Source organism: Podarcis cretensis (genome assembly GCF_951804945.1).
Source record: "Podarcis cretensis genome assembly, chromosome: 2".
In the NCBI taxonomy this organism is placed as follows: domain Eukaryota; kingdom Metazoa; phylum Chordata; class Lepidosauria; order Squamata; family Lacertidae; genus Podarcis; species Podarcis cretensis.
Window position 1 is genome coordinate 29,026,696 of NC_137171.1, and position 64,622 is coordinate 29,091,317.

Genomic DNA, 64,622 nt, shown 5'->3' on the forward strand with positions numbered 1-64,622 from the left:
CCTGCCTTGAGGCAAGCCAGAAACAGGCACGCTGCAATCTGATCCTATCCATGTTTACTCAGAAGTAAATCCCATTGCATTTGCGTGGGCTTTCCCCCAAATAAATGTGTATCAGATGGCAGCTTTAATATTCCCTCCACACAACTTGATCTAGCATTGACTCCAAAGGTCTGCACCATTTCATCCCACCCGCATCCAGTCTTTTTTCAATGTCCACACTAGCTGTGTAATATAATCCCGCTTTGATACTTATCTCCTGTTTTCCCTCTTTTGCTCTTAATGCTCTAACTATCCCTATTTGTCACAGCTGTTCCTTCACTTGGTGCACATAGGGATGCTCACGGGAGAGGGAGGTAATAAATGGTGCATTGTATCTGAGAAGGACCACACTTATGCTGTTTGGTGTTCCTAAATCCACTGAAACCAATAGGCTTAAGCAAAACTAACCTTGCATAGGATTGGGTTGAAATTTTAGAAAACATGGTAACACAAGCAATGGAATGCAGATTGCAGTTGAGAGCACACACTAGATTTATGATCAGCACTATTTTTGGCTTCTGTTGAGTGTGTATGAAAAGTGTTCTGCCCTGTCCCAAAATGGGGTGGATTAAGTATTCCCCGTCTCTCTTATTTCCCCTGTTATTTTGAGAACTCTTACAGGATTGCTGCTGTTTTAACCCAGCAGGGTTAAGAATAAAGCATAAGTTGTGCCTGTTGGCAGGCAAAAATGACAATACAAAAACTCTTTTGCTGTTCCAAACATCAAAATGCACCTTGCTTAAAAGGCATGTAGATTATTATGTAATGTGTGGCTCTGGAATAAGTGTAAATAGCTGTTAGAACAGGCACTGGTAGATGCTGCAGCAGGGGTACTGGAAGTATACAGGGTAATGGAAGTTTATTTAAACAATGTGAGCATTCTGTTATATAGTTTTGATCTGAACATGAGACAACATAATTGAATCCAGAGAGTTCCCATCACCAAGGACCTGATTCCAATCCAAAGGCTTGCCAGGGGCAAGATGCGTAAATTTTATATTTTGTAAAACAGATGCCTAGAATTGATATTCTAAAGAACTGTAACTAAAATTTCCCTACCTCCCACTCTTCAACTTGCTACTTTTCTAAATGCAGGGTGGGTTTGTTTTAATGGAAAAGCATTCAGTCAAGTGAGCCCTAGCTTGTAGTGGTGCAGCCAAAGCCAAGGGTTGCCGCCACAGTGAGAACTAAGCTGAAGTGATGCTAATTTCAGGGATGACTCAGAGCAGCTAAATTATGTCTGTTCATGCATCCGATCGTGATCTTCTTTGCTGGGCTGGTGTACCTTTTTACCCACCCACAAAACTGCCATTGAATATCCTTTCTCATTTAATACTTCATGTTATGAGCATTAGCATAGCATTTGTGGATATTCTGGTCCTAGCTTCAGCTGATTCCTGACTGGCAGTTAGAAGACAGGCTTACTCACTGCCTAACAAGGCTACCAAAAGCATCCTTCACACCTCGTCTCTTAGGCATGGCTGCAATAGTGTTGAGATTACTTGGGGACCAAGAAGCTGGCTGAGCATATGATGTTGCCTTAAATGGGCATGCATTGCCGCCATCACCTTTGAAAAAGAGATTGGGTAATTATTTGATCAGCTCCATACGTTTCAAGAACAGTCCACCATGAAATATAAAACAGCTACAGAGACAAAAAAAAAAGGACGGATACGATCAACTTAATTAAGTTTCCTAATTCGTTTACATGAATGCGTTCATTCGTTCAAATGGATTCAGCCATGTGGTTACGATGACCTAGCCCCGAACCACACGATCCCTGGGAGGGGAGCGATGCGGATCGTATTGCAAGCCAGCGATCGCTGGTGTTTTGGTCCCAAACCCCATATGTATGAGCAGCCTGTCTGAAAAAATAAATAAAAATACTGCTGTCGGTTGCGGGAATGGGCTTCCTCTTCTCAGCGGTGGTTAAAAGTATTATCGCTTCCACGATGCTGACTAGCAACGCACATGGCGGTGGCTGCAGGAGCAGCAGTTGCTTTAAGGCAAGAAAAAGGAGCCTGCCTGGGGCTTGGATCTCGCAATAATAATAATAATAATAATAATAATAATAATAATAATATTTTTTTTTATTTATACCCCACCCTTCCCGGTTCAAAAACCAGGCTCAGGGCAGCTAACAACAAATTTAAAACACTTAATTGTAAAAGCAGCATAAAATACAGTATAAAAACATGAATAACAATAAAATTCAAAATTCAGAAATCAATCTAGGGGAAATAAGCATTAGATAATCCCCAGGGCTAGCTGGCTGAATTGGTCCTACTTGGGCCAGCGAGGAGGCCAGGGGAGAATTAGCTGTGGGGTCTCAGAGCGGGTAATCTTCATAAAAGGGGAGGGGGAGGGAAGAAAAGGGAAATAAAAGATCAGGCAAGAGGGGGTAACGGGGGGAGCCCTGGAAAGAGCGAAGGGGGGAAATACCCAACAGATCCAGCAAGGAGGAAGTGGCTGATCTGGTTGCAGGACTAAGTCGGGGGTCGTCGCCTTTGTGGTGCAAGCCCCTCCTCCTCTTCCTCCTCTACACGCTTCTCCCCCCACAGCCAGCAAACCTCTCTTTCTCTCCTCGCGGGTCTCCCGCCCGCCGCCTTTCTTGCGCCCTCAACCTAGCCCCGGCGCCGGCAGAAGGACAAGTCGGCCAGCCGGTAAGGAGCCAGGCCTCTCCAAACTCTGGCCAATGCCGTGGCAAAGCGGAGGCGGGCCTCCCCTTCGCACTAAGTTCGCGTGTGCCTCTCACGGCGGCGGCGGCGGCTGCTGCTACGTCTTCCGCTGGTCTCCCTCGCTCTCTTTGCCGGGCCGTGGACTGGAGTCGCAGCCTCAGCATCAGGGGGCGGGAATTTCCCATAATGCTCTAGGCGGGCGGCCCGGGGGATGAGCGGGCATTGCGTCTGAGAATGACCCCAGCGCAGGACTAGGCCCCTACATCATAAAAGTGGGGCGGAAAGTGGGGGGGGGGGTCAGCCGCCTCCGGGGGCCATTTTTTTTGGGGGGAGAGGTGTAGATAGAAACCCCCCTCGGTTTAAGGCTAGGCCTTCCTCTCAGCCCAACAGAGCCTGTGTGGAAGCGGGGCCGGGGGGGGGGGGCGGCTCTCGCCATCATCACCTGAACCACCAGCGAGAAGGAGGAGGTTCGTTTTTTGGGTACCTGCGTGAGGTAAGTGTGTGTGAGAGAGCCATTTGTGATATAGAGGGGAGCCAGACAGTGGCCATCCTCTCTGTACCCCGCCTCCAACCCCGCCACCCTGCAGGCTGCTGCACGTTTGCATTGTTTTGCAGAGTCCTGCCTGAGCTGGCTTCAAATCCCAGGCTTCTGCAGAGCCCCTGGCCCTGTAAGCTTGCATCTTGGGATGGTGCTTCTTTGCAACTGTTAAAAAAGCACTGTGACAAGGAGGAGGAGCTAGAACTTGTTTTGGATGCCTTTCCCTTCCTCTTTGGAGAAACAAGCAATTCTTCCTCACCCGTTTCTAGTATTTTGGGAAGGCACCCGTTTCTAGTATTTTGGGAAGGTGAATGCTGCTCCCGATCCTGTCTCTCCAGCATCCCTTTTAGGGACTAGTCTGCTGCTCTGAAGTTTCTCTCCTTTGGATTTTTCAGATCTGGTGTTATGCACAATGCATCGTGCTGCAAGATGTTTGTGTACTCCAGGGTGCATGATTCACATAGGCTTCTGTTGTTAGGAAACAGCGGCCTTCCTGAAGAGGCACCAGCCTTATGCAAATACTCACAGTAGTTCAGGTATATCTAATGTAAATAGCCTCAGGCTTGGGGAAAAATTACATTTTAGGTGCCCAGGTTTCAAGCCCCAACCCCTTCTAAATCCTTTCTTTGCCGCATTTGCTATGTTTACTCTAGTAAGCATAAGAAATGCTTCCAGGTTAAAAGAATGCATCACTGGAACACTATAAGTTCTTTGTTACTGGGTAAATAGGGTGATACCTGAAATCCGGTTGACCACTATGAGGAGCGTCATTGAAATTGCCTCATTCAGGTACTTTAGTGCCAAATTTGTTGTACAGACAGGAGTATTGAACTTTCAAAACACCAGTAAATGAAAGCGAAAAGTAAACAATGAAACTGTGTAACTATACAGATTGTATGAAGCTTTTCATTCGCCTTGAATGATATTGAACCTATGCAAAGGCTGACCACACTTTAGCAGTTTCATCCTGTCATGCTTGCTGCCTTGAATCTTAACACAGTTTCTCTAATGAAATAGCTATGAGATGCCTAGTTGCTGGCTTCACCCATATCAATGGGGTGTGTGTCTATGGTTTCCATAGAGAGGCTAGTGTTTATCTTTCCTGGGCCAACGTATTTGCAATTGAAAGCACTTGTAGGGAAATAGGTGTGTGGATGGGCAGTTTCTTTGTTAAGAGACAAATCAAGTAAGGCTAACCTAATATGATGGGTGTGTGTGTGTGTGTATTATAAAATGAGAACATTTATCAGAATAGTTTAATTTACTTGGAGAGGATTGGAGGATGGGAAGCTATAACTGTTAGAATTATGTACCCCTCTATGCACTAGTTTGGTGGGACTCACTTTGGGCCAAAGTTCAGGCATATAAATGCTCTTATGAATAAAATCTGGCCAGTGTGAAATAATGCATATGCATATCCTTAAGCTTGGCCTCATAGTCACTTGTACCTTATCCTTTTCTGAAATCCCATATACTCTTATGTGTCTGGCATTGCCAGGAACTGTTCATTTATCACATGTTGTCAACAGGGAAGGGTGAGGGGGGAAGTGATGAAGTAATGGCTTTTCTCTTACTTGCACCACTTCTTACAAGAGGTTGAGCTGCTAAGGAGATATTGTAAAACAAGAATGGCAGTTCAGCATGGGAGGATGTAATGTCTGGGCAGTCTATGGCGCAGAAACACCATGTTCTAACATCAATGTTTTGTATTGTTTAGTGTGTTTGTTTACTGAAAAGTAGAGGCAGGAAGCTGCAAATTTCAGCAGAGGGAGTACTTAGATAACATTTCTCCCTCACGCCCCACGTCAGTCAAAATTACCCTCCCCAAGCTGTTGTTCTTCCTGCAGGAAAAAAGTTACAAGGGCCCTATATTTTTCATCCTCTGGTTAGGAAAGCAGAAAATGGCAGGGAGAAAAACGTTGAGATGTTCTGCTAATCTGATGTTCCTTTTCAGTGGTTTAAAAACAAAACATATCCACTAGACTGTACATGGATTCCCCTGTATCTTCTAGTTTGGCCGTTAGATACTTAGGGACCAGCTTTTGCATCAGGAATGCATAGCTGCTGCTAAATTGTTGCATGCAATCCAGATGATGTTCAACTCAGCAAGTGTGTCTGTTACTGGGTAATTTCAGTTTTGAAGCACATGGCTTCCAAATCAGCTTGCTTGGAAATGATGAGTAATTCCCCCCCCCCCCAGGTAAATGCCTCTGTTGAGATTGAGAGGTCTGTGTATAATGGTTACAGGAGCATCACAGACATTTGCTGGCCTGTGATATTGCAGGTGACCAGTGACAGATGTTCTATGAACATACTCGCAAGAGTTTTCCCTATTCCTTTGTCTATGCTTTAGGTCAAAATAGGAAATGTGGAAAGCAATTCCTGTAAACAACATAACATCTTCACCTTTGTGTTTTCCTTTGCTTCCAGGTCTCCGCTCCCATATCACAATGAAGAGTGCCCGTGGTAGCAGCTCTTCCTTCCATGGTGCCAGTGCCAATGGTGTGGATCTCAGTCTTACAGGGCTGCCCATGCAAGTGCTTCAGCGCCCAAGCAGTGCCTCTCCAGGCAAGCACATTGCTCGCTCCATCTCCGTCATTACTGAAAACAAGCCCAAGAGGAATATCCTAGTGAGTATTGGGGGATGGGGGTATTAGACTTGCTCTCTTTGGACGTTTATTCTGTCTTCTAAGTATGTTCCTGGTAAACATATTTCATTTAATAACAAAGCTTAAATGGTTATGCTGTGCATTCTTTTATTCTGTGTTTAGTAGAGACCACAACAAGAGCAGCCCATGTAAGATTGTTGTATTTGTATAACGCAAGGGGGTTCTAGCCCAAAGTTACAAAAATCACCCTAGAGCTGTAAAAAAATTTCAGAAATTCTGAAGCCATGGGGGGGGGACCTGCTTTGCTTTTTTAAAGGAAAAAGTGAAATATATGCAATACTTTCTTATCAAACCTAAACTTACATTACTGCTTTAACAATACAAAATGCATATAAGATTTTGCCATTTGAAAAGTAGGAAAAATTAAATTGAACATAGAGACCACAGATTTTGTAGTAAACAAAAGGAAGCGTATCATTTGGACAGAAACAGTCACAACATTGAGGATTTGGAGTTGCTGTTTTTTCAATAAGATTGCATTATGAAAGCTAGCAACTTTTAGAGAGTATGGAAAGATCAAGGATCATTACATCCATCTGCCCATCTAATCAGTTTGCATTATCATTGGGTCTAAGATGACAACAGTTCCTGGTTCTAAATGACAAAGTGGCCTACAGTTATCACTAAAGGTAACTTCCACTGAGTCTCATGAATTACGCAATAACTTAACCCTAGGCTGCATCGCTAAATTGTAATTTCACAGACCTCTGATTGTTGTGTACAGAATCATGCATGTGGGATATGTTTACAGAGCAATCACACAACACCATTAAATGCACAGAAAATTCTGTTCAATTTTTTTAAAAAGCACTTTACGTGGACTGGTTGTTTTCCATCAATCCCCACCCCCACCCCTTGTATATCAAATGAGCAAGGCAACTTTAAAGACTCAATTCATCCTGTACTTTGCAAAATAACTTGAATTTTACAATTAGACTGTATCCACTTCTTGAGACTGAATATTGTTACAATTGTAATAGGAAAAATAATTGAAACATGAGATGGAATTTTTGATGGTATATAAAAATGTGCTTATCCTTTTTTCTTGTAAGTACTGGTTTAATTTTTATTATGAATACATATTAAAAAACCAGAAACACACACTGGAACATCCAGTAACAAAGCAGCAGCCCTGAATGGATCCTTCAAGCTGCCTTCCAGGGGCATTGCTAATGTATCACCTGTAGGGCTTACCTTCTTTTATCTTGGGATGGCTGCAGATGGGGCAGCCATCTATGTAAGAGGAGGCTTTTGTTTCAAGGCCATGGTAGCCAACCCCTAAGTATTCAGCATTGTTGATGTGCATCTTTTTCTCCCAGGAAGATGCAGGGCTTGGCACCTCCAGAGCTATGAACAATTTACGAAGATCCAATAGCACGACTCAGGTTAATCAGCGTGTGAACAGTGCCTTTAGGTGAGCCCTAAATAAATTTCTTACTGAAATGCAATATTTTGCAGAAACTAATTCACTCCTGTATGTCGTTCAGAACTTTTTGGGGAAGTTGGGTGTTTTTCTTCTTGAGGGTTTACCCCATAATGAGTAAAACACTTGGTGGTAGGTTTTTTTAAAAGTTATTTTTTATTGATGCATTTTCCAGTACATATTTGCATTCATATGTCATCTCATCAAAGTTTTTTGTTCTACTTCCCAACCTAACCTTCCTTGACACCCTACATTTTCTTTGGTTTGCTACATGTCCTTTGATTATTCCATCCTATTTTCACTGCTTCAGTTTGCTCATCCTTTCTACTGCTGATCATAAATTTATCCCCGCTTGAAAGTTTACCTTAACTCCATCTTTTTTCAAATATTCTCCCAGACAATCCCACTCGTTTCTTGTTTTCTTTTCATCCCAGTTTCTTATGTTGGACACCATACTCGCAAATTCTATTAATTTATGCAACCATTGTTCTTTTGTTGGATATATATTTTCTTTCCAATATTTTACACACACTAATCTTGCGGCCGCTGTTGCATACAGAAATACATTTTTTATTTTCTTTAGTATCTCTGCACCTATTATTGCTAGCAAGAAGTCTTCTGGTTTCTTCGGAAAAATGAGCTTAAATATTTTTTTCAGTTCCTCAGATACCATCTCTCAGAATTTTTTTGCATATTTACAGTGCCACCACATATGCATCAGAGACCCTTCTGTCTTGAACACTTCCAAGCCAAGAAATTTATTGCCCTATTCCATAATTTTTCCTATGCTGATAACTCAATATTATATCTGATATCTGACCCCCAGTGTATCATCGTGGCCTTTACTAACCCATATTTAGTTTCCCATTCTATTCTAATAAGATTTTTGTTGTTGCTTCCCAATAGAATTTTTTCGAATTCAGATCCCCCTTCCACAAATCCTCTTTCTTTGTCCTTTCTATACATTTCATTTACTTGAAGGTACTGAAACCAATTTGTTATTACTCCTGGACACTTGGTAGTAATTTATGGGGGAGAATGAGTTCTCCTTTTGCTCAGCAGGGGACAGCTTCTGGAAATGGACCAAACTCCCAAGATTTCTGAGTAATCATGTGATTTTGCTTCTCAGCAGTGTGGAGCAGCACGGAGATTTCCTGACTTTGTTTGAAAGCAGCTCAGGTGGAAGAAAGAAACTAGCAAGTCTGAGCAAAGTCTCCCCGGAAAAGAAAACAACATGGAACATCCTGGTAAGGGCAAGGTCATAAATGTCAGTGTGCTGTCATTGTCAGGGGAGAAACTTTCCCCCATTCAGCTGTCGTTCTTGTTGTTGGGGTGAGTACAGCATAGAATATGGTTGCATAGGCAGCTGTTGAGGAGTGCTGTGCTCTCCAGCAAAGGGATATAGCTCTCTCCTTAAAAAACAAGCAGTGGTAAGGCTGCCCCCTGCCACAAGGCTACAGCCATCCCCGGTCATGACAAGAGGGCAGGCTATCTCCCCACCGACACTAAATGCTAGTTCAGCATTAAGTGTAAGATCTGGAGAAAGGGATGCCCTTCTGTTGTAATCAAGCAGCAGCTTCTGTCTAGCACTACAGTGCTATACTTGGAACTAGGAAGTAGGGGCAAAAGGTGTTCAAAGGAAGTGTTACTGGAGAAGTCAGGTTATGGGACAGCCAATAAATAAGACAAACAAACAAACAAACAAATAAATAAATAGGGGGATATGGCACTACTACCATACTTTTGTATTGTGTAATCTGTGCTAATGACTTTGGCTCCTTGTATGGAATTTGGATTAGCAGTCATTAGCTGAGGGGTTGACAGCTCTTGTGTAGCTTTTTAACACTGGGCATGCAGAATCAGTGCCCCTGACTCTCACTCCCAGTTTGGAAGTTTATTAGTCCTATCCTGGGACATTCAGCACAGCACAAACTTACCACCACAGGGTTGTCTCCCAGCAGGCTTTGGTATCAGTGAGAATCATGGTGGGACTGAGATGGATTCTCTGCATGAGTTAGAATAAAAGTATCAGGAGAGGACCTGCCGCATACAATGACAGTGATTTCCCTTCATGCTTATTTCTGGTTATGTTGTACAGGATGAGCAGCCCAGAACATTTCCTGTCCCATCCAGTACTCAAGAGGCCCCTGCAGGCATGAGAAAGAAAGAAATCTATGTGCCACTTGCAGCCAACTTCACTGCAAATAACAGGTAAGAAAGGCAACCAGGTCTAGCTTCTGAAGTTATAGGTAAATTGCTGAAATTTGACTGGTGGGATTTGTGCTAGCGCTATTTTTGCTGAAGATGGGTGATGTATTATTTCTGGTCCATGGGTGTTAATGGAGTAGGGTCTGGAGACAACCATGTGAAAAGGAACAGCAGTCTCTTTTTAGCTACAGGTTGTAATCTAAAATAGGATTGAGCCAAAACAATTTTTTCCTCTTTGTTTTTGCTTTCATTGTTGTTGAACAGCACTACGGCGCTTCAGTGTGCTTTCATGTGGTCTCATTCCTTTAGCCTGCACTTAGTGCTCTTACATTCCAAATTAGGGTTGCCAGGTCTTTGCCTGGTAACAGTGCCTTTCCCTTTGAAAACTCACTGAGAGGGTGCAGTCACCACGTGTCCACTCCACTGATTCCTTCATTCAGTTTCCTCTTCCACCTGTGTGGGAAGCAATATTTTGCTCCCAAGAGGACAGGAGAGACAATTTACAAAGTACCAGTGAAGCCACAGGACAACAAGCACAGTGACAGCACTGTAGCCTGGTGCCTTGGTGCTTTTTTCCAGGTGAAGACCTGGGCAGCCTATTTCAGATCCCCCCCCCCCCATTATGATTTTCCCCCTGTTTTCTTTTGAACCCTGTCTAAGCAGTTTCCCTTGGCCCCTGAGATGTTGTTGGAGAACAGCTTACACCATCCCTGACCACTGGTCACATTGGTTGACTCTAATGGGAGTTGGAATCTAACAATATCTAGAGGGTGGTGGGTTAGCCACCCTTGTCCTAAAGGTTTGTGATTGAAGTCTGCACATGTTGGCCCACAGCCTTCAATATGCTAACATACTGCCCTTCTTTCCTACGAGGAGTAACAAAGGTGCAATGGGCAACTGTGTAACCACCATGGTGCATAATAACTACTCCACTGCGGACAAGGCAGCTGCGCCCAAGAGCTCCAACCAGGCCACAACCTCCCTCAAGTAAGTCCTTTCACAGCCATCCTTCCAGTGGGCACCATAGGTTGATTGGAAGGGGCCAAGGAAGGCCTAACTGTGGCAGCCTGCCCAACACCTCAAGTATGAGCAAGCCATCGGGGGGGGGGGAATAGTGGTTTTCAACAAGGGAGGCATAGATAGATACACATGCAGAGCTGTGGGAATGAAAGCATACTTGCTCCTGAATCTCTTTATTTTTAAGCTTCCTTGCTAGGAAAAATTAGACTGCAGTTGTTTTTAAGAGCCCTCATATTAATGTTAGTCCAGAGACTCATGATCCGCACTACTGGGCTGTATATGAGCAAAAGGAGCTTCCCTCATTGTACACCAAATGCTAAGGATTTTCTTCCTTTAAAACCTCTCACCTCCCAACTGCATGTTTGGTGCTCATCCCTTGACCAATTCAAGCACCGTCATAGATGAAAATGCAGGAGTGATTTAGCAGGACTTACTTGACACTTGCAAAATGTCATTAAAGGCAGTGAATAATGTATTATGTTAGTGGGTGGGGAGCATTTTCTTTCCCAAGGCAGTCAACCAAGGACAGTATCCTTGAGAAAAACACAGTATCAATACACTCTGGAAAATAGACACGTGTCCATCACTGGGTAGTATGGCATGCTAACAACCCGTTGAGCAATACAGAGGATGCTTCTGACAGAAGTGTTCTTGTCTTGTTTTCTTAGTAACATTATCAAAGCCACTTCCAATGAAGACACCGAGAGTAGCAGCTACATGAAGTCCCAGAAAAACTTTTCCAGCAGCAATATCCTGGCTCGGAACAATAATAACAGCAGTAGCAGTAACCCCCTCAGGAGGCAGGAAGTATCGGAGGAGGAGGCTGAGCGGTAAGCATGAATTTGCTGGCAACAAAAGAGATAACCAGAGGAGATGTTGGCAAGTTATGCAGAAGGATGAGAGGAAGCCTCATGGTAGTTCAGAGAAGGGTACATAATATGTTGCTGCTTAGCAGCTTTAACAGGTGTGTTTGATGATTTCCAGCTGATAGGTCAGTCCTTTCACATTTTATCGGTTCTAACAAAATAGTTCTGGGGCCTGATTTCCTTTCACATTTGTCTAAAATATATCCCTCTGAACCGAGCGTTGGACTTTTCTTTGTTTTCTAAGAAGAAGAAAAAAGTGGGGCTTTTTCTAAACAGGAGCCATATAGGCAAGAGCCACTCCTTCAGCATGGCATCTCTCTCTGTGTTTGTCTCTTCCTGCTTCATGGCAGGGTTTCTATTTGTGGTTGGAAAGCCATTTCACTTTTTGTTAACTTCTTTCTACCTATTCAGGTTCATTAACCAGGTCAACCTGGCTGCTGTGATGATACAGCGCTGGTACAGACGACACTCTCAGAGGCACAAGGAAGGTGCAGCCCAGCTCAGGCGCTTACTAGCTTCCAAAAGAGAGGTATGTATGGCATACATGCATTGTATAAAGCGGACTTTCACGTTTCCTGAGAATTAAGGGAAATGGTTCTTTGTTCCCCAAATAGTTTTGTTCATTTGGGGTCATACGGTGCTGTGTCAGAAGTGATATCTCCTCTTCTGACATTTTCTCTTAAGGAGTAGCTTCTTATTGGAGGAACCATTCTCAGATAAAACAAAAGGTACTGGTTGTTAATCAGAATACTCAGGGCAGGGCAGTTAATGTCGGATGCACTTTTCCAGTTCTTTGCCACTCGGCGAAGTAAGTTGCGTTGATTTGCTGATATCCATTCATTTGGTCATTTTTTACAGTTCTATGAGCCATTTTTTCAAAGAGCATAAAGTTGTTTGGCAAAGACCTGAAAAAAGGTCTGATTATGAAGGACACTGAAACCTACCTTCTCCCACTTTCAGGAAGTTCTGTTCGTTCCTTTTCTGAAATCTAATCAGATGCTGTTCATATACTTCTCCAGAGCTCCGCCCCCCGCTGACTAGCTATAACGGCCTTGCTCTACTTCCACTATCAGAGGCAGTATGTTTCTTTATAGCATTTGTTAGCACTGTGAGAACAGGATACTGGACTAGATGGCCTTTGGTCTGATCCTGCGGGCCTCTTCTCTTCTTCCTAGATTGGTAGCTTAAAAAGAAAACAGAAAAAACTGGGGTTTTGTTTTTTTTAGAGATTTATTCATTAGTGCATTTACAGAACAGCTCCTTTCTTTAACCCAAATTTGATGCTGCTGCTCTGAAACAATCCAAACTCTACACCAGTCCTTATTGTTTATCTTTTCTATCAAAGCTGAAACTACTTCTTTTCCACAGCAGTGTGGCTACAGCTGTGCAAAAAGTTATTAGAAAGGCCTTCCTCATCCTATCCGGTAGTAGCAGAGCCCCAAATCAGTTAATTGTCCCACATCTGAAATGTACAGGAATGTCTGAATTTCTTTTTATTTCTTGAGCTTCTTGATACCTTAATGAAAACATCTCCGCATGTTAGTTTCTTTTGCGGGGAGCAGGGGAACCCAGCTGTCATTTATACCAGAATAGGAAACTGATAATAACACCTGAAAATCCTTTCTGCCTCAACTCCTTTTAAGGAAAGGCAGCAGCAACTCACAGAGGAGGGCAACATGTTGGATTTGCAGCGGAGGCGAGACGAGGAGAGGAAAAAGATTCGAGAGGAAAAGGCACGTCTTGCCAGACGAGCAGCCATCCAGGTAGGGGCTTGATACCAGCATTGCCTGCTTTGGACATTAAGAGAGGATCAGTTCATTGCTTCAGTTTGTTCAGAGCTTGGAACGTGTTTATTTGCCAGTTCTGCAAATGGAGGAGCAAGTGGACCATAACAGAACACTTAACACCATTTTTTTTCTGCTAGGAGCTGCAGCAAAAAAGAGCCCAGAAAGTCTTGGATACGCAACGCTTGGTTGAGGAGGAGCTGGCAGCAATGAAAGAGAGCAAGAAAACCAGAAGAAGAAAACCTGAGAAGGCTGGCCCAGTGAAGAACACTAGCCCTGCCAACAGCATCATCAAAGCCAACAATGCAGGTGAAAAGTACTGATAGATTGTGAAACTGTAGGTAAAGATGTCTCCTGAACATTCCTCTAGTCCAGGAAGTAGGAAACCTGTGACCCTTCGGATATTGTTCAACTACAATTCCCAACATACCTGTCCACTGTCCATGCTTGGCTGATAGGGGGTTGAAGTCCCAGGTTCTTCACAGCTTCAGTGCAATGTCTGTGCAGTTATACTGGGTCTGGTAGGCCTACAACTGTCCTATCATTTTACCAGATAAGTTGCAAACAGTATATGATCACTGAGACCACAGATTGCATTAGGGAGAACCAAGCACAAAGTACCATTCCAGAGATGTTGAAGGAATAAGTTCAGAGAAGTCTTGATGCTCAAGCAAGAAGTGTTCAAGAGAAGATGTGTGCAGCTGATTGCTGCAGCAGCTGCTTCCAGCTTGCTGGGAAGTCCTGAGGAAATCAAAAGGGAAGGGCGGAATGGAAATACTATTGCTAAATTGTACATTGCTGGGTCTGCAAAATGTGTGTGTTACAGTTCCATTTCGTCCCAGTAACACACAGCTTCACTTTGAAGCTCATCCAAATGCAATTGGTGCTTGATCTGAGCAAGTCAAAGAAGAGTCCATTGTGATGCTCACCCACTTCCTCCCATTGTAGTGTAACTAGAAACCTTCATCAGACAAGCTGCACACCAAGTGTGGGGAGTTTTAGACCTGGTGCCAAATGTGGCTCTCCAGGTCTGTTTGGCCCTCAGGACTCTTCCCCAGGCCATACACCTATCCAGACCATGCCACTCATCAGCCCTGCCCTGCACCCTCCTCAAGTGCTTTTGGCTTGTTCGAATGTGTCCTTGGACTTGCAAATAATGCCTTCTGCTTCTGTGATGGAGGCTGGAGAGATGGTCTGTACTGTATATGCGTTTAGAAATTTCTGAGGTTTGTGTCGCTGGAACATAGCCTACTGTAGAAAGGTAAAAGTAATACCACTTGCTCTGCCCACTTTTGCCTTGTTGACATCTACCAGCGTCAAATAGCCAAAAGTTCCCCACAAGGAGATCTCCACCTTGGACTGAAAAACAGCCTCCGTTCACCATGCCTTCATGCATGTAACAGAAGAGTTTTTTTCAGCCTAAATCTTCATTGCTCAAGATACAGTCCTTTGCTCATCTGTTACAAAAACAAAAGCTCTCACACAAACCCATCACACCTGATTATGTTTCTGGGCACTGGATTCCTACCATAGCAAATCCATTTTGTTGTTATTTACAGATGCCAACTTCCACTTGGCGGCTGCAGATACAGAAGAACATTCTGCTGGGGCTTGTCTGTCTGTCCCAGGACAAAACAAACTACCTGAAGATCAGCCACAGGTGCCCCTTTCTATTTTCTCATGCTCCCAAAAGCTTAGTTGCTGTTTTCTTTTTTTACTCCGGTGACTTTGCAGTTTGCACAGTGTTCAAGTGCTTTGCTATGAAATATTCTGTTCAGCTTGCGCACTGTACTGTGAGGAGATGGATCTACTCACTCCATTCAAATGAAGCACCAGGAATTCACCTTTCTTGCAATCTCACCGTGCATGGATTTTCTCTGTTTTTAAGGATGTCAGCTCTGGAAAGATGGGCAGTGAAGACTTGGAGACTATTATCACTGCAGCCAGCAGAGCACAGTCCAAAGTCACACTTAATGAGCTACTGGATACCTTAAAGTTGTTGGAGGAGGAGCCAGAGTTGCCACCACAACCCAAGGCCTGCAAAGAAGATAAATATGCCTGGGTAGATGGGGTAAGTGGAATAGATATAGAAATCTATCTGTCTTTATCTGTTGTTCCTTTTTCATGATTTATTCTGAAGCTGTTACCCTGAATCAACAACCTCATTTGAGGTTCTGGTTTTTTGTTTCCCGTGGGCCAGGAAGTAAAGGGCATCCCATTGCTACTGTCTCATGTTGTACACAATAATTTGCTGCTGATCTATTGTGACCCACAACTATTTCCACCAACTCCAAATACCTTTGATAGTATTATTTGCATGTTTGGTTATCCTAAAGAGAGTTGAGGAAATCATCCCCTCTTGAGTCAGAAAGTCCTTTCATTTAACTCACACTAGCATCTGGTTTTTAGTTAAAGTGGATTAGAAGATGACTTTCCTAGAAAACATGATCCATCAATAAGTGCATGTCCACTAGAATTTTACAATTCTATGATTCTCTGTTTCTATTCTTATCCACAACTCATGGTTGAAGTATATCTGTTCTGCCATTCCTGTCTAAGTCTAACATAGATAGCTGGCCTTTTCTCCCTAAATACAGGAGGCTGACTCAAATTCTCTCACTGCTGACAACCTGGAGAAGTTTGGGAAACTGAACTATTCTCCGGGAGTCCCAGAGGAAGGCACGCTGCTCTCGGAAGCCAAACTTCAGAGCATCATTAGTTTCTTGGATGAAATGGAGAAATCTGAGCAGGAGCGACCTAGGTCTGCTGCCTCTGCTTCTCAGCGAGAGGTGAGCCCCCGAGCATGAAGTTGACTTTCAGCAAAGATGGGAATCGTCTGTTTTCAGTGAATTAAGTGGGTAATTGTCTTCACCTGATGCAACAAAAAAGAGGATTGATTTTGCAAGCTCATAAAATTCATGTTGGGATTTTGCTGCTGTATTGGCCTCCAGCATAAATGGCTGGTCTCATCTTCCTTGAGGCAGATAACTAGGTCTGCCTCAGGAAATTAATAGGTTGGTTTGTAATCGGCAAAACGTGAGCTGAGTAACTTTAGATGTTCTATTAAAAGAGAAACTCTTAGTAGTAACACCAAGACCTGCATTTCTACCACCTGTCAGGGGCTCTTGTCAGAAGAAGAGCTAGCTCACCTGGAGCAGGCATCAGCAGTTGCCACAGAGGTTACCAGCTCCATCATGCGGCTGAAGCTGGAGGTAGAAGAGAAGAAGAGAGCCATCACATTGCTACAGACAGCACTGGTGGGTAACTAGAGCCTAATTCCTTGGCAGGTTTGCACGTGCTAGGAAAGAGGGGGATGTGTCACAAAGCACAGCAGAGCCCAGGATTCAGCTATGTTGTGTGGAAGATACATGGATTTAAAGCCTGAGCAGCCAAAGTTGCCGAGGCCTACCCTACCTGACAGCCTAGGCTTCTGCAGTCTGGTTTGTGAAGCCGGACAAAGCCATCAGTATGGGGGAAGGAATTAGCTCTGTGGTAGAAGTTCTGCTTTGTATGCAGAAGGTCTCAGATTCAGTCTTTGGCATCTCCAAGGTAGGACTGGGAGAAACCCCTGCCTGAAACCCCTGGAAAGCCCCCATTAGTCAGTGTAGGCCAAGGATGGGGAACCTTTGAGCCTCCAGATGTTGCTGAATTACAGCTCCCATTAGTCCCAGTAAGTATGGCTAGTTTATAGGAGTTGTAGCTCAGTACCATCCGGGAGCCAAAGTCTCCTCATTCCTGGTGTAGGCACTGAGAAAGATGGACCAGTGGTGTGACTTGGGATAAGGCATCTTCCTACATTGCTTTGTCTGGATGGGAAGATCCTCTTGTCTGAGAGTAAGCATACACATGACATGTGTTTTCTTTTCCTTCTCTGTTTGTTTGCGGGGTTTACTGGGTTATTGTTTCCTGCAGGCACAGCAACGGGAGCTGACTGTACGTCATGTCAAAGGAACAGAGAAAGAGCTGAGCCGCCAGCTGGCACTACAAAGGGAGCAGTATGAAGCAGCTATCCAACGGCACCTGGCCTTCATCGACCAGGTATCTTCCTCCTTCCCCCCATGCCCACCCCTTTTTGAAGATGGGAAGGTGAAGATATTATTCTGTCCCGCCCTGCTTACAACCCCCTTCCTAGACTCCTTTGCACTGCTGGCATATCTATATGCTTTTACCTCTCCCAGCTTCAACTAAACACACTAATTCAAGGTGTAATGCTTGACTAGGATGGTGAAGGGGGAGCTCAGCATCCGCTTTGACACCTGGGTAAGGTGGCAGCCTTAAAGTCCTTGCTCTCCAATTGCTTGCCACTATAGTAGATGTAATTTTGGGGAGGTGCTGTGACTTTATCCTCCTTTTCACCCATCCCCTACAGCTGATTGAAGATAAGAAGACTCTGAGCGAGAAATGTGAAGCGGTGGTGACTGAACTGAAACAAGTGGATCAGAAATACACAAAGAAAATTGCCCAGATGCAGGAGCAGCATGAGCTGGTGAGGAAGTAGCTTTTAGTTCCTTGGGTGACAGAGCTGCACACCAGCTAGATAAAGTATCTGAATAGTTCTCCTTTGGTTCGTAGACAGGAACCAGGTTAAAAGCCGTAAGCAGTGGTGGGACCTTCTGAAGACCTCTTTCCTGACCAGCCGAGAGAAAAACGAGAGATACAGAATGCTTGAGGGGTGGAGGGGAGCATTAAGGCTGTCTGAAGTGTAGAAGTTTCGTTTTCCACACAAAAAAATATCCAGTGTATGAGTTCCCCTCCCTTTTTTTGTACACAATATGGTGGAAAAGGCCTCTTCTTGTACCTGGTGAGGAGATTCTCAACTAAGAATATTTTTTTCTTTGTTCTATGCTTGGTTGCTTTGATACTGCTGAGGTGATGCTCTAGCTGCTGAATCGGAAGTATTTATGTGACATGATGCATTTGGAGACATCCTGCTCCTTCTTTGCAAATGGGGAGGGATTTCTTATACCTCATGCTGTGCAACGAAATCTGTTTTAAGTTGAAATGAGGGGCATTTGTAACAAAAAGAGAGAATTGGTTGTGACTGTAGTGCTTGTCTCTCTCGAATTTTTTGGTTGAGCTAGACATCCTAGGGTGGCAGGAGCAATGACAAAGTCTGTATCTCTGGTTCTTGCTGTGCCTGGAGGTAATGCTTATAGCAGTCCCCTGCCAGGGCCCAATGACAATTCATCCTTATTTTTCCGAACAGTTTCTTAACTCTGACTGAAACTGGGTAGGAATAACCGTATGTACTCGAATCTAATGCTCACCTTTTTTGGCCAAATTACGTTGCAAATATTAAGGTGTTTGTTAGATTTGGTGGCACATTGACATTCACCAGCAAACAGTTTTTTTTGGTTTCAAGGTTCTGAAAATTGAGGTGTGCATTAAATTCAGTGGCGCATTAGACTCAAGTAAATATAGTAGTTTATAGAGTGCAGTGTCTAAGACTAACTCAAGTTAAGACTGTATGTCTTTTATGCTGGATATAGCAAGTTCACAACAGCATGGCTGCTTGCAAGGGCATTTGTAGCTAAGCATGGGATATGTTACCATTACTAAGCCAGAAGGATTGTCCTAGGTTCCTGCGAAATCATTCCCCTTTCCTTTGCTGTTCATCCCATTTGGAATATGCTTCATTGGCTGAAGCCATTCAGCCCCATCTTGCAGTTGGCCCTTCTTAAAAAGAAAGACTTGCCCTGCTGGCTTCCATTTGATTATAGCTATAACATTTCTGGGAAAGGGCAAATGCAGCTCCTGCCACCCAGAGCTTTGGAATTAATAAGCCGAACTGACTTATTGTCTTAATAGCTTGTAGCACTTAACTAAGCACCCTTGTTCTATAGGATCATTAACAATACAAGATAGTTGTGACTGTCTTTGTTATCATTAAAGGGGAAACTGTAGACAGCTAAGGATTTGCATTGGCAAAGCTGCCCAAACCAAGGAGTCTCCTTTGCTTGGTTTTGCTGCTTCTGCTTCTTGGCACATCCTACCCTGCAAAAGTAGGGAGCTTTCTCGGCGCTTGGATGAGCCTCGCCTTGGCAAACTCTTTGAGCAGGAGCCCAGCTGCTCCAGATCTTAGCATTTGCCAGTTGCCTCTTTGCACCTGTTTCCCAAGACACTCTTATTTCACACTCCTTTCCATTTCCCTCTATCTCTCACTTCTTCCTCTTTCTCTCTAGGTTTGGCGCACTCTGGGCCCCCTCTGTGAGGTAAATCTTTTCTGTGCGTGCTCTTTGGCTTCAGCTTTTGTCTCTCTCACCTGTCTTGAGCCTGTTGGTGCAACTATTCGTGAATTCTTTAGATCCAGGGGTGGAGAGCCTGTGACGCCTCCTCCCCACCCCAGTGTTGTTGGACTCTCAGCTCCCATCAGTCACACCCAGCAAGAGGGGTCAGTGGTTTATGAGAGTTGTAATCCAGCAACATCTGGAGGGCCACAGGTCCCCCACCTCCTGTGTTAGGTCCCTTCTTTGGGGGTATGGCTAGGGCACTTGTTGCAGCTTGGGACAAAGAGCTCTTCCTTGATAGTGGCACGCTCTAGGTGTCTGTTTTCATGGTCATGTCAGATGCCAGCCAAAAGTGGAACTGCTCTTTAACTCTTATCCTCAGTGCCTTACTGAACAGCCTTTTGGTGGAGTTGCCTGTGAAGCAAAACCAATCCAAATTCCTCAGTCACTTTTGCATTCCTCACTGCCTACTGATAAATGGATAGACCCACGTTCAAATATCATTCATAAAATTCAGTGGCTAGACTTGGACAAAACTGAAGACAGATGACAGGGGGTGGTTTTTTTTTTTCAGAGCATTGAAGATGGTTTGAAAGGGGGGTTGCTGTTCAAGATGTGTATACGTGCCCCACTTCAACTTCTATGCAAACAAATTTTGCAAGTTCCATTTTGTTTTAAAGGGTGGGATTCAACACTAGGCCTGCTCAGAGTAGATCCACTGAAATCAATGAACTTGACTAAGTTAAGTCTATTAATTTCAGTAAGTCTGCTGTGTCGAATTCCACCCATAATTTGGGGAAAGTGTTTGTACAGAGACAGCAATAAAGGTAAAGGGACCCCTGACCATTAGGTCCAGCCGTGACCGACTCTGGGGTTGCGGTGCTCATCTCGCTTTACTGGCCGAGGGAGCCGGCATACAGCTTCCGGGATGTGGCCAGCAGGACTAAGCTGCTTCTGGCGAGCCAGAGCAGCGCATGGAGCAGCGCATCGTTTACCTTCCCGCTGGAGTGGTACCTATTTATCTACTTGCACTTTGACGTGCTTTCGAACTGCTAGGTTGGCAGGAGAGACAGCAATAGGACAAAATAAACACATGTGGGCACCATCGTAAGCAAAACGTCTCTCAAGAAAAGGCAGTGGCATTGTCCTTCAACCAATACCATCATTTCTCTGGGTCTAAGAAGCCAATGAGCACCGATGATTAATTCTAGTATGCTAACGAGATTGCAAAGTGGAATACTGACAAGGGGAAAATAGAAAAAGACTGCTATCCTCGCCTTGATCTGCACTTAGAGGGGATGCATTCAGTGGAGATGTCCCTTTGCTGGGCTCTGCTGGCAGGGTAGAAGAGCTCCACTGCCATAGGAACCCTTCCTGCCCCTGCCAAAGGCATGGGCTGTTTTGGAGCTACAGCTACCAACATTCCTGCTGGCAATAGCTGGTGCAAGACTCTGGAATGGAACATTTCAGGAGCAGAGCAGAGCTGGCCAGGGACCCGCAGCTTACTAAGCTGGCCCATTTGGTAGAAAGGGGCCAATGGGCTGTTGTGCCAGCTTATAGCTAGTGCAGAAAAATAGGAAGCTACCCCCACCTCCATATTCTGCACTGGTCAGCAGGAACCATCAGGGCTTCAGGTGCAGCAGTACCTCTGCCACTCCGAACAATCCTGGGCAGAGTTAGGGTTACTCTATTGCATTCAGAATAAACGCTGCAGGTAATACTAAACTAGATGGAGCAATGATCCGACTCAGTTTAAGGCACTTCTTTCGTGTTCCTGGGTACCCTCCCTCCTCCATTTTATGACTGAAGTGTTTAGGTTTCCTGATTCTGTTGGCAAAGGCCAATGTAGTGGAGAGCTAGAAGATGAGGGAGAGGGAACCTTGAATTGCTTTTCCTGGGGCAGGGGATGTAGAAGGAAGGGTGGACCCTGTCTTAGCTACTAGCAGGTCAGCCAACAGTACACCTTCAGCTGAAATCACCAGACCACCTTTCTCTGTGCCTGTGGCTAGAAATCTGCTTCTTAAAATTTGGGATCCTCAGAAGTGATATCCCTCATCTTGCTTTTTTTCTTGCTTTGCCACATAAATGTGCACAGTCCTGCTTATATACTCAATCTGTGTGAGGGTAGTGCACAAACCCGAATTTACTTAGGTATATGCTTTTGGTAGGTTCTGTTGCTGTTTCTCTATCATTGGATATATTGTTGATAGCTGGGAAGGAAAACTCATTACAGGTTTTCTTTGCAAGGTTGCATTGCTGGGAATCCAGCCAGAGTTGCAGGGAGGCAGGGTGTGCACCTACTGCTTTCTCAGTGTATAGAGGAGACACTTCATGACTGCCTGGGCAGGTTCATGGCAGCATGTTTTCAGTATTTAATGAAGAAATGTCTGATTTGTGTCCCTCCCCTTTTCTTCCCCTGCAGGAAATAAAGAAGCTGAAGGAACTCATGAGTGCCACAGAAAAGATCCGCCGGGAGAAATGGATTGATGAGAAAACCAAGAAGATCAAAGAGATCACTGTTAAAGGTACTTGTGGATAGCTGTGACTGAGTCATCTTCTTGCTACCATTATGCACAAGGAGTGGCTTATTCAATGTAGAGTTAGTGGGGCTGCAGAACTGACTCCTTTTATAATAATAATAGTGATAGTAATAGTAATAGTAGTAATAATAATAATAATAATAATAATAGCAAGAGTAATAATAATTACAGTTATTACACTATATCCTGCCTTTTGCCAGTGGCTCAAGGCGGCTCACTAAAATGAAAACTAATACAAATGAAACACACATAGCTAATGCATTTTATATATGTATATATAAGTTTAAAAGTAATGACACTAACAATGTAAAAACCTCTGTATTAAAATGCAATTGGGGTGGGGTATTCAGTACAGTTAGCACTGTTGCATCCCTGCTTCTAAAACTGAGTCATCATTATGTGTGACTTTAGGGAGGTGATGGAGGGGAGATTGTTCCAGCTTTTTGTGCAAAAAATAAGCTTCTTTAACAAAAGTACTAGGGAGTGACTTTTTAAAAAGCACAATCTATAGGATTTGACGTAGTCTCTCCTTGTTGAGAATTACTTAGTAAGCATTGTGTATTCTTTGCCCTACTAGGATCAGAGGTCTTTTTCCCCCCCCTGTTCCCTTACCATGGCTCAGCTCTGTTACTAGAGTTTTTGTTTGGAACTGAGATCAGGGTGACCCAGTCAGATGACTGTCAGGGTTGTAAGGCTTCTTCTTACTGAATCATGCACAGTAAGCCTCCATCATTCACTAGGTCAACCAGCACTTGCCATGCCCAGAGAGCTATGTGCTGTATATAAAGGTTGTATGTGTGCATGGAATGTTTTAATGTAAAGTATTCCAATTGTAGTTTTTGCTTTTCAGCAAAGTTCGCCTACTTTGGCAAGTGGGACCTTTCTTTAGTGACGGCCCCTCTTGCCGCCGCCACCCATATCTTGCTAATAGTCCTCCCCATTTGTTCTCCATTCAGGTCTGGAGCCTGAGATTCAGAAGCTTATTGCTAAGCACAAGCTAGAGATCAAAAAGCTGAAAACGCTGCATGAAGCAGAGCTGCTACAATCCGATGAGCGGGCAGCCCAGCGCTACGTACGCCAGACGGAGGAGCTGAGGGAGATGCTGGAGCATGAGAAAGAAGAGCAGGGGCAACGAGAGAGAGAGCTGGCAAGGCAACGGTATGTAGGGCTTAGGGCGCAGAGCTTGCACAACTTACTTATACAGAGGGGCGGTGGAAGAGGACTACATTGCAACTGTGCAAAGAGAGGGAGGAGCTGGCGAGGCAACCCAGTGTGGTGGCACACAGAAGAAGTGGGGACTGGCATGGCAGCTGTTCAGGGAAGGGAAGGTGGCCTGTGGGGAGAGAGAGAGAGTTGGGGCAGAAAGGTGGCAGCAGGAAACAAGCTGCTCGGGTATAGTATTTCTGCTTGACAGTTGGAGAAGGCAACACCCCTGAACACTGTGTGAACAACTTACTCAGCGGAAGGTAAAAGCTGGAAAAAATTGGGTGTAGATTAGTTATACTGCTAGTTTAGCTGTTTCTCCCACTATAATAATAAGACAGAGTGTTCCACCAAGTCGAGGTCAGTACTGAAAAGGCCCTGGCTCTAGTTGAGACCAATCTAACCACTTTGTGACCTGGGACCTCCAAAATGTTGTCATTTGTGGACCTTAAGGTCCTCCACGGGGCATACCAGGAGAGGCGGTTCTGTAGGTAGATGGGTCCTAGGCCACATAGGGCTTTAAAGGTCAAAACCAGCACCTTAAACCTGACCCTGTACTCCACCGGGAGCCAGTGCAATTGGTAAAGCACTGGATGAAGGTAATTCTGCGACAAGGACCCCGCAAGGAGCATTCTGCACCCGCTGGAATTTCTGGGTTAGCTTCAAGGGCAGCCCCGCATAGAGTGAGTTACAGTAATCAAGCCTGGAGGTGACCGTCACATGGATCACTGTGGCCAGATCAGGGCGAGAAAGGCAATACAATACCATTGATACAGTACGTGGAGGTGAGGGAGAGCAAGCACATTGGCACTTATCATAAAGCTGTTATTGTATTTCCTTGTCCAGCTTTGTGGTGCTATCCTGGCTGTTAGTCTTAACTTCAGAGAGCCAAGACAGGCGCCTGTTGTTGTTCTATAGGAAGGAGGTAGCAGATAAACAGAGCTGGGTAGCATCCTCTGAAGAGTTACTTGCATGCTTGCTGTGACCTTGATAACATTCTTACTGAGCCTTTCCTCCCAGCTGCCGGGTTTCTCCTCTTCCAACTTCTCTGTTCCCAAGTAGAAATTTGGCCCCTCTCTTCTGTGATGGCTGTGTTTTTTGATAACTCTTAAGTATGCCCAAAAGGGACTATGTGTCATCTTACATTTTCTCCCAGCATAGGAAATCATTGCTCCCGCTGCTTCCCCCTAAACTTCAGGCCAACCCAAGGATACAGCACCCTTGGTAAGACCCTTTCTGAAAGAGTCCCTCCACACAGGTATGAGAAACAACTGGAGCAGGAGGAACAGGCTCTGCAGCAACAGAGGCGCCGACTGTACAGTGAGGTGGCCGAGGAGAAAGAAAGGCTCAACCAGCAGGCGGCCAGGTGAGAGAAGTAGGTACTGGCTTCAAAGCTGCTGGATATGTAGAGCAGGTTTGTCTGTGCAGTGCAGAGTGCATAGAAAGAACCCACCAAGTACTGGAATTCCGCAAGGTAACAAACACCAAGTCCCAGAGTGCATTGTTTTCATCATAGACATCTCATACTAAGTTACCAGGTGAGATTGGAGCAGCTTGTTCCACTTCCAGGGGGAAATTTTAGCTCTCAGGAAGATTTGCGGCTTCCTCTCTTGCTGTGTATTGCAAGATGCTTGAAACACTGTGGTACGTGCTCTCCCCATGCCACCCTGGGTCAGTTCGCTAAATTGCCTTTGCTGGGAGAGTGACTAAGAACAGACTGAGGTTCCAGTTTCCCCCATTTCTCCAGAGAGGTGAGGTCCAGCTTGTCCCTGGATTGTCTCGCCAAGCCGGGTAAGCTGTCAGTTCCATGGTATTGATCTGTGCTCCCCAGGCAGAGGACTGAGTTGGAGGACCTGCGGCGGCAGCTGGAAGAGAACAGCTCTGTTGTTACCAAAGCTTTGAAGGAGGAATATAAGAAAGGGAAGGAGGAGCAGGAGCGACGCCATCAGGTCTGTGTATACAACCCTGGGGATTTCTGCACTGCCGGGCCATATACCCTCTCGTTTATCGGTAGATGACATTTTTTGCTTTATATGATTCGACTGGTTTCTGAAGTTGAAAATGTAGTTTTAACTGCATCTTGATTTCCTGTTGGCCCTCCCCCTCCCTAAACATGCATCCTGTTACGTAGATCAGCTCTGTCCCATGGACTTATCTGCACTTCCCCTCTTGGACTGGGGCAGCTTTCTACAGGGAGGCATGGCACAATACAGGACAGGAGTGGGCAGAAGGCAGATCTGGTACATTTGTTGCGCATCAGTAAGAGTTTCTGACTCCAGATAGTTTTAACAAAGAATGATTCAAGAGCAGCAACAGCAAAATGACCCTAAATTAGGGTACTGAAATGAAAGCAGCTAACCGTTGTGGGAAAGGACTTTGAGCTCAGAAAGTGCTCAAAGCCACCCTGGTCTTTAGATATACCCCTGTGTCTCTTGAATATGGCTCTGATTGATTGATCTTGGAGTTCTGGTAAAAAAACAAAACAAAAACCACGGCAGATCAAACAAGCCTGAAATCCTCCCTCCCCTGCTATACAGGGCTGGAGTGAGCTAGCTCTTCTCAAGCTGTAGCTTATCAGGGAAGTGCATAAGTTTGTCTAGAATGGGCCACCAGAAAACCCTTATTTCCCATTATTCAGCACTTGCCACTTGGATTTTGATGGTGTGGTTGAGGGTTGGCAGACAAATTGTGTCAGTGACCTCAGTTTTTTGACCTGTTTCATTGCAGGACTAGAATGGAATCCCAATCTGCTCCCAGTTCTCTTTCTGTTTGATGAGTGGGGTGCAGTTTGGAAGGTGAGACCACATACACAGACAGGCAAAGAGCTTGGCAAGCTAGTAGTAAGCCTGGCCATGGCCTCTATGTCTCTGTGAAGAATGTGGACGTATAAAACCGAAGGCTGAGGTTGGAGACAGGCAGTAGTTTTGAAAACAGCCTCTGTCCTGCCACCTTCGTTTTCCTGTGGCCAGAGGCGGCTCTGGGGGAATGCAACCGATGTGGTTGCACCGGGTGTTGAGCACTCTTGCAAAGCAGAAAGCCTGGTGTAGTGCTCCATCCTTTCAATCCTTTCAATCTTTGGAGTGGTGTAGATGAAAATAATAATTTCAATCCTCTTTGAGCATCCATTTGGTAAACACACATGCTCTTTTGATGTGGAAATCTTGGACCAGGATTAATATATTGGAGATTGGAAGGGGAAGAGATTGAGGGGTCAGCCCCTCTCTCTCCTTTGTCCCTGATCCCCGCCTCACTGTGCTCTTTCCTCCTTCCTCAAGGCAGAGGTGCAGGCCTTGAAGGTGCAGCTGGAGATGGAGAAGCAGGCCTGGGAGGCCAACTACCTAAAGAAGGAGGTAATGTTGTAGTTCCCCTTTTAAGCTGCCCTCTCGCTTTACCTTGCCCAGATTAAACGTTACCTGGGCTCTCTTGTATTGCCTTCAGGAGGCCTGGCTGCTCACTCGGGAGCGAGAGCTGAGGGAAGAAGTGCGGAAGGAGAGGGACAAGGAGATTGAACTGGTCATTCAGAGGCTAGAAGCTGACATGTCCTCTGCTAAGGAAGAGTGTGAGAGAGCCACAGAGAACAGGTAAATCAGTTATGTATGAAGGTCAAAAATAATTGCATTCCCATTGTTCCCTAAATGGCCTTCTGCATTTTGGCTCAAGCTTTTTATAAGCTGGGTTCTCAGTGTGGACCTTGTGCAGGGTTGTTGTTGTTATTAAAATTTCTATACTGCCCTTCATCTGAGGATCACAGGGCAGTTTGCTACACACACCCACACACCATAGTAATGAACAAAAGCAATAACCCCTCCACACATAGTTTAAAAGACCATAGATTGTTTAATTAGCCACAGGCCTGGGAGAAGAGGGATGTTTTTGCCTGGCTCCTAAAGAAATGTAATGAAGGCCCCAGGAAAGCCTCCCTGGGGGGAGCATTCGGCAAGTTGGGACCCACCACAGAAAAGGCCCATTCTTGTGTTTCCACCCTCTGGTCCTTGCATGAAGGAAGCACACAAAGAAGGACCTCAGGTGATGATTGCAAGGTCTGGGTTGGTTCATATGTGGAGATGTGGTCCTCGAGGTATTGTGACCCTCAACCACACAAGCAAGTAGTTGGCCTAGTCAGGTGGTGTGTATCTGCATATTTTACACACTTGTTTTGCTTTCCTTGAATCACCGGCCATTTGAAGCAACAGGTAATAATCCTGACTATACAGGTGGGATTGCTGGTGTTCCTTTGTGACTAGGTCCTTGAACCCACATATTTGCTACCTTGCCTTTTTTATTTTTCTCATAGCTCCAGGTATTCATTAGAACTGGTGCATGTTATAGATGGCCCACAGTGCCTTTATCAGTCACTGAAGGCAGTTACCTCTGTATTTTTGGAAGCTGAAAGTCAGAACAAACTTTCTCAGGACTGGCTTGCCTTTTCACACAAACACACTTTGTTCAGAGTGCCAGAAGATCAGAACACTTCATTTGTGCTTTGGCAAATTTGTAAAGCAATGCTGCAGGATATGAGCTCCAAACCAATTCTACCCTTCCACCAATATTTTGTGACTTCTAGACCTCAGTAATTTTCAGCCCTCTCAAGTGGCCCCAGTGGGCAGAAAGCTTGAGAACCCTTCTCTACAGTCACCTCATTCATAAAAATGGTCTTAAGAGCTGTATTATGCCTCAAAGGCCTCCTGATAAAACTGGGGGGTCTGCTCTAGCTTGAGCAGGCAGTCAGGAGCTCTTCCCATTCTCTATTCAGAATAAAGAGATTGCGGGACAAATATGAAGCAGAGCTGCAAGAAATGGAACACTCAGAACGTAAACTCCAAGAGCGCTGCAACGAGATGAAGGGACGGCTCTCAGAGGCAGAAGGCGAGATTTTTCACCTGCGAGGTCTGCTGCGGCAGAAGGAACAGGAGACAGAGGATATCCGAAAGGTGGGTGTATCACAGAGAAGGCAAGCGGTGACTTCCTAGTAAGCTTTTTCTGCTCAGACAGGTTCCTCTCCAAATCCAGGGGAGAAAGGGAAGGTAGGGAGGAATCCCAGAGGCCCTGATGCGATGAGTATGGGAGAGGTGTGTGGGTTCTTGTCTTTGGATAAGGTTTAAGGACCTGTAAATTCTGCTGGTGTAAACTGCAGAATAAAGAATTAGACAGACCTTGGATGGCAGCTTGAGCATTGCCTTCTCTCTGACTTTATCTCTTGCATATCTGGAAAGTGACATCAATATGTCACATACTCTTCCCCCTCTCTGCTTGCTGTAACAGGTAGCGGATCAGCTAAGTCAGGAGCGCAGCAGCCTCTCTGAGGTCATCCGGCAGGAATTTGCAGATCGGCTGGTGAGCACAGAGGAGGAGAACAAGCGGCTCAAGACAGAAATGGCTGAGCTTCGTGCCCGGCAACGCTTAGAACTGGACAGAGTGAGGAGGGACAAAGAGGAGGAGCTGGAAGAAGTGCATAAAAGGTGAGGATTGATCTCACTTGCTGTAGATGAGTTCAGGTCTGACCTAGAACAATGCTGCAGCAACCTGGGCTGGCATATCCCAAATGACACTTGCGGTTGTCTTTTCCGCCCATGCACGCCCAAGGCAGAAGCTCTTGTCAGTTTTAGTGTGGCAGCCCTTCCAAGGTGCAAAACTGTAAAGTGGTGGTGTGACAGGGCTGTGTAGCTAATCGGAGAGCTAACATTCTATGCCTAGATAACTGCAGTTCTGCACCACAACAAGCTGAATTGTGACCTGTATAATCTTATGCAAGTTGGCACCAATAAGCTGATGACGTATTTTGCATCTGAAAGTCATGAGGAGGGAAGGTTAGAGACCTGTGCTTGGTTCTGAGGTCTTGCTGTCCCTGACTACTGAAAAAACCTATATTGTGTCTCACCACTTCTTCTGAGACTTTCAGTAGCACAAATTCCTCTTCACTATCTCAAGTCAGCACTGATCTGTCCCTGTAGCTTTGGTTCGTCCCTTGGACCTAGACTGCATGTGAACGCAATAGGTTGAGTTGCTTGTCTTTTTTTCTTAAAGATTTACTACCGTTAATCTGGATCTTCAAGATCTTAGACAGCAGAGTAAGCAAAATGATCTATTTTTGCAGCACTAACCAGTAGTTTCAAATGTCACCTGTCCCATATTTTATTTTATTTATTCCTTAGATTTATATACTGCCTTTCATCGTATGATCTCAGGGTGGTTCTTCATTTGTTGCTGTCTCTAAAAAGAAACCTGCACCCCAGTCATTTTTCAGACATTTGTATAATCTCTTACTGCTATTCTGAGAGCAGAAAGACCCATGTATAACTGGATCTATTTTTAACACACACACACACACACACACACACACACACACACACCCAGCATCACATTTTGCCTAAAGAAACCCCAGCCTTTTTGCAGGGTGCCCAGTCACATGTACAGAGACTGCATGTTTGGAGTTACTACATGTTTAAACAGTCTACTTAAATCTGTCTTCATTTGGGGGCACCATTCACCACTGAATGTTGGGAAAGGGCTTATATCTCCATGTGAGATCTTCTAGAGAAGCCAAAGTGAGGAGGCAGGTATTGTCCTTGGAGAAGCAGGAACATCTTCCTCTTCTTCCCCAGCTTCCAACATGACAGCAGAACATCAAGGGTACCATAAGTGTATGACCCTGGGTCTCAGTCTCCTTTTGCTTTCTTCTCTGTAGAGTGAAGACAGCAATTGTGAAGAAAGAGGAAGCAGTGAACAGCCTTCGAAAACTACATGAGGTGAGAGCTGCAAACCTGCTTATCCTTGTCACCATTGATGCAGAGAATAAGACAAAGTGAGGAAAACGATGATGGTTTTAATTCATGGGATCCAAGGACGCAGGTGGAGATTGTGACATGGCAGAGCTACCCCTGAGCTCATTAGGGAAAGAGACATTGAAGGCACTGGCTGGCTGCCGAGTCACAGTTTGCAAAAGAATTATGAAACGCTCGTGGCACCAACTCCTCCTTGAAAGAGACTACTGAGGAGAGACCAAAGCCCTATAAAATAAATTAATCCTCTGACTTCTGCAGGCAGTTAGAAAGATCAAGATAGCGATATCAAGAGTGGAATTCAGTCTTGCCGCTCCACTTGCATAATGGCTTTTGATCCAGTGGATGCCTGAATACTTGAGGGGTGGGGTATCTCCCAGTGGAGCCCTTCAAAAATCTGTTCTAGAGGCTTTCCCAGACCCTCTAGAACAGAGCAAAAGATGGCATGGGTGGGGCGAAAGGAGAGTTGGAGAAAATTTCCTTCCCTCCTCTCACATTAGTAGAGATGTCTTCTAGAACAAAAGCTGTTCCATATGAGCAATGACAGCATTGGATTCCAGCCTGTGTTTCGTTTTGTTGTTATTTTTCCTGCTACTGCTGTTAATTTTATCATGTTCAGGGGAATAAGATGAATAAAGCTATTTGAATTTGTAATTTTGGTATTACCCTGTTCAATCCAGCACGATTGTAGCCATCCGCCACAGAGAAGCCACTTCACTGCAAGAGTTGAGCAGCAAATTAGTTTAGAAGAAGAATGGGGGAAAGTATTATTCCATCCAGTGTGCAATTTAATTGAATGTGTGAACTCTTTGCTAGGAAACATCAGCCAAAACAACAATTGCTGTGGGTAATAAAAAGCAGTATTAACATTTATTTATTTTTTAATTTTGAAGGATCAGTTGGGTCAATATGACAGTGCACATATGTTTGCACAAAGTTCCAGAAATCCATAAATAAAACACTTCAGTAAACTGGTCATTGATTTTCCCAAGATAGAATAAAACTTTCTCAGTTCTCTTTGATTTTCATGTGGCTAGTTAGTTTCTGCACATTAATGCAGTTTCAAGATCCCCATTTTTTAATTGCTAACTCCTTATCACATTTTCAGGATCTTTTCACCAACACCTTTGTACTCATTAAGAGATTATTAATGGTTTTTTAAAAGTCGGTTTAATTAATTAAATGAATTAATCAGCATGTTTTTTATTAGATTAGTTCCCATAATTTGTTTAATGATATTTAACATTTTCCTCCATGTCTCCAGGATTTTAGGACAACTTTGCCATGGATGTCTCTAATTACTTGTTTCTATACATCCTCTCCAACATATACTAGAATCCATTTCCTAAATGTGATAAATCCTGACTGTGATTAGATTAACACCTACACAATCTTGTAAAATATTCCTCCTTTTGCAATGCCACATGAAGCTTATGCTCACCCTTTTTAACCACTTCTGTCCCATCATTCCAAATCCCAAATCATTTCCCTGCAATTTAACTTGTACCTATTTCCTGTTCTCCGCGCCCACCCGCCTGCATTAAATTCAACAATAAAAGTGAGACCTTGAACAATTTTTTACCTTCCTGTTTTAAAAGTGATTCCTTAACGATCAGAATAATTTTGATTTGCGTTCATTTTATTAGCTTCTGTTAACTTTTGCGATTACATCCTTGCATGGCAAATTCTTCTGTTTTCCTCTTTCATCCTTTCACCGCTATACGTATTTCTCCCCTGAACTGAATTATCTTCTCTTTTCAGGCAGCCGTGAAGAGAGCAGACCACCTAGAGGCCCTTTTGGAGCAACAGCGTAAGCAGCTGCTAGCAGCCAAGTAGCGGCTGCACTGGTACCAACAGCCCTGCAAGGGCAGAGCCAATGAACACGAACAGCAACAGAAATGTGCCTGTCGTGGTCCACAAGAGACTTAAGATAAAACGAACACTAATCTGTATGTGGGTTGGGGAGGGATCACCTCTCCCTCTTTTAAAAAAAAAAATATTTTTTTTAACCTGTTTCTTTACTTGTGCCTGAGATATGACCTCTGGGTGGTATCCCAGTTCTTGCCAATGTATTTTAACAGTAAATCCAGCTGATTTGTAAGATGTCTGCCTAGCAATGATTTTTACTTCTCTCTGTTCTCTGCTAAAGCTAGTCTTGCCTGCTTAGCAGACCCCTGTCGGTTGCATTCTTGGCCCTGCATTACTCACCATTGGTAACACAGAAAGCTGCCTTATATATAAAGTTAGACCACTAGTTCATCTAGTCCAGTATTGTCTGCACCAGTGTCGGACTGGTAGGGCAGGAGGCAGGGGGCACAACAGTAGATTGAGCCAGAGCCAACGACAGCCAAACCCAACTAATTCTAATGTTGTCCCCATCAACTTCCCTGCTGAGTTCTACAAGGGGCAACACTGAGTCTAAGGAGGAGTCAGCTGACCTGTTTGCCACTGTCTGAACTGGTTGTAAAGTAGGAAGACACGCAGGCAGGTGGGAGGTAGCTGAGAGCATTTTCCCTCTCACTTTCCCTTCACCACGCATTACTCAAAGCATTGTTTAAAACAGCCAGTTCCCCCTCTTTTCAGTGTCCCTCCTTTCTTTCAAAATTCTCCCTCTTCTACTCTGCAGCCGCCACATGTGAGAGAGATAAACATATGTGGAGCCTTCAAATATTCCACAGTTCCTTCAGATCATGTATTTCACTCCTGGTACCATGAGTTGAGTTCAACTGGAAGCTCCAGATTTGATGTAGTAATTTAGAACAGGTGTTTTATTAACGAGCAAACACCCATATATGTACAACACCTGCAATCTGAACTTAACCTTCTCTTAACTGAGCAAACTTGGCAGGCTTTCTCTGAAGGTTTCATACATCTTGAAGATTTAGTAACATACACCACCCCAAAAAGGTTTGCAGATTAAGAGAGAGGAGGAGTCATGAAGATGGTTATCTCTGCGCAAGGGCGAGTTGAAAAAGGAGGAGGAGGTAGGAAAAGGGGGGTTGATATGAAAATGGGTTGCAAAAAAAGGAGGGAGTAGAAGGCACCTGAATGGGGATGAAGATTAAAGCAGGGGCATGAAAGGGTCTGTAAAACAGGAAGGGAGGGTGGCTTGGCTTTCTAACTGGGCGGAAGGTTAAAAAGGGTTTTTAGCAGTTGCAATGGGTGGGAGGAGGAAGTTGCAGGAGGTTAGCATGGAAGTGGTTTGTGCGTGTGCGGCGGGTTACACACAAGGGTGGGGAAGTAGACGAACATGGGTGCAAAACCGGGCTGCATGACAGAGGAGAGAAGTAGATTCAGACATGGGGTTTGGGAAGGTGAAAAGCAAGTTTTGTAGTTGCATGTGATGGTGAGGGGAACCTTGGGCTTAAGCCGGGGAGATTGATGAGTGAAGCGAGCAGAGGCACAGCCCCTAGCTATTAATAAGTATTTATACAAGTCCTATTGCAATTGCCTAAACCATTTCACTTCTATTATTTCCTTAACACAGCAGATTAGTTTTACTTAATCTAAAGACACACAACTGTTAATTCTGGAAAAGTAGCTGTGTTGCCTGCAGCAGCAGAGTGCTGTGGTCCAGCAATAGCACTCTGGGAACTTTGTTAAAAGCAAATGTCTCTTCACCGGTTGTTAGTTACCTTTTGCCCTTTATTACTTCTCCAGAGGTTTTGTTTATTGCTGCTGGGTGTGAAGCATAACGCATTTGTAACTTGGTGGGCAGAGGCAGCTGTGTAGTAAAAATCCATCTGCCCAGTCTAAAATTTTCCTTGGTTTCTGGAATGTACATGCCTGTAAAGAGAATTTGGCTGGTTCTGAGCCTGTGTCTGAGACCATTGCAGATCTGCTGCCCTTTCACAGAGTCTTCCTTGCTATTGTCTACCAGATACACCTGTGATCAGGCCTGGGCTTAAGTCCTAACAATACCTGAAGCCACTTGCTGTCTGAATTATCATGTGCTACGTGCAGGTCACAAAGTGCTGTGTTTTAGCCAAGGTGTATCTTGCAGTGAATTGTCTTTGGCAGAAGCAGGCACACTTGGTTTTTTTTTATTATTATTATTCCCAAAGTCCATTTTATGTGGGTACCTGGAATTCAATTTATCTTTTTGCATTGTTCAAATAGCTTCAAGTAAAACCTAACCTGGTACAAAAAGTATTGATAATGCACAGCCAAGCTGACGCTTGCTGGATCCTCATGACTGATGGGTCTTGTCACCCAAGTGCTTTGTGCAAATGGCTGCCCTTTGTGCTTGCACTTTGCTCACCCTCTATGCTTGGAAACTCCTCAGAGAAGCACCTCTACGTCTGCATCCTGGTGTGGCGTATGGCAGGGCCAGTCACGGTGTTAATCACGGCTCCAGCTCTGCATGAACACCCAGGCTTTTAAGTATTTAATCATGTGAAATCCAGTGTGGGAAAACATTTCTAGAAAGAGCTCTTGTTTCAAATGAGGAGTAGGAGGGATTTATTCTCTTTGCAAACAGGCCTCCTTTCTCTTTGCAGGAAATAAACAGTCTTGTGCAGAGTGGGAGAAAGGAGGTGATTATCTTCTTGTTTGCTAACCATGGTTGTAAGAAATGACAGCATGGTTACTGATGGTGGAATTCACTACTGCCAGTCCCAGTCCCTGTCTCCCCCAACAAGTCACTTTCTAGGAAGATGTTTAAAATCCACATAAATGAGGTGCAAATAACCTACTATGATAGTCTGTAATCTGTTGCGTTGTCATTACCAAATCCAGAATGGAGGTAGTTGATCCTGGTAAGGTGCAACTGGCTGGAATATGCAAGATAACTTGGGACAGTTACATGCCCAGATCCAATAGTCTGCCCTTGAACGAAAGTGTTTATTTACGTGAATCTGCAAAAGCAGTGACTGTGTATTTAGTAGTAAAATTTACTGCATTCGGCTGGGCTTCCTCATGCAAATATGCCCTTTCTGCTTGTCAGAAATTCCCTGGGTGATACAACCTAACCTTGTGTAATTTAGCTTAGACAAGTCCCATGAAGTTTAGTGGGACTTCAAATAATTATGCACAGGACTGCAGGCATAAGGTTTTCCTGAAAGAAGCCTGATTACCGTAATTTATTTGCATTGTTGATGAAATTCAGCGATCAAACAGTGTTCAGGGCTGTTATCCGTTCTAATTATGCAAAGCTTGGAAGCACTAACATGAATAATCCTGGTTTCTCACTTGCTGTGTGTGTGTGCATTTATAAAGGGCATACACATGCATGTTCTTGTGATTACATTAACCTGACTTTGCATTCAATAGATTGTCTCTTTTAGGGCCACTATTAGGTAATAGCTCCAAAATGTTTGCTCATAGCAGGCATAAAGGTAAAGGGACCCCTAACCATTAGGTCCAGTCGTGACCGACTCTGGGGTTGCGGCACTCATCTCACTTTATTGGCCGAGGGAGCCGGCGTACAGCTTCCGGGTCATGTGGCCAGCATGCCTAAGCCGCTTCTGGCGAACCAGAGCAGCACACGGAAACGCCGTTTACCTTCCCGCTGGAGCGGTACCTACGGTATTTATCTACTTGCACTGGCGTGCTTTTGAACTGCTAGGTTGGCAGGAGCAGGGACCGAGCAACGGGAGCTCACCCCATCGCGGGGATTTGAACCGCCGACCTTCAGATCGGCAAGCCCAAGAGGCTCAGTGGTTTAACCCATAGCGCCACCCGCGTCCCTCATAGCAGGCATAGTAACTGCTAATGCTAGATGTCAAAGGGTGGTGTTCAAAATTCATCCCTGACTGCATCCTGAGTTCAAGGATTTGTTGTTCCACAAAACTGTGAGGCCACACTGCCCATTCCTGCTCTTTGGAAGAGGTGTGACTGCATGCATGTACCTATACAAAGCTGGTATGCTGTCGCTCAGAAAGTAATCCTTGATCTTCTACCACTTCCAGAGACAACAATACCAAACTACCATCTTATCCAGATTACCTTCATGTGTTGGTCATGTTACCCTTTTTGCATGAATCCGTGCTGAGTTACTCTAGTGCAGGGGTAGGTAAACTAAGGCCCAGGGGCCAGATCTGGCCCAATCGCCTTCTCAATCCGGCCCGTGGACGGTCCAGGAATCAGCATGTTTTTACATGAGTAGAATGTGTCTTTTTATTTAAAATGCCTCTCTGGGTTATTTGTGGGGCCTGACTGGTGATTTTATATGAGTAGAATGTGTGCTTTTATTTAAAATGCATCTCTGGGTTATTTGTGGGACATAGGAATTCGTTCATTCCCCCCCTCCAAAAAAAAAATATAGTCCAGCCCACCACAAGGTCTGAGGGATGGTGGACCGGCCCACGGCTGAAAAAGGTTGCTGACCCCTGCTCTAGTGCAAAGATGGAGAACCTGTGGTGGCCCTTTAGATGTTGTTGGACTCTAATTCACATCATCCTCAGTCAGCATGGCTGGTCCACTTGCTGGCTTCAGGGTACTTTTGAATTTGCGGGGATGAACCTTACAAACCAGAACTCTGGCAACTAGTAAAAGCACCGTACACACCATTCAGTAGGAATGTGTAGAAAGGTGGGGAGTGCTGCCATTTTGTGCAGGCATTTACCCTTGTACTAATCCTCTGATTCTCTCTGTGCAACGTTTGATCTTTGCAGTTAGCTAATTTCTAGGCCAATGCCCCTTTCAGACACAAATAATACAGCTGCATTATATAACTGATTATGCAGGGTTTATCTTGGAGAGTGGCCCAAGCCCTACAGTTGCAATGGAGCTTGAGAGAAGGCTAGCATTAGTAACCAGCAGGAACATTCTATGTCTGAGCTTTGCAATATTTTCTAATGCGATTTAGAGCCGTAGCTTGACATCAGATTCAGGTCAAAACATCACTGTATATGAAACTGTTTATTGAATTCTAACATCTTGGCATCTTCTGAATTCAGATGCATTATTCAAAGTGATGGTTCTTAATGAAATGTTTGCTATTTTCAATCGTCTTTATGGTAGCACATTTCCATGGCAACAAACAATGTATATGTGAAGCTTCAGATGGCTGGAAGCAAGAGGGCTGCTCCAGTGGCGTCGTCATTTCTAGTAAATTCCAGAAGACAGATTTGCTCTGTCCAGTGTCTCTTGCTAAGGTTATAAGCTCCACGAGGAGAGACAAATAGATTTCTCAGACCCCTTGAAACATCCCTATGGGAGCATAGCAATTTCTCTGTCATGTCCATCCTTTCTTGTAACCAGTTAGCATGATTATTCTCTTACACGACCCCAGAAATCCTTTAACATGGATGTTGTATGCTGCAGTGGAAATCAACCATGGCCTTTTGAATCCTCTCAAGACCAAGACTGAAGTTACATGGCCATTGCCCTTTGTGTAGATTTCCCAGATATGAATAGGAATTAAGGACTCCAGTCCGTGAATGAGAATTCACAGGGACCTGTCACCATGCTAAAAAAAACACACACTCCAAAACAACCCTCTGAAAAAGTTCAACTTGTGGTGACTTTGCCACACAATACTTTTTGCCACCTGAGGCAAAGGGCAACATGCCCCCCCCCCCCCAATACCATGTACAGAAGCTGACTGGGCTGGCACCTGAATTTTATTTCAGTACTAGCGGTAGGAAAGTGTTCTCTGCAGGGTAGTTATGGAGAAACCTGGCAAACTATGTGGCATGCACAGCTCTGTCCCCACAACCAAAGCATACAACCAGGTACCTGCCACTTGAGCTGTATTGCCTCACTGCCAAATGGCAAGGCTGGCCCTGCTTTGCCGACAATCATGCGATTTTCACCTTTGGAGGATGTGTTAAAAGCCAGCTGTAGCACAGGTGCCACCAGATGGCACTATTCTCTTAACCTCAAAAAGCTGAGCTGTGCTGGATAGAGGAGGCTTCAAGTGCACATGGGCAATCTGTCTCTTGTTCATTCGCCTTTTCTTTTTTCTCCCCAAAGCAAGCTGATTTCTATCATCTTTACTTCAGCTTGCTAAGAGCCTGTAGGCAGAAAAGAGGAATCCCTGCCTAAGTTGACAGAGCAGAACCTTCTCATCCAGAACCAGCCTCTCTCAGGCCATGTGCTAAAAACCAGCCCTCTTCTGAGCACATGACTGTTGAGATGCACTCTGGTGAAGTAGAGGCACTCTTTGGCTCTGCCACCACTGCTCTGCCATCCTCAGATCCTTCCCAGCAGCCGGGAGCATCTCCTGGGGTATGAACCCTGTAAGGCAGAACTTTCCAAACTGTGTGCCGTGACATGTTTGTGTGTCGGCTGCAGCATGTAGGTATGTTGCCATGCTCCTTCCGGGGGCTGGAAAGGGGTTAGTTTAACCTCCAGTTTGCTAGTAAAACTGAACGACTGTGTCGCAAAATGATGCGTGTCTAAAAAGTGTGTCTCCGACATGGAAAGCTCTGCTGTTAAGGTTCTACAACCCATGCAGCTGTGGTAAAGTAAAGGTAAAGGTACCCCTGACCATTAGGTCCAGTCACGGATGACTCTAGGGTTGCGGCACTCATCTCGCTCTATAGGCCGAGGGAGCCGGCATTTGTCCGCAGACAGCTTCTGGGTCATGTTGCCAGCATGACTAAGTCACTTCTGGTGAACCAGAGCAGCGCACGGAAACACCGTTTACCTTCCTGCTGGAGCGGTACCTATTTATCTACTTGCACTTTGATGTGCTTTCAAGCTGCTAGGTGGGCAGGAGCTGGGACCGAGCAACGGGAGCTCACTCCGTCGCAGGGATTCGAACCGCCGACCTTCTGATCGGCAAGCCCTAGGCTCTGTGGTTTAGACCACAGTGCCACCTGCGTCCCTGCAGCTGTGGTAGGCACTGCTCAAAGTTAAGGAGGATGAAAATCAAATTCTTTAGGGCCAGACTCAATATGAAGTTAAATGTGTCCTTGTATCTAACGTGCAGCTTAAAGGCATGTTCGTTGTGGAGGGTCTGGGTGCATTGTGATAATCAATGACATCAGAGCAAGCAAGGGAGAGTGAATGCAACACATATACACATTTCTCTCATCCGTTCTGAGGAAGATCCCTCTGAAGTTAGCAGTGTAGGGCTGGTCCATTAGGGCAAATGGGGCAGTGCCCAGCTAAGTGCAGCCAGTCTGCCTTCTTACAACCAGCCCAACAATGGCAATCTGCTTTCTTTTTCTTAGTCTCAGTGTTGCCCTCAGCAGGGAGGAACCTGAGGCCTCCTCCTGTAGGCCTCTCTGCCTTCCGCCCCAACAAGCCTCAATTCAGACACCACTGGAAGTGAGAATGTGACTTTGGGAAGAAATCCTAGCCCAACTGGCACATAAAAAGCACCTGGGTTCAGCAGTGTGGGCAGCAGCAGGTGTTCAGCTGATGATGAGGCCTACTGCTATTTGCCCAGGGAAGCAGAACCCTTCCTCACAGGACAGAGACCCAGTTTGTGGTGGTTTGCAGATCTGCCACTAGCTTTCCTTCTTTCCCGTCCTGTCTCCCCCCCCCCAAGACCCCAATGAGGGTAAAACAAAAGCAAAGAGTCAAGACAAAGGAGGACGCAGTAGCCGCTGAGCTAAAACAGAAGGCTTTTATTTGCCTTGGACAGCAAAGGACAAAAGTAGCATTTTCCTTTGGCGCAAAACCCACTAGGCTCTTAATGGTTCCTAACTGGAAAGCTAGCAGGAAGGTCCAGGGAGAGAAAATATCGCGTCAGGATTTGGGCAGGCTGCGAAACACGCGCAAGCATTTCCGGTTCGCTTTCAGTCCTGTTGTCCAAAAACGCAGGCAAACCGTTCTCCTTTCCCCACCAAAAGCAGTCAGTCTACTACCAGGCAAAGTGGGGAGCAGCTAGGCCAAAGCTAAATTTGATGAACACAGACCAAAGGATGGCTTGAGACAAAGGAGGAAGCACGTGCCTCTTAACCATAATCACTCTTTAAGAGTTTGGAGAGCTGATCTCGCTCCGTCGCCATAGTTGGAGTCTGCCACTGCCGGGCCAGGTGAGATATAATCGCTCTGGGGCAGGTAGCCTGGGCCTGGAAAGAAACCTATTCAAGGGCTGGGTAGCATTTTGTGACTAACAGGCTGGTTTTCCAGTTTGGAGAGAGAGGCCTCTCTCAGTACACCCTGACAGCAAGCTGCAGATTCCCCACGCACCTACCCACTGCATCCTGCAAAAATATTAATAATAAGGAGAGATCTTTCAAAAAGTGCAACATGATCATAGACAGGTAAGTTCCATCATCCCACCCCCAGCACAGCATTCTTGCGTAGGGAAACGGGAGGCTGTTCTTCTTGGTCTTTTCTACTTTTTCTTTGGAACCTTTTCCTTTGTGACCATATCGGAAAACTCTGCAATAGAAACAGGCAGATGAAGTAGGTAGGTTTAGTGTCTGAGATGGGAGCTGCATTTAAGGCAGTTATTCGTTAACTTTTTGCCTTCCCATTAAAAAAAAAAAGTATTAATAAGCCAGTTCATAAATTTTGGAGACCACCACCAGTTCTACAGACAGAGTCCAACTGCATGAGCAGCTGAATATTATTAATGCCCTGGGCCCCTCTGGGAGAAAGGGCAGGATATAAATTGAATTGATTGATTAACTAGTTCAGTATTAGTGAGCAGACATCACTTGAGGGGAAACTCAAACTAGGGGCTTATTTATCTTTGCTTACCGTTCTTCTTCTCCTTCCTGGCATGGTCTGCTATTTAAAGGTCCATGTCTGAGCACACACACACACACTTTTTTTTTTCGTTTTGCTCTGGAGCTTTCCCTGCAAAAACCTGCTCTTTAAAGCTCAATCGGAGCAAATATCAATCCATGGAAAACCTGAATTGACACTGAGCACTAAAGCGCAGACCTGGAAAGAGTAGGGTAAAAGGTAAGTGTGGGTAAGCCCTAGCCTAGGAGATGTAAAAAGGCTAGCATAGGGGATTTGGGGGTAATGGTTGGGAGACAGGCAATGTATTTGACCTTTATTGCTTACCAAAGTGCCCATCAAAAGTGGCCACAGTCTAGGCTTTTCTAACACTCTTTTTAAAAATGCTTTACAGTATTAGTTTTAAAAACAAAACAAGTACAAAACAAGACACTACACAACAATCAACAAAAGGCAATCCAAAACGAACACTGCCTATTTCTAGGCTTCTCACTTCCCACCTGTTCCAGGGCCACTTGTCCCAACAGTATTCCCTGGCAGTTTACATAACTTTGCCACGATTATCTTCTGAGTACCTGGTTCTAGTGATGTCCTTCGGATCAGCTCCAGATGTGGTGATCGAATCTCAGCAGGAGCTCTTCTGCCACATTTTGCATTTGCTTAGGCTTACATGCCTTTCCCCTTACAGTATTGGATACAGGGAACTGGGCAGGTAGACCCATCCAGTTCTAAATAGGACTAGGCGCCCTCTGCTTCTGAGCCCCCAGTGCTGTATACCCCAGAGATGCCACCATCACTGCCATGATACATTCTCTGCCCACCTTCAAAATCAATCCGGCCATCCCCATCTGTGTCAGCTGCTTGGATAATGGCTTCAGCCTCTTCATCTGATAAGGGCACCACTGGCATATTGCTGGGCACTGTTTGTAAGATGTACCTAAGGGCAGGAGGGGAAAGCTGAGCCTCAGAGAGTGGAAGCATGTGGTTCTGCGATTACTCTTCAGTCAGTAGCAGAGCCAGTATCACAAATGCATTGCAGGGGGTTGGACCAGATAACCCTTGGGATCTCTTCCAGGGCTACAAATCTAAGGTTCTATGAATTGGAGCTTCTTGTTTTGCAAGATATTCTAGCTCAGGGATGGGGAACTTGGGGCTCCATCAGCCCCATAACTAATGGTAAGGGATGATGTGAGCTGTTGTCCCAACACCAGTTGTTCGGCCACAGGTTCCCTGTTCCTGTTCCAGGCTATACAGTAGGCTTGTTTTTCCACATCTCATGTAGCAGAGACATCTGCTCTTCTGGGACATCTCTTTTCTCCTGCTTTGGGATACAGGATTGCAGCAAGAAAAGAAAGGGAGAGAGGGGGAAGCTGAATTGCTGACAGACCTGGATGCCTATAGTTAAGCATGCAGGATGTGTCTTAATCGTCTTAGCCAAGGTTATCAAGTGCAATAGAGAACAGAGTTTGTCATTATTATAGATAGAAGTGGGTTTTGGCAGTGCAGCCTGACATGCCAGGATGATAAGAGTAGCGAGCCCAAACGTTTTCTGCAATAATAATTTCAGACAGGGCTCTCCTGCATTTTGTCATCCAAACACATGGGGTGAGGATTGACCGGGTAACGTATCCCAGTTCTCTCTGAACAGAACTGGCCCTCTTGAGTCCAAGAAAAATAACAGACAAGCAGCAGGTGGGTTGCCACAGGGAGGGTAATTTGACACCCAAAAGTGTGCCAAAAGGAGTGTAACCTATGGGAAAGCATTGGTCACAAATATGTATTTTTTCGGTGCTGGGTCTCATCAGTTCGCATATCTATCCTGGCTAAGGCTGGGCGATAGATCGTTCAAAATTGGTTTGAAGCCTGTATTGTGATATTGGTTTCATAATTTTTGACCTGGCAATATATCACAAATCACAATGTGTGTGTGTGTGTGTGTGTGTGTGTGTGTGTGCGTGCGCGCGCGCGCGCACACACACACACACACACACACATGTGCTATGCAAAAATCACAATGTGGGGAAAACTGTGCAGCCCACCAATGCCTCTACATAGCTCCATCCTTATTTCACACATTGTGATATACCGGTATATTTTGATGTTTAGCTGGTGATAGATATCAATGTCGAAAACCAGATATTGCCCAGCCCTAATCCTGGCAACTGAGGGGCATTTGGTTCCCAAACCAACACTTAAAGATCTCAGGCAAGCCCAGCTACCTGAGATCCTTTTTAGCTTCGAGTCTGAAAAAAGGTAATCCATAGAGATTAAATAACCTTCCAAAAATTATGTGTATGTAGAAATTCTTCTGTATAAGAAGAATGAATGAATGGGTGATACCCAATGCTTGTCATACACTGAGCAGACCCATTGAAATCAATAAAGTTAAGCACATTGATTTCAATATACTCTCGGTTTGACCAATGTTGGGTGTCGTCCCAGGTTGACTCCTCCTGGCACTTGACAACACTTCACATCAGAGGTTTCTTACTTTATTTCATTCCACTCAATGAATCCACTCCCGTCCTTGTCAAGCACTTGGAAGGCCTTTCGCAAGTGTATCTCCCGGTCGTCTGATGTCAGAAACTGCCGCATATATTCAAAGAACTTGGCGTAGTTGAATGAAGCTGCAACAGATTGGGTGGCTTTTAATTCAAAAACTGCTTTGTTATGGTGAGGTGGGTTTTGGGGGCTGAAGGACTTTACAGAAGTGAGGTGAGCAAGCTCTGACTTCCCATACAAGGCGCAGCTACCCAGACCTCCAAAATGGGGCCCCAAGTTTTCTTGGGTGGCAGCTTGAGCCAGGAGCAAATAAAAGGAAAATAACCTGTAGACACTGAACCCAAGATCTACATATATTTAGAAGTATGGTTCATACTAATGATGATCTCTTGTAGATTAGTTAACCCCCTGTTATACTCGTTAATCCGTTGGCCACCGTTTGAGTTCAGGTTTGTGAGGAGTGTTATTCTAATCTTTTTCAGGCCAAAGGCTGCACTGACCTCTGAGGACCATGTGTCAAGGTGGGCATGGCTGAAGTGAAAAGGTGGGTGTGACCAATTAAAAGAGACACATTTTGGGGATCTGGAGGGTTACAAAAGCCAATCAGCATCATAGTGAGGTACCTACGAGAGAGGTATAGGCACACACAATATTTTTTAAAATCTATCACATTGGGTGGCCTATGGGAACAGTCAGTATATATTTTTTGAAATAATTGGGGGGGGGCACAGAAAAATCCGGGGAGGGACTGTATGCAACCTTTGGGTTATGTGTTTGAAGGTCAGTGTAAGGGACTGAGGAGCGCTTGTTGCTCCAGATGAGCTAATCTAAACATCCGTTGCAGATGTGCACCGCGGCTTGCACCCATAATCTGTTCCTTACCATGATGCCTCATGTCTGAAGGCAGCAGGTCAATATCCTTGTCAGACAGGGATGCCCCCATGGCCAAGGCCATCTTCTTGACTTGGCAAGTAAAATCGTCCGCCATACCGTTGTTGCTACAAAAGAAATGGAGTGCGGATGTAAGATGATGCAGTTGTATCGCACATAACGCATCAGCAACGCTAGTCTAACTTGAGTGTTCCCCCTTGTCTCATCACAACCTCCTCCAAGCAACTTCTCTGCAGAGAAGGGGGGGGGGCAGGTAGAGAAGAGGAAGAAGCCAAACAAATCCCAGCAACTCAAAAGCAGCAGGTGAATCTTAGGAACTGCTTCAAAGCAGTGTTTATGAAGCACATTCCACTGTGGAAAGTGCTTCACATAAATATCTCTGCAATCCTTACGACAGCCCTATAAGATGAGCATGCTTAATACTTGTACGGTACTTTCAAATGTTCAAAGCACTTCATGTGCATTACTGAGTTGCTGTTCCTTGCAATAACCCTGCAAGATAAGTCAGCATTATTGCAGGTGGGGCGAGGGAACTGAGGACCAGAGTGACTCCTTCTCCTCATGGCGGGTGAGACAGTTAAACTAGGTGCTTTGTGATTTGTACTGCCGCCACCGCTGGTCTCTTGTACTCTTCCTTGGTCTTTTCCTCGAGGAAGGCCCATGGCTCAGTGTTCCAATCCACGCCATATCCAAGTAGGACTGGGAGAGTCTTCTGTCTGAAACTCTGGGGAGTCAGTGCCAATTGCAGGCCTGAGCTAGATGGCCCGATTGTCCTACTCAGAATAACGCTGCTTCCTTTGCTCCTCTCTATATGCTACAGTGGTAACTCGAGTTACAGACACTTCAGGTTACAGACGCTTCAGGTTATAGACGCTTCAGGTTACAGATGCTTCAGGTTACAGACGCTTCAGGTTACAGACGCTTCAGGTTACAGACTCCGCTAACCCAGAAATAGTACCTCGGGTTAGGAACTTGGCTTCAGGATGAGAACAGAAATTGTGCAGCGGCAGCGGGAGGCCCCATTAGCTAAAGTGGTGCTTCGGGTTAAGAACAGTTTCAGGTTAAGAACGGACCTCCGGAACGAATTAAGTTCTTAACCCGAGGTACCACTGTATTTTTATTTACTCCACGGAAGTCTGTCTTGCATTCGCTTCTGAAACAAGTTAACCAGTAAAGCTATCATAAAGTGTTTTTTTAAAAAACAACAGCAACATAAAACTTAAGAATACTTTTTAGGATGTTCAATCTTACAATGGAACCAACTACGTATACTAATTTAGAGTTGTTGCAGGGTTATCTGGTTCAGAAATGAGGGGTGGGACTGGTGAACAGCAGGGCCCAAGGGCAATTCGATTTCCTCTTGTGTGCAAAAGCCAAGACTCATCTTCCTCCACTCACACCCTTTGTTGAGGGTGAAGGAAGACATAATGTTTTTTTTTTCAAGAGCAACACTCTCTTGGCATTCTGCCCAGTTGTGTCTTTCCTTTCCTCTGCTCTGTCAAACTCCTTGATTATTTTTTTTTTTTAAAGTTCTGCAACTTTACAAGAAAGCCAACTATGCAATGCACTGATTCCTCCCCCCCCCACCCGACATTATTATGTTACCATTAAATCTCTCCCCCACCAGCAATCCCCAGAGTAATTTTGCACTGTTTCCTTTCTAAAATTAATACGGTGGTGAACAGACAAATAAAGGCATGAATGGTCATGCAGAACACAGTTGTTTCTTAAAGGCTTGTAGCTCATCTCGCGCATGAGTGGGGGATAAGGTACAAATTAATGGCCGAGTCAGCATTAAGCTTGCTAGCATGCAGGGTCAGCCCAATACGTTTTGGCACCTGAGGCAAACCACAAAATGGGAAGAAGGGGTGAGGGAAGAAGTGCATCAGGAACAAAGGGAAGGGGGTCAAATCAGATGGCTGAAGTGGGAATCAAAGGCCAATTGCGGTTGGGAAAGGTGCCTGCCCTAAATCACACCAGGAGGGTGCAGCTCCACTTCAGAAGGCAGCCTCCACCATTGCTTCTCTAGGGGTGGGAGGAAACCAGCAATGCCTCCTTATTTGCCAAGAGGTTGCTGTAGAGGTGGCAAGAGGGGGCTGCTGAGGAAGAGTCAGATCTCCAAGGAGTGTGCCGCAGCCATTGCTGTGATTGCGACTGCAGCAGCAGCAGCACCAGCACCAGCACCAGCAGCAGATAGTGCATTCCTTGGAGGCCAGATATGTTGTCCCTGTGGATCCTGCCACCTGAGGCAGTCGCCTCACCTTGTCTCATGGGTGGGCCATCCCTGCTAGTACAGTGGTACCTCGGGTTACATATGCTTCAGGTTACATATGCTTCAGGTTACAGACTCCCCTAACCCAGAAATAGTACCTTGGGCATACGCTTCAGGTTACAGACTCCGCTAACCCAGAAATAGTATCTTGGGTTGATAACTTTGCTTCAGGATGAGAACAGAAATTGTGCTCTGGCGGCACAGCAGCAGCGGGAGGCCCATTAGCTAAAGTAGTGCTTCAGGTTAGGAACAGTTTCAGGTTAAGCACGGACCTCCGGAACTAATTAAGTACTTAACCTGAGGTACCACTGTATGTTAATAATAATAATAATAATAATAATAGCAGTAGTAATAATAATAATTTATACCCCGCCCTCCCCGGCCAAAACCAGACTCAGAGCGGCTAACATCAAATGTTTAACACATTAACATAAAATCAGACAACCAATTAAAATACCTCCTAAAATCAAATCAGGATCAGAATAAAATACAATCTGATGACAACCTGCAGATTAGGGTTGGGGACCTTAAATGCTCACCAGGCCCAACTGTGGACACTTAAGTTTTGAAGCCAGGATCACCCTACAGCTAAGGAAGGGTGGCCACCTGTGCATCACGGAAAAAAGGAAAATGCATCACCAAAAAAGAGGACACTTACTTGCATAAAATTTGCATGAACTGATATAGGTCCAAAGCTAGGAATAATCACCACAATTTAAATAGAAACACAATATATGTCACTATAGAGGTGAAAACTGTGAGGGGTGGCCTATGTGCTTGCTCAGTCTGCAGTCCAGTTCTATCTTGCTCTCCCTTCTTTATCTTTGAATTGGATTTGGATGGGACAGCCCTTCAAATATAGTACTCCTTTAAAAAGGGGACTGTCCCCATGAGGAAGAACACATAGCCACCCTATAACTGAGAGAGACAGGGCCAGCCCTGTCATTTGGCAGAGTAAGGCTACTGCCTCAGGCAGCAGATGCTGTGGGTGGAGCGTTGACAGAGCTGTGGCCAACACATGACTAGGCTTGCACTTGTTAAGCTAGTCTACTGCCGTCAAGGGCAGTGGTCAAACTCTGTCTCATCACCCCTGCTGAAGTATTTGTCAACTGCCCGCTTCTTCGACTTTCGTACATGGGATGTGGGAGGCGCCATTTTGTCCTTAGGCTACAAAATTTCTAAGGTCAGCCCTGCTGAGCAGATGCCATGAGCAGTTGTTTTATATTAATTTTTTTGTTCCTCCTAAGATATATGGCTTCTAGATTCTGTGGGAGAGGGGCTGAACCCTGAAGAATCAAAATTTTAATAATGTACACACTGACTAGCTGTTTAAAAGGGCACACACACCCAAAATCCATCCAAGGCCGAAGAGAACATAAATTTACTAGGGAAAGATGCAACTCCGCTGCCCCCCCCAACACCCTACCAGTACTTTCCCTGGTAAATAGGGACAATGGAGCATATGTAGATTGCATGATTATTAAAAGAGAGATGTTATTCACTGCCACACAGAGAAGGGGAAAGAGCCTCCGGATTAATTTGCAGCTGCATGGATATTCTGTAGAATATTCAGGAAAGGCTGCTTCTGTGGGGAAGAACAAACAGGCAACTGAATGCATCATTTAGAGGAGTTGAGTGATTGCTGTCATTGTCAGCATTGATGGAAAGTCTGGACGAGCATATGCCAGGGATGATTAAGGATTGCCATTAATTGCCTCAAGGCTTGTGCTAGACAACATCTTTAGGAACTCATTCAGAACTGCTCCTCCACTCTTGAGACAAGCCACTATATCTACTGGTTCATACTGCCTTGCAGGAAGAGGGCCGTGTAGCATCTTCCCTCCATCTCTGAATCCCTTTGCCTTCACAGAGGTGAATCTTGGGTGATATAGTCATGCGTGTGCGTCTGGATTCAGCCCCACATGGTGGAGTCATGCTATTTACCGAGATTATCTCCTGTTTAATCCAAGGGAAGGAAGCTTTCAATTGCCTGCTAAAACCACAGGCAGATTTCAAATTCCAGTAAATCCTGTTGCACTGAGCTAGCTGCTCATCTTGCCAATCAAGCTGACTGGGCTCAGCCTCTTTGGCTCTTTCCCCCTCGCTGGCAGCCAAGCGTCTGCTAGACGAGCTTAACTCCTGGGTGAGTCACCCTCACTTCCCAAACTCTGCAGTGCACACTTCATTTAACAACAACAACAGAACGCCACTGCAAAATGCTGGATTACAAAGGAACATGAGTGGATCAAAAAGGGAGGCTGGTGGTACATTTTTATTTTTATTTTTGAAAAGGAGATGAAAGACAAAGCTGGCTCCCACTCTCAGTAGCAAGGAAAAAGGAAAGCCGAGGGCCTGATCCTGAGGGTGTGGTCTTTTCTCCATTAGGAAATGATGAGTGAGGTTTGTCTGTAGACTGTGGAAGTGTTGACATTCGATTATGCAGAATGTAGGCTGGTGTGATGCAGGAGCTTATAAAAGCAACGTTTGCATCCCATGATAAGAAAGCAGGCCTAGGCAGAAAGGCAATCCCTGCTCCCCACCCCACCCATTCTTCTTCCAGCTGAAACTGGGGGGGGGGGGGCATTCTGGCACGTCTCTGGCAGGTTCTCCAGAGGGCAGATAAAATTGCATGCAGCTCACGAGCTGCCAGTTGGCCACACTATCCCAGAATCACTGTCACTTGGTATACACGAAAGCATATCGGATAAAACAGGCTGTAAGCGTTAGGAAAAACACTGAGCTTTCCTTTTTGGGTTAGATCAAGGGTAGCCAACGTGGGCCCCAACTCCCTTCAGCCCCAGCCAGAATGCCAGTACAGGTAGCTCAGAGAAGATGGGAGTTGCAGTATAGAAAGATCTACTATGTAAAAGATATGCAGACGAATGTTAGTTCCCAGCTAAGTTCTGTTCAATGTAGAGAAAGAATGTTGCCTTTGCTGACCCGTGCTGCAAAGGTTTAATCAAGGGCACATTTCAAATTCACACCTACAGTGAACTGTTGCATCCCATAGGAGAAGTTGATATTCTGGATGAATGCATCTGCAGGCAAATCAGCCGTGCCAACGCCAGTTGCCAATTGCACTCCTAGCGTGGCCTCATGGTCGCTGAGTTTGATATGACCTAGGAATTCATTGGGTCGAAATTGTTTTACATATATATTCCACCAAGTTCTTCAAAGTAAAAGCTATCATTCAGCTTTGGTGAAATACTGTGGGGATTTTAAAAATCCTGCTAGGGCACAAATGGAGCTAGACCTAGCTGTGAGCATCTTGAAAAACGGGATTGGAGCAGTGTGTTAGAGGGTTCCTGTTCTTAGCTGGATGAGAAATAGACTTTCATACAGTGTGGCTTCAGGTGTGAGAAGGCTGCAAATCAGTGACCTGAGAGGGCAACCAGGCTAGATTGGGGTGAAATGTTGCAAGCCTAGATCAGTCATGTGCTGACACGTGAAGAACCTTAAGGTGTCCACACCCTGATGTGATCATTTTGTTTCCTAACAATCTTTCCCACCAAGGTGGGCCTCTGTGTGAAACCTCTTGCGTGCAAAGATTGCCTAAACGTAGCTGTCAACCTTCCCTTTTTTTGGTGGGAAATTCCTTTATTCCAGTGCCGTTTCCTGCTGCTTCCTGCTGCTTTCCTGGATGTTTAGATATCCCGTAGACTGTTCCCGGGACAGGTGAGGCTGCTGATCCCTTATTTTCAAATCCGAAAGTTGACAGCTATGTGCCTAACCTGTCCCAATCCCCAAAAAATGCAGTGCTCCATGACAGTGACATAACTGGAGATTAGCAGAGCAAACGAACAGTTGCCTGTACTATTGTCCTTCAACAGGCTCTGTCGTAGCTCGTCTTTCCCAGTATTAGCACTCTCCTGATGAAACGGAATGCAGCTGAAACCAAAACTTAGTCCTTTCCTGAAGCTAGGGAAGCAGTGCATTGTGCTTCATGAGCCTGAACTTCTAGGAAACACACATAAGTGTGCAATTGGACAATTCTTGCCTAGCAGCCAGTTGTGTAGGCCTCAGACCTCCTCAAGATTTTCTGCTTTTTTGCCTCACTTGGGTGACAACAACTTGAAGGCCTGTCCTGACCCCACTTAGTCCTCCACACTTTCCTCTTTAAACTCTACAACGTATATCCTGACACCCACTCTTCCATATTACTGTAGTGGGAGACTTGTTTATTTCTGTGGCTTGGCTGGGACTCTGAAGAAAGCTCCCCCTCTTGTGCTCGTCTTGACCCTTCCATTGCCTCCTCTAAGGGACTCTTATATTCGCAAGGCAACGTCTTGTGATGTGAACTAGTTCTAGGATTACACACACAGTCTAAATAACTCAGCTTTCCCAATGGACTCCCCATGTTTTGTCAGACTCTGCCTGCCAAGAGTTTATTTAGGAAAGGACAAGGCAGTTCTTCTCCCATGACTTTTGAGCATTCAGGGAGATCAGCCATTTTCATATGAGGTAACTAACTCAGAGACTGTTTTGCTGTTCACAGAACAGAATAGTGAAGCAATCCATTTGGACATGTGAAGGCATGGTAAGGGGATGCTGGTGTGATCCCAGTATTTGGACAAAAATATATTCACTAGTGCTGGTTGCCAAGCCATCTGGCACTGTGGAGGTGTCATTCCATAATATTGCCCATGGATACTCCCGGATGCTGAGAGACCCTCTGTAGGCGTTGTACTTTCTCACCTCTTCTGGAGACATGTCTGGACTACCCTCTTATTTTACTACCCCTCTGGGATTTAAAGGCTCAAGTGTTATTTGCAAAAAGTGCCATGACATGGAGGCCCTCTTGTCTAAAGTAGAAAAGGGGCTTGCTGTATTTGTGTCTTTGATGTTCCACCAGCCCCTTGGTCTATTTGCATCTTTGAAGCCCTCTGCCTTCACGAAACATTTCTCTAGCGTTTGAGAGTTGGACTTTTCCAACACTGACATTTTGCAAATCATCTCTCCTCAAGTTCTTTCAGAGACAGCATTTAAATGTCTTCCCCCCATAAAAATAAAACTGCATTTTCCACCCCCTCACCGGCTCTAATTTATTCTATGTCTTAATTTAAAAGGCTGCACTTAGCAAACGGTTGGCACCAAATAACTGCACAGAAGTTGTAGTAGCAGCAAGAGCAGGCTTGTGCATTGGAGTCCTGAGTAGGCAAGGGGGAGTAATTCAATTCAGTTTGCATTTAAAGCCGAATCTATCAGATTTGCACTTTCTAAAACCACAGGGGAGCAAAAACCTATTCGAATTTTGTGATGAAGCTCTCCAACCAAACAATGTTTACAAAAAACCATAGATTGCAGACCCTCCAAGTGTCCCTATTTTCCAGAGACATTCCTGATTTAGAGAAGCCATCTCGGTTTCTGATTTGATTCCAGAATTTCCCACTTTTCCTTAGGATGTTCCTGTTTTCATTGGATAAATGTTGGAGGGTATGAGATTGGAGACAAACGTGCAAACAAGGGAATACATTGGTGATGATAACATACAAGAATGCTTTGTGGTAGGAGGAATTGCCTGCAAAAATGTGTAGGTTAGTCAAAACTGCATACAAACATGTTTATCAGAAGAAATTCACCCAAAATTGTTGAAGAATTTTCATGAGGACTTTAAAAAATAAAATTTGCAGGTTGCTGTAGAAATGTGGAGAACTGAATCCAAGACTGGGAAAAGGAGAAACAGAGATCTGAAATGGGCAGATTGTTCTATCTCCAGTCCTGAGCATGTGGGTGTAGTCAAAGCATCACACACGCAGGCCTTGTTTAAGAGTCACATTTAGCCATCATTAATGGCTTACATTACAGGTAAAAAAGGGTAAAGTTCCCCTGACCGTTAAATCCAGTTGTGGATGACTCTGGGGTTGCCGTGCTCATCTCGCTTTACTGGCTGAGGGAGCCGGCGTTTGTCCGCAGACAGCTTCCGGGTCATGTGGCCAGCATGACTAAGCCACTTCTGGCAAAACCAGAGTAGCGCATGGAAATGCTGTTTACCTTACCGCCGGAGCGGTACCTATTTATCTACTTGCACTTTGATGTGCTTTTAAATTGCTAGGTTGGCAGGAGCTGGGACTGAACAACATAGCTAATGGCTTTATTCCTCCCCTAGCAGCAGCAACAAAGAATGACCCTTGACTTGGCACTACATCCAAACTATGGATTGTGGTTTCTCATCTGAATTCAAAGTTTGTTCTTGGCTTCCCAATCAGGGTTTAACTGAGCAAAACAAACCACAATATATATATCGGACATAACACTACACCAAGGTCCATGGCCTGTTGCATCCCACTCTTATGCTAGAGACCTGGTCTGAACAAAGACATTGGATTCTTATCTCATTATACATGACAAAGCTATTTTTCACCTTTTCACCCCTTGCTTTTTCCTGTAAGACCTATTGCAGTCGTTAAGAGTCGTCAACAGGCTCATCACAGCTATCTGCCTATCACCCATTCCCACCACCCTTCTGAGTAATACCCCTCCCCACCTTCTCACTATATAGAAGGGTCTGGTGACTTCTGTTTCAGTGTATCTGAAGAAGTGTGCATGCACACGAAAGCTCATACCAAGAACTAACTAAGTTGGTCTTTAAGGTGCTACTGGAAGGAATTTTTTTATTTTGTTTTGACTATGGCAGACCAACACGGCTACCTATCTGTAACTTATGCTAGAGGAACAGCAACCCAGGAGCCATCTCCTAATTCACAGTACGCCATTAATCAGGGTATAGCATGAAGAGCCAACTGGCTCCCACTTTTCAAAATCCCCTCCTTCACAAACAAACAAACAAACACGCAAACATCAGTATGCATCTGCCTTTACCTTTTTTAAATATATAACTTGGCTATCCTTTCCACAGCAATACCACCACCAATTCCTTTATTGCAACTTTTAATCGGTGGTTTCATCACCTGTTGCCTGAAATACCATGGGATGTTAGCTTTTCAATGTGTTGGTTTTCCATAGCCATCCGACCTATGCTGATCACTGATTTGATTAAATGCCAACAACCTTTTTGGTTCATAGAACATCCCTTCGACAAAGCTAGTATTCCTAACCAGTTTACTAAGCTCTCAAACTATTCTAGCTCTCAGAACTGGATTGTTTGACTGCCTCCACTAGTTCCATTCTTTTCCTCTTTCACTAATCACAGGGATTTTCTGAGTGTGACTCTTAATGCTCTTGAAAAAACTTAGCAGTTTTTCTCTAACTGTCCCCTCCCTCTGACTACCATATTAATACATTAGCTTGCCTCTCTCTAGGCATTGACGATATCCACAGCAAGCACTTACCTCCCGCAGAATTTCCTCAGGCTGTGTCTTGGAGGCTCCTTTTTGGAAAGCTAAAACCACCTCCCTGGCTTTTATAAGGCCAGGTCCCTTTGCTCAGCTTTGCTATTTATGGCAAGATGCACCTGTCAGGGATGCATCCTGCAATTCTCCTGGGCCCTTTCAAGACGCCAATGGGTCATCTTCCGGGGTTGCATGGTATTATCAATTGCCACTGGCAACTGGATGCTCGGCATCAGATATCATATTGGCCAAAGCGAAGATCTGCGGAGTATGCTCCCCACTAGACAAACAAACAAACAAACAAACAGGCAAACAGGTTTACCATTATGCAGCAGAAACCAGTCCTTTCCCATGAAATGGGCTGGAATGACAAGGATCATGCTCTGCCATATTGTCAGTTCCTGTTCCCAGCTTTTCAGAGGAGTAGGGAGGCGTTTCCCCCAGATTAAAATAAGAGCAAAAGCAAGTTTAATTTGAAACACATTAACTGAATTAGCAACTCCCACTTATGAATGTGTACCCCATCTTTCCATCCAAAGTTTCTCAACATGGCTAACACTATAAAGTATCAAACAAAATTTAAAACATATAGACATGCTAGATGCACTCATTGTTGGCTACTACAGAAGGGGCTAGGGGGTATTGTTTTCCTTCTTGTTGAATCTTATGGTCCTGTATATATCTGAAAGATTAATAAAATATGTTGTTGTTTTTTAAATGTGAAGAGGCAAAACAAGCAAACCACACAGCAGCAGCAACAACAACAAAAACCACTCTCAGGGAGCCCCTTGTTGCTGTGCTATGACGGCCTCCATCACCTTACACCAAACAATAGTGAGTATATAAGGTACAGTAGCAGTAATTTGTTAAAAACAGCTGCAACAAACATTTTTTAAAATGGAAGCTGCAATAATGTCTAAGAAAGGGTTATCTTGCATTCTTGTTTTCTGAGTTGGGGTAGAAGATCATAGGTGATGTTTTCTGTCCACCTCTCGCACCCACCCAGTGAGACCTTGAATGAGTCCTCTCACATGTACATTCAACACCCACCACATATCAGATGCTACGTACAGAACTTCCACAGAGCTTATAAATGCAATATCCTTTGGCAGAGGCAATTCACATATTTACCTTCGAGTGACAAAATCATTGACTGATGGATGATACATACTTAAAGATGCATCCACATGTGTGAACTGGTGCTTCAGTACTCAAGGTCTTAGAGAAAGTCATGGGCAAAAATGGAAAAACACCCCAAGTGCTCTTGATCCCTGCCAAGCCCGTTACTCCACTAGAGATTGTCAACTCTCTCTCTTTTTGCATTACACTTAAAGCCACCTTTGGCCACAGCAGCCTCCCTGTTCTGTAAGTTCCCTTCAGTCCACTACAAGGAAGCTCCTTTATATGCATTTTGTTGCAGGGTCATGGGAAGGTCAGCACACCAGGGCCAGAGACTGTCACTGCATTGTCAGGGCTAGAGCCTCTTATGCAAGAGGAGACAAGAGATTCCATTCAGGCTAGGTGCTTCCTCCAACCTAGCCTTGCACTCTGTCACGCCCACTCTATTGACAAAGCAGCTGTGATGCAACCCTGGCAAAACAGTTCTTTTTCCCCAGAAGAATGGTATGTAGCCCATGAATCATTTAATGTGTCCGCTAGCAGCCTCCCAAACCCCATGTATCACTTATTCCCTGTTCTATTGCCCCATAGATGGGGTAAGGCTTCTGCTGGAAATGGGGAGATAAACATTATAACTAGGAAGTGCAAATATATGAAGTGGTTCAATAACCAGAGTGGGATCTGCTGCAACCTGGATCTGTTGAAGCGCAAGCTCTGAAACAAGTCTAAGATGGGATGTGTTATATTGGGGGTTCTTATTAACTGGTGTTCTTAGGACTCAGGCAGTTCCATGCCATCCGCTGCTAAGCCAGAACTTAAACTAGCATGCCATTGTTATAAATCTGTGCCGCTGTAGTTTCAATACACTGATGTGCCACTTTGAGTTTTGCCAGCATAAGATGTTTAGCCCACCTTCCTATACTTGTTTACTTAGCAGTAAGACCCATTAAACTCAGTAGGTTAGCACTCCATATTGTTATCCTATCCTCAACTAAACATCACAATTGGAGGTTAGGTTCTCACAATTAATCAGTGGCCCTTCTACTATTTCATACTTGCACTTTGGAAAACAGCCAAATATACTGGATTACATCCAAAATTCTAAGTGTTCATTATTTGTTACGATTGAATTATTGTTTACGTGGTGGTTTCAATTATCATAATTACTAATTTCATTATATATTTTCCATAACAGTAATCTGTTGGTTATTTCCCTGCAGTTTGCGAATTATTTGGGGCATACGTTTTTGTTTCTTTAAAAAAATCAACTCCCCCTGCTCTTTCAGGGCTCCTAACTACTATTTTGGTAATTTACTTTTTACTCTGATCAGTTTTACCTAAAAACGTTACCAAGTGTTAGTATCGTTAAGGGAATTTTTCACTAAATTATGCTATTAGAAATTTGAATATGCAAGATTAAGTTTTACAGGCACTGAATTGCTAGATCAAAGCAGAACTCTTCATTTTAAGCTGAACTTCTCTAGAGGCTGATTAACATTAACTTGAGAGATCTGTAGGTGGGTTAGTTAAAATCAATATATGCCTTTCAGATCCTCCATCACTTCTTTGCCTCCTCCCCTTAGTTTCCTGGCCCAGTGTCTCCAGTCTTAAAAGATTGGCTTACCTATTCTTCCTTACCTCCCCGTGTATTTCTCAAAAGAAATATTTCTCTTTGGGGATATTGCATTGTCAAGACACTTAGAGCACAGTTATTTTGCATCCTGTTATACTTTCTGCAGTTAGGATATTCACGGCTATTTTGATTGCTACGTGGAATGCAGTTCATGGGTCTCACAGACATCTTTTAGAGTCTTTTTATGATATGGAGTTACATATCGGTTATACGTACGGGTTACATACACTTCAGGTTACCTATGCTTCAGGTTACAGACTCCGCTAACCCAGAAATAGTGCTTCAGGTTAAGAACTTTGCTTCAGGATGAGAACAGAAATTGTGTGGCGATGGTGTAGCAGCAGCAGGAGGCCCCATTAGCTAAAGTGGTGCTTCAGGTTAAGAACAGTTTCAGGTTAAGTACAGACCTCTGGAACAAATTAAGTACTTATCTGGAGGTACCACTGTATGTCCCTGTCCTTGGAATTTCTTTGTAATTTGTTGAGTGTTCAGTTTAAACTTCAAGCATTTTAACAAGCCCCCCCCCCCCAATATTTGGAAAGGATATGTTCCACTGATGTATGACTAGTATGCAGGAATAGGGTGCTGTGTGTGGCATACCCTACAAGATTTCTCCAATGGAAATAGGGATGTCCTCTTCCGATTCTTCTTCTTCTTCTTCTTCTTCGTCTCCCACCCATCTGACAGGGTTGCCCCAGATACTCTGGGCAGCTTCCAACATATATAAAAACATAATAAAACATTAAACATTTTAAAAAACTTCCTATACAGGGCTGCCTTCAGATGTCTTTTAAAGGTATAGTTACTTATCTCCTTGGCTTGGGGGTCGCATAACTCCATACCCTCCAACATTTCTCCGATGAAAATAGGAACATCCTAAGGAAAAACGGGACTTTCTAAGATCAAATCAGAAACTGGGACAGCTTTTGTAAATCTGGAACTGTTCCTGGAAAATAGATATACTTGGAGAGTCTGACGTGATAGTAGTGGTGGGGATTGCATGTTTAGAGGAGCATAGGGGTTTTTTTTTTGCCTTTTCCACTAGAGCACCACTGTCAGCTTGCATCTACTATCTGCAGGCAGGATATTGCTAGGTTATCATGAGAGATTGCCCAGAGATGGTGAATGGCTCTCTAAAAGCTCTGTGGTGATGTAGAGAGAGGATACAGCTTCTCTGCTGGTTATTTTGCTCTAATGAATTCTAATTTTATCCCACAGAACATAGGGGAGGGAGGGAGGCAAGACAGTCAGTGGGACAGCAATGGAAGGTGGCAAAAGCACATTGCTCTCAAGGCAATAACATGATTTTTATTTTTTAATTTTAAAGAGACGGGTAATAGGAATTGTGATTATTTCAAGTTGTATGCCATTTTTCAAAACCAAAGGTTCTCCTTCGAAAGTCACACAAACAAAATATTTAAAATAATAGCGAGAGCATCGATAAAACAGCATGATCAAAGCCACATCTCTACAGTTGCATGGGGAATTAAAGATTTTTAGAAGCTAAATCTAACTGAGCAATTTTTTTAAAAACCCAGCCAACCTAAAAATGTCAAATTCCTTCTTCCTTCCCTCCACTGTTTTAGACCCTGTACGCATATCAATCTGCAAGCCTCTTGCCAATGTTCTCCGGCTTCTCTGGCTTCAGATTGCAGCAGCAACAGAGAAGCAATGGTGTGTGTGATGTTTTTCTAGGATGCTGCCTTACAGCAAGGCAAGCTGATGGTCCATCTAGTTCAGTATTTCCTACACTAACAGGCAGCAGCTCTCCAGGATCTCAGACAGACTGGAGGTGCCAGAGATTTGAACCTAGGACCTACATGCAACACATGGCCTGTCCCCTTATCGCAGAAGAGCTGCCATTGAAAAGTCGCTTGCAGAAGTACAATACACTGTCTAGAAGGCTTTTGTCGCGCACTTTCGGTGATTGTAAAGACAAGCCTGCATTGAGATTCCTGTATTGTTGGGGGTTGAACTAGATGACCCTTGGTAAAGGTAAAGGTAAAGGGACCCCTGACCGTTAGGTCCAGTCGTGGACGACTCTGGGGTTGCGCGTTCATCTCGCTCTATTGGCCAAGGGAGCCGGTGTTTGTCTGCAGACAGTTTTTCAGGGTCATGTGGCCAGCATGACTAAGCCGCTTCTGGCAAAACCAGAACAGCACACGGAAATGCCGTTTACCTTCCCGTCGGAGTGGTACCTATTTATCTACCTGCACTTGACGTGCTTTTGAACTGCTAGGTTGGCAGGAGCAGGGACCGAACAATGGGAGTTCACCCTGTCATGGGGATTTGAACTGCCAACCTTCCGATCAGCAAGCCCTAGGCTCTGTGGTTTAGACCACAGCACCACCCGCGTCCCTTCTAGATGACCCTTGGGGTCCCTTCCAACTCTACAATTCTCTGATTCTATAAGCCCACGTAAACTCCTAGCTATCTTTCTACAATACAAGAGTGCCTTAGCCATGGGTGGGCTTGAGGTGTAATATTTTCTGACAAATACAGCCGTGCAACACATACCCTGTAATGAATTTTAATTTGCATTTTTTACATGCATTTTTTAAAGCATGCAATCTATGGAGCAACTGACCTCATTTACTGGCTCTATGTTACACAAGAGCGAAAGAGAGAGGATCTTATATCTACCCGTCCCCCCCCCTCTTTTTTGGTGATGGTGGTGGTGGGGAGAAGGTTCATCAATTGGTGGAAGCCTGAATGTCGCTCAGCTGAAAGCATAGGGAAGAAACACATGGTGCTGAGATGAATTCCTCCCCCCCCCCCCCGATTTGGACTGATGCCAAGTTTAGTGCCTCTTGCACAGTTCTGCGAGAGGCCTGCTTCATCCGCACTCTCGCTTTCCCACCTACACCATGCCCCTAAGCACATGCCCATGCGCTGCCTCGGATCATCACTGGGGAAGCTGCATCAGAAATGCACCAAACCCTGAGGCAGTCAGCTGGCTCTTTAAGCAACCAATTCCCTGGAGTCTCAAACTGCGGCATCATAACAGATTATGGTTCCTGGAGGGGGTCTGCTTTCCCCAGTAAAACTGACACTTGATGTGGCTCAAGAGTTTGCAGAGTTTGGGACAGGCTTCATGTGTTTCCTGTTAGTGTTGCTATCTTGGTGCTTCAAGGCGAGAGGCACACAGCTGGGCGCACAGCTGGTAGGTGCTGAGCACACCGTGATGTTAACAGCTGCATTCTTTGGCTCTCTCTGTGCAGTTCCATCTCTCAGCACCAGGAGGTACCTTGGTTTTTAAAATCATCTCCATGTGATCCCCAGGTGTTATCAGATCAAACTTCTGGCAGTCTCAGCAGGCTGTTTACTTGAGAACTGTGAGAAGCAGAATTGCAGTCTGGCAGTGTTGCCTGTCTAAAGGTGAGTGAGTATGTATTTGAGAAGGCTGAGGATGAACAGGACTAGACTTAACTTTCTCCTCTGAGCTTGTTGTTTGACCTCAGGCAAACCACCTGGGGCTGTCTGAACACCAGTTCTCATTCTATATACAGCGATACCTCTGGTTACGTACTTAATTTGTTCTGGAGGTCCGTTCTTAACCTGAAACTGTTCTTAACATGAAGCACCACTTTAGCTAATGGGGCCTCCCGCTGCCGCAGCACGATTTCTGTTCTCATCCTGAAGCAAAGTTCTTAACCTGAAGTACTATTTCTGCGTTAGTGTACTCTGTAACCTGAAGCGTCTGTAACCTGAAGCATCTGTAACCCGAGGTACCACTGTATTGATGATACCTGTTAACCATCCCTTCACTTAGGAAGATAGGAAGTTGCTACTTGTTCGGTATTGTTCACACTGACTGGAAGAAGGGTTTCAAAAAGGGGGACACCCCCAGACCTACCTGCAGTTGCTGGAGATTAAATTTGGGACCTTCTGCACTCAAAGCAGATGCTCTGCCAATAAGCTATATAACCTTTCCCCAATGCCTTTGTATTACAGCTTATGTGCTTTGATAACAATGACAGTGGATAACAGTCAACACATAATTGGATGATTTCTGGAAAGAATTATACAGAAAGGAAAACATTTCGCTCCACAATGATTTTTTTTTCTCAAAGGGGTGTGGCTCTCTGTTAGTAGATTACATAATGGTGGCGGATTGTATTCTCTCATCCCACATGGTGGTTTTGTTTTATAGGACTTTTGTGCCGTTAATTTATTGGTGCTTTATGGGATGTATAGCATCATCACCCAAAGGACTTTGGTTATGGGTCTACTAATAAATCTAATAAATAAATAATATGTATAATGTATAAGCCAAGCATGATTCCAGTGCCACAATGTACCTTCACATTTCAACCATTCTGTGCATTATGGTGAGACAAATTTGCATTTAGCGAAGTTGCATCCAGATAACTAGTTTGTTGAACATCCACCCTGATTTGTTTGTACAAAGATTGCAGGGAACAAGCACACCTGTTTATGGAGAGTGCATTCTTACTTGTTTCCCCAAAGGTTATATGATGTTGCATACAAAGGCCAAATCTATAAAAAGCATGGCCTTTAATACTGAAGGTCTTTCCTAATGACTTTTTTCACTGCTCAGTAGTACACATGCATTTGTTTCTCTAAGGTAGTGCTTTGCTGAAGGTAAATTGAATTTTACCAGCCAAAGTGGTAATGTGAAAAAGGCTCATTCCACACACAGAGCATTTTTGATAGAGAGTGCTATGTGGAATGTGGCTGCACAAATTTTATTAGCACGTATTGGCTAGCGACTATGACAACACTGAATGATTATTGGCCCCAAGTGTTGTTCTTTTTAAAATAGTGTGTATTTTATAGTCATCTACAGCCTAAAAACTCAGTTTTGTGCCAGTCCAATGCAAGAGTGTTCATACGGTCTTTCAAAATACAAATTAAAATTCAGAACAAAACCTGGTAAACTCCATTAAAGCTATTGGTATTGCAGTGTTCCATTACAGTGGTACCTCGGGTTACAGATGTTTCAGGTTACAGACTCCGCTAACCCAGAAATAGTATCTTGGGTTAAGAACTTTGCTTCAGGATGAGAACAGAAATCACGTGGCAACAGTGGGAGGCCCCATTAGCTAAAGTGGTACCTCATATTAAGAACAGTTTCAGGTTAAGAACAGACCTCCGGAACGAATTAAGTTCTTAACCCGAGGTATCACTGTACTTTGATATCCCTTCCCCTACCCTTTAATTCTAGGCTGCAGTTCAGAATTTCACTCCCTTTAAAAATACATCAAATATTATTTTCCCACACCCCTTGCAGCAAGGCTACATAACTCATTTGCACAGTGACAAGACACTGATGCTTTTCCTAGATAAGGACTTGTGTTAGCCTATCGATATCAACATATATCTCTGTAGGTGACTGTGGTTCTTTGGGATTCCAACCCATTTCTTTCAGCTGGGGTCTTGTCTCAAAAGCATGATGAAATTCACCTCTCTTTAACTTCAAAGAAATAAATGCCATCCTCCTGTTTTAAAGGAATATTGTTTGAAAGCAGATTGTGTTCTAAGCATTTCTGCTCCCACTCAGGTTAACTGCCTCTGTAACCACCCATTAAGAGTTCTGCACTCCTGTTTTACAAATGGGAATTGTAGCTGCATTATCTTGTGCCCCAGGAAGGCAGAGAATGAGCTCAAAAACATCGGGGCGGCTTCTCAAAGAACATTTATTCACAAGGAGACCTTTTAATTTTCCCCATCCCCTCGCTCCTAACGTAAGATCTATTTATGGCAGGATGACATCTACAGCACTATGTTCTTTGCAGCCATGGCTCCTCTGAAAAATTAATACTGTACGCAAATTCAGCTTTAAATATTAACATGGACTGTGGGAAAATATAGGTCCCCGTACTGAGAGCTGAAGAATTTCAGGCTGCTTGCTGTTGTACAACAGCATTACAGGAGTACATTATTTTGGTGAACGAGTTCCGATTACTGGGTCTGGGTGGGTGCTTTAATTAAAAAATTAGGCCTTTCAAGTCAGCTATGTTTTAACCATTTCTATGCTTTGTGGCCCAGACTAAAAATGTTAATTCAGGATTTGGGCCTTTGTCCTCTGCCAGTGGCTTGCTTTAAAATATGGCTTGCAATTTAACTGGGTGGCATCTGGTTCCACAGGCCCACTCTGATGCTAAAATGTCATCCCAGACAAGAAGAGAGAGGGCAAGGCATGGCAGCGACATTATGCAAGGAACCAGCCTTCACAGGAAGCATCTCCACATTGCTACTGGAGATTCAAAAAACAGTGGCAGCTGCATTCTTGGTCAATTAGAAACATTATAAGTTGAGTTGACACTGCAGCCCAAAGATCCTAAAGTCTGGGAGCCATTAGATCCTAGCATCTGAATGATGTGATGGTAGTGTTTAGCACACTGGATTTAGAGTGGAAGATTTCAGTTGAAATCCCCACAAAACTCACTGAGTGACTTTGGACCAATAAATATCTCTGAATCTTAAAGGTAAAGGTAAAGGTACCCCTGCCCGTACGGGCCAGTCTTGACAGACTCTGGGGTTGTGCGCCCATCTCACTTAAGAGGCCAGGGGCCAGCGCTGTCCGGAGACACTTCCGGGTCACGTGGCCAGCGTGACATCGCTGCTCTGGCGAGCCAGAGCCGCACACGGAAACGCCGTTTACCTTCCCGCTGGTAAGCGGTCCCTATTTATCTACTTGCACCCGGAGGTGCTTTCGAACTGCTAGGTTGGCAGGCGCTGGGACCGAGCAGCGGGAGCGCACCCCGCCGCAGGGATTCGAACCGCCGACCTTTCGATCGGCAAGTCCTAGGCACTGAGGCTTTAACCCACAGCGCCACCTGCGTCTTAATATACCTCAAAGGGTTGTGATGATAAAGGAGGAAAGGCCATGCAAACTGCCCTGTGTGAAGGAATGGCAAGATACAAATGTAATAAATACGTTTCATTTCCTCATCTCGTTCTGAAGGGGGTCGGAGTAGCTTTTCTCCACTGTGCAAATACAGCCATTCGTTTCAGGGAAGTACCAGTGAAGGCAGAGGAATGCAGCCAAAACTACTGACCAAAATAGGGGGAGTCAGTGGCAGAGAAAGGAGAGGAGGAGACCTATCTTATTTGTATGAGGGAAATACTATGAATTCCACATTCACCCTCTGTTTATACCTTTTGATTTTCTAAACATATGCTGTTCACTCAGCGTAGCACACCTGTCCTCAAGGCTTTTATTTTTTTCTTTTTTAAAAAAGATGGTATTTCACTTCCAAAGATGGAGAGGGATGGAAAGGAACTGCCAAAAAGTATTTACTCAGGACAAGACTTGAAGGACCGCCTTTCCCTTTTTGAATCGCCTTGAAACCTGCACTCACCATCTGAGGCCCTTCCTTATGTGCCTTCTCCGTAAGGTGCAGAGAATGGGGCTTTTCTGTGGTGGCTCCTGCTTTGTGGAGCGCTCTCCCCAGGGAGGCTCGCCTGGTACCTTCATTGCCTATCTTTAGGTGCCATGCGAAAACCACTTTTAGAATTGGGTGGGGTGTTTTAAAGATCTTTCTTTCCCCTCCCCCTTGGTTTTTAATGTATATATGTGAGGGGTTTTGTTTGTTCGTAAGGGCAAGATAAAGCGACTTAATAATGATAATAATGATAATACTGTAATAATAATATAATGATGTATCCAGGCTGTAACAGGATATGTGGTCTGTGTAGGATGACGTGAGGAAGAAGCATTTATTTTGGAGTATGAAAGCAATTGTACACATAATGAAACAGTAGGCTGAGGTGGTAGAATTCTAGATGGTACTACTGTACTTTGTACTCATGAGGTGATTGTGGGTCCTACCCATACATGAGATCAGGGGATTTATTGCTTATCAAAGAGCCTTCTTGGAAAGAACACCTCTGTTGTATAACACCCTCCCCTCCGAGGTTCAGCTGGTGGTGCCAACATCCATCTTTTGGGGCTGGCTGGAGAACTTTCTTCTTTTGCCAGGTCCTCTGAAAATGTATGTATAGGGCCAGCACAGCGAGATAGATTTGCTCTACAACTGATTATTTTGACTGTTTAAACTGCATCTTCTCTTTTGTTGTTACCTGCCCTAACATTATCTGGTGAAGGGTGGCATCATCTATGATGAAGGGTGGTGTCAGGGAACTGCCATCAGGGCCGGGGGAAGAGAGCGGGCTCCAGAGGGATTCCAGAGAGCGTCCCGGGATGGGGAGAGGCAGCCCATCTTCTGGGGAAGGGAATCAGCGTAGCACCAGTGGAGAAGGGGGGCAGATGGGGGAATCGGCGAGGCGGTCCCATGACTCCTCACCGGGGACCAGCGGGGAGAGTAAGGGTCCTCCACTGCCCACACCCTCCTTGCGCAGAAGGCTTCCGCGCAGGGAGAGTAG

At 44.7% G+C, this 64,622-nt stretch overlaps 2 protein-coding genes across 12 annotated transcripts; one reads left to right on the forward strand and one right to left on the reverse strand.

The window, feature by feature from the left end:
- The first annotated feature begins 2,681 nt into the window (after positions 1 to 2,681).
- Positions 2,682 to 32,077, forward strand: CEP131 (centrosomal protein 131). Of its 11 annotated transcripts, none has more exons than XM_079967662.1 (27): positions 2,682 to 2,702; positions 5,686 to 5,885; positions 7,244 to 7,338; positions 8,477 to 8,594; positions 9,446 to 9,558; positions 10,429 to 10,542; positions 11,244 to 11,405; positions 11,853 to 11,970; positions 13,085 to 13,204; positions 13,366 to 13,534; positions 14,785 to 14,885; positions 15,114 to 15,296; positions 15,823 to 16,014; positions 16,345 to 16,482; positions 17,138 to 17,263; positions 17,595 to 17,711; positions 19,408 to 19,437; positions 21,875 to 21,977; positions 22,949 to 23,150; positions 24,352 to 24,561; positions 25,027 to 25,144; positions 26,471 to 26,545; positions 26,634 to 26,776; positions 27,949 to 28,126; positions 28,458 to 28,654; positions 29,881 to 29,941; positions 31,736 to 32,077. In XM_079967662.1, exons 2-27 carry the CDS (start codon positions 5,706 to 5,708, stop codon positions 31,808 to 31,810), a joined length of 3,438 nt encoding a protein of 1,145 aa, XP_079823788.1. In that variant the 5' UTR covers positions 2,682 to 2,702; positions 5,686 to 5,705; the 3' UTR covers positions 31,811 to 32,077. The 11 variants fall into 11 exon arrangements, with proteins under 11 accessions (XP_079823788.1, XP_079823779.1, XP_079823782.1 ...); XM_079967653.1 differs by having other exon boundaries at positions 24,394 to 24,561; XM_079967656.1 differs by lacking the exon at positions 2,682 to 2,702 and adding an exon at positions 2,775 to 3,210 and having other exon boundaries at positions 10,432 to 10,542.
- A 7,403-nt stretch (positions 32,078 to 39,480) lies between these two features.
- On the reverse strand, positions 39,481 to 53,601 carry PVALEF (parvalbumin like EF-hand containing). The gene is made up of 5 exons (XM_079965721.1): positions 53,519 to 53,601; positions 43,949 to 44,064; positions 43,056 to 43,191; positions 41,386 to 41,501; positions 39,481 to 40,258 (listed from the first exon to the last, which is right to left on the reverse strand). Exons 2-5 carry the CDS (start codon positions 44,052 to 44,054, stop codon positions 40,212 to 40,214), a joined length of 405 nt encoding a protein of 134 aa, XP_079821847.1. The 5' UTR covers positions 44,055 to 44,064; positions 53,519 to 53,601; the 3' UTR covers positions 39,481 to 40,211.
- Positions 53,602 to 64,622: the final 11,021 nt, after the last annotated feature.

Bases quoted from the DNA above. Each gene is read 5' to 3' on its own strand.
- CEP131 (XM_079967662.1), top strand. From the start codon at position 5,706: ATGAAGAGTGCCCGTGGTAGCAGCTCTTCCTTCCATGGTGCCAGTGCC. The intron at 7,339-8,476 runs GTGAGCCCTAAA...TTTGCTTCTCAG, and splicing joins CGTGTGAACAGTGCCTTTAG to CAGTGTGGAGCAGCACGGAG. The intron at 17,264-17,594 runs GTATCTTCCTCC...CATCCCCTACAG, and splicing joins ACCTGGCCTTCATCGACCAG to CTGATTGAAGATAAGAAGAC.
- PVALEF (XM_079965721.1), bottom strand. From the start codon at position 44,054: ATGGCGGACGATTTTACTTGCCAAGTCAAGAAGATGGCCTTGGCCATG. The intron at 43,192-43,948 runs GTAAGGAACAGA...AATCTGTTGCAG, and splicing joins TTCAGACATGAGGCATCATG to CTTCATTCAACTACGCCAAG. The intron at 41,502-43,055 runs GTAAGAAACCTC...TCCTGCCCTTAG, and splicing joins ATTGAGTGGAATGAAATAAA to GTACATCTTACAAACAGTGC.